The following is a 65232-nucleotide window of genomic DNA, read 5'->3' as shown; positions in this document are numbered from 1 at the left end:
CAATCACTGCTTACATCTGCAAGCCGGGTTGGTAGCCTCATATATTGTTGTTCTTTTTTAGGGTTTTTTTTTTTTTAAATAAATAAAACATACAGAATTTAATTGCATCCATGAATAAATGAATGAATGAATGAATGAATGTTTAACGACTGCCCAGCACAAAAACATGCATTGGTCACCATGTTATTATATATCATGTCTTAACATTTCTTCAACTGACCATGATGAAGTCAATTACTTTTGTTTTTATTTGTATGCAACACAAAATTCAACACAGAATTGTAAAATGATGTAATATAGATGTTTTGGGATTCCATCTCAAATTCACGCTCAGCAAATGCATAAAAGAGACGAAACGCCAAAAAACTGCTGTTACTATAAACACGCAGAAAATCCTTCAAATTTCCTGGTTTACTTATGTCCCGTCTCATATGGCTCTGGCCGTGTCTTAAGAAAATTAGTGTTACAACGCGGGTGACCTTTGGACTTGTAATCATTCATCACTGAAGAGCACCAGGATTTTTCGGGATACGAATTATATCTCTATCTCCCTTTATGAATGCATTATCGTTTGCATCCGCGATTATGGAATTGTTACAGGCCTAGTCCTGCAAAATGCTCAAGGAAGCAGCAGTGTACGTGTGCTGTGTACAGGAAAGAATCAGCGGTTCCAGGTGTCAAGATATCTGCTAGTACTGATACGTTTATCCATCCACTTACCACCTTAAGTTATTCACTGTCCTATACCATAGCTACGTGGAGCCATCCAAACATCTCCGTAAGCTTGAATAAACCTTTTAGTCCTCTTCCATCGAGTCCATTTGACAATAGCTCAAGTTTAACGGGTGACTGTGTTTAAATGGTCAACTGCATTATTGTCAACTTCCACAGCATACTTATTGTAGCAAAATAATGGGCAGGATGATGAACTACTGGAAGTATTAGATTATTTGTTATCCGATGGCTATCGTTTTGCGTGGAATGTCTCCCAAGATGACATTTATATCCTGAGGACGTTTTAAAAATGATATCCCATCAAGCACGTTACACATGCATCTGTACGAGGTTCTTCGTTCCTTCTGCATAACTGGAGACGCATTAGTATAATAGTGAGGTTGGTGCCCACCTGTCTTTGAGCTTGCAACACCAAGAACCAGACTACCATGATCAAGCTGTGGTTTCAACGAGTCGGTGCTGTTGAATTTGGAAATGCTCCGTATGATTGGTCAAAATAGAAAAGGCTGCGTACTTTTGTGAAGGTAATTTTGACGCATCATTTGGACTGGTTCATCGAAAATGAAAATGGAGCCGATTGGTTGATTTGACCGAAAAGGCATCTTTCCACAATGGGGGCCGTTGTGGTTGGACTCTCATAGGTGCCCTGTGTTTAGTCCTTCGGAGGACTATGGCTTTAACGTGTGTAAATGATACATACTATAGGTATATCACGTCGCATACGCACACGGGAATATCTTTAGGTGACCCAATATCTGATTTCAAATACCCAATTTCAAATATGCATGCATGTAAGTATGTATGTATGTACATGCATGTATGTATGTATGTATGCATGTATGTATGTATGTGCATGCATGTATGTATGTATGTATGTATGTATGTATGTATGTATGTATGTATGTATGTATGTATGTATGTATGTATGTATTTAAGTATGTATGTACAGGGCTTCTAGAATTTTTTATAAAATCCAGTAGCCATGGGATCAGTGATTTTTTTTAAATTACTAGCAATGAATAAAAATTCACTAGCCCTACTTTACTTTTAAGTTAATACAATTTTACTAAATAACAGTAATAATCAGATATGTCACCTAAAGAGGGAGACAAAACTTAAAAACACTAACATTTGGCACTTGGGGTGAGGGCAAGATATTCACATTTACAAAATACACGACTGCAACATTTGACCACAAAAAAAATCACTAGTCATCGGGCATGGCAATAGTAGTTATTTACTAGCCCAACATTGAATATCACTTGCCATGGGAGTGAGGCTACCATAATCTAGAAGCCATGGGCCCCGTTCACGAAGCGATCTTAGCCCTAAGATCAACTTAGTGCATAGGGTAGCTATGCGTCTAAGGTAATCTTAGGGCTATGATCGCTTCGTGGAACGGGGCCCAGGTACCTGTATGTATGTATGTATGTATGTATGTAGAACTGTTTTTAGGTACTTACATTGAATTAAGGTTGACAAAGCCGGAGTTTGTACTCAAAACAAGAAGTGGAGGGAAGGGGCGTTAATGGTGGACTTTGGATAATTTAGAATAACATTTAGCAAAAAAGAATGCCTGAATAAAATGTTAACAGACCAACAACAAAATTGACCCAACATATCTGTAATTTGAAGCATTTAAGAACAATCCAAAAAATAAAAAAAGAGAGAGAAAGAAGGGAGAATCAGACTATGTAACAATGTCGGGAAAGGTACGTCTAAACGTAAGAGAATCAGACAAGGTATAATCCAGTGGTCATGGTGGGTATAACGCTTACGGGCCTAAATCCAGAGGGTACAATATGGTACCAATATAAAACCCGTCTTTAAAAAAAAGAGTAGCAGCGTTCTGCAGAATAGCCATCATACGAAGTGCAGAACAAGTTGACTTAAGTCAGCCGCAAAATGACGTGGTGGCAAGGAATGATGCTAGAAAAGAATCCACACTGGTGCTGCTGGCTGTGGAAAGGAGAAACGCCTTCGCATCCAATCAGTCCCAATGCCCGTATTCATGCCAGTAAAAAACTCGAATTTCATTGACAAAAACAACAAAATGGAGGGCTTCCAAGTCGAGCATGAAAATGGTACCAGGCATGTGTGCATGAAATCGAGTAGTCTATTTTGTGGTGAGAGAAGTTTTTAAAAGAGTCGGGTTACTTTACTCTAGAAACTATATTGAAAGAAGTCGCTTGGAGCAGGAGAGTTTCGACCCCCGATACCTTCTCTCCCCCACCCCACCCCCACCCTTAAGCAAGTGCAGTGGCAGAGGTGAAACAAACGTGTTAACGACACCACTGGAGCACACTGATTAATTTATCATTGGCTATTGGATGTGAAACGTTTGGTAATTCTGACTCCCGTCATCAAGAGTTATGCAGCAAGGGATCTTTTATATGCACTTTCCCACAAACAGGAAAGCACATACCACAGCCCTCGACCAGTTGTGGTGCAGTGGTTGGAACAAGAAAAAAATCCAATCAGTTGAATGGATCCACTGAGGTTATTCGATTCTGCGACGCAAGCACCTCAGCCTAGCACTTAACATACTGAGGTAAATCCCATCCCCTAATGGAACAAATACTATTACATACATAGTCAAAACCTCTTATATGTATGGTAATTTATGTATTAGTATATGCATGCAAAGTGGCACAATTCTATCACAAAATGCCGTTATCCATCTCACTACATTGCTACATAGAGAATAATACATGAGTGGCCGTTAGATCCCATTTTTCTCACAAGTCTATTTAAAATGCACCTAATGAGCAAAAGTGAGTTTGATGTTTTTAAACGAGTTGCAAGATAAATGGTATATAATGAACACAAATGTATTATTATTATTTTTTTTTTTTACATATGCTCAAAAACCAGGCTTTAAGCAAATTTTAAAATCTTTTTCTGCTAGGAGTTATTTACAGCCCTTGCACTTATGCGACCCAGACAAATGATTGTCAGGTTAACTATACGTCAGTGTAATCGATTTCGATCGTGTTTTTTCATTGGATGTATGGCATTAGGGCCATGGTCATCACCTAGGAGCAGCCACTCATAGGTTTGTTAACACACATACGTATGTGCTATCAAAAATAACTAATGATGTTCTCATCAACGGGTGTGGAAGAAAAAGCTATTCATTTCCACTACTGTGCTAAACAAAAATTCCATATCTCCCAAGTTCAAAGGCCATAAACATGAAAAATGAATATTGCCAAAAAAAGTTAAAATTTGCTTTGACACCACTAGAGCACATTGATTATTAATCATCGGCTATCGGATGTCAAATATTTGGTAACTTTTACAGTAATAAGAGAAAACCCGCTAAATTTTTTCACATACAGCAAGGGATCGTTTATATGCACGATCCCACCAGGATAGCACATACCATGGCCGTTGATATACCAGTTGTGGTGCATGGCTGTAACAAGAAATATCCCAATGGGCCTACCGACAGGATAGTGCCATAAATCAAACTATCTGAAACAATGTAGCGCTATACACAAAATTTCAATATTGTGAAGAAAAAACCCATCTGGAGAACTATATTTGGGACAGACAAAGTTAGTTTATTTTGTTTAACGACACCATTAGAGAACACCAATTTATTCATGAACAGCTATTGGATGTGAAACATTTGGTAATTTTGATATATAGTCTATGCACCATCCCACAGATAGGATATCACATCGAGTCCAATGGGCCGGTCCCACCGACATAGATCGATCCTAGACCTACCACCCATCAAGCAAGAGCTTTACACTGGGCTGTCAAACCCTGACAGACAGACAGACAGACAGACAGAAGGATGGAGATGAGACATATAATCTCCTCTGGTTAGACAAGGATGGAGACGAGACACATAATCTCCTCTGGTTAGACAAGGATGGAGATGAGACACATATCTCCTCTGGTTAGACAAGGATGGAGATGAGACAGATAATCTCCTCTGGTTAGACAAGGATGGAGATGACACACATAATCTCCTCTGGTTAGACAAGGATGGAGATGAGACACATAATCTCCTCTGGTTAGACAAGGATGGAGATGAGACATATAATCTCCTCTGGTTAGACAAGGATGGAGATGAGACACATAATCTCCTCTGGTTAGACAAGGATGGAGATGAGACATATAATCTCCTCTGGTTAGACAAGGATGGAGATGAGACACATAATCTCCTCTGGTTAGACCGGTAGGGGACTAATAAAGATCTGACAAACCAAATCTTGTAATCATTTACAAAAACAATTTCCCTTTTGATAATTTTAGATGCTATATAAAGTCATGAAGCATTTATCATCATGTGCAACATTTCACATCCAAGTAAACAACAAACACAAGATCAATTTTATGTTTTAATGAATTCATACAGTCACAATGTAATCTGATTAAAATACATGATAAATGCACACATCCGTTCAACAGACAACTATAACATATATACCTATCAAAATCAAAAGTGTAGACAATCAAGCTCAAGAACACAAGTACATGCAAAAGGTCCACCTCTGAAAACAAAACAAAATCACTATGCACGTCTGTCTCGGCTTGCTCACGCATCGAGATTTAGATGACAAAATATGAATTTCACTCACAGTGAAAGAATATCTGCATGCTAACATGGTTCTTTCTGCGTTGTAGCACATGATGTTTTTATTTTAACAGTAATTCCTTTGTTGTAAATGCCTCAAGATTCAAATCTGCCTAAAAGATCGCCATCGCGAAACAAGAAGTATTCCTGAAAAATAAAACACCCACATTAAACACTTTGAACACACCGACTATGGACACAACTAGAGGAACAAAGCCATGATGACTTGCATGTCATATGCCAGTTGGTGAAAACTAATCAATGAAACGTTTCTTATATCTGTTAACAGTTTTACCTTTCTCTGGTGTCACACATATGAACTGTGAGGCACAATTAAACAAATAGCATCTGGTGAAAATATATACCATATATTCACCAAAGGATTTAAAAGTTATTTAAGCAACTGCAAATATAACTGATCAAAATGACCTGACCTGACCTGACCTTACATTGGGCTGAGTGAAAGTTTTTTGTTAAATGACACAGTCAGAACACATTGATTTATTAATCATCGGCTACTGAATGTTATTTGGTAATTTTGACATTTAGTCTTAGCAGGGCTAGAAATGAAGAAAAAAAATTCTACATGCACCAGGTGCATGCTGAAAAAAAAGTTACATGCACCATTAAATTCTGCATGCACCAAAAATAAGGCAACTTTTTTATACGTAGCTATTCGGAATTATTCGGCAATACCTATATTTATTTATTAACAGTACCGGAACGTTATACAACTGTTTATTACGGATTCTTGGTCAAATTTGAAAATTTCACCCATCGTAAACGCCTTACAGAAATCTATAACAGGCCTATTACAAAAACGTACGAATATTTGTGTTTTGTATTAAGCAAGTTATCAACTTTTTAACTCGATAAGATCTGTTGGTATAATATAAATTAGCCTACGGAATTCGACGAGAAGTTGCGATTGAAATAATCACTGGCTGACTTCGAGTCAACTACGCGAGTAACGCACCTGCACGTTCGCAATCATCTGATTAAGAATTTAAGTGCCCATATCTGAGGTCGAAAATGTTCAAGGCAGTTACGGTACGTTGTATTGATCACAGATCTGGCGGAGTTCAATTTGTCAGTGACAACAACTGTGTTATGCGCGTGGATACCCCAAAGTCGGTCTCGAGCACCTTCCCTAATACCGTTCATGGATATAACCGAGATATTGCCGGCAATTTTCGCAAACATATTTCACGGAAATGACCGAAAGGGCGCCATTGTTTAAGTAGGATTATGGGATTCAAAATGGATGCGCCCATAAGATAGAAGTTATCGTTTTCATGTGGCGAACAGATTACGAAATGCATACACAAAATTCAACAACTTGAGTCTGAATCTGGTAGGCAACAGGATACTAGTATACGCAATACACAGTACTTGAAAAATATTAGCATGCACCGCGTGCACCCAGTTTTAAAAGTTACATGCACATGCAAAAATCAGCATGCACCGGTGCATGTACTAACACTGCATTTCGAGCCCTGGTCTTAGGCGAGAAAACACTAAATTTTTCTGTCAGTAGCAAGGAGGAAACATTTTGTTTTCAAAATCTTGATTATTGTTTTGTTTTGAGATATTTTATTGATAAAAAAAGAATCAAAAAGATTGCACAACAGGCAGAGCCTATGTAAGTGCTCTCCTAAACAAGATGGACACCAGACAATATTCATAATCATATATATAAAACATAATAATGTCCAATGGCATAAAATATTTAACATAATTAATATTTTTTAATATATAGTAATAAAAGGTAGAGTAGATAGAATAGAAATGGGATAGTCGAGAAAAAATAGTATAGTAATGATCCTATTGTTGGAGCTAACCTTATATGGGGCAGTAAAATCAGAATAATAAGTTAGTTCAACTCGAATCTCATATTTTCAGCTATATATTTATGTACTGCGTTAAAAATTAAACTGTTTTCTTTAATTGGTAGGTTTATTGACCCGGATAGTAGTAGATCAATGTCTAAGATATCAAGGTAATTCCGTAGCGATGCAAATAAATCATATCTTTTGTCTGATGAACAGACATAAAAATAATGAAAATTATCTTCACAGTTATCTCCACATGCACAGCTTGGGCTATCTGAAAGATGCCTTAAGAATAAATGATAGTTTTAGTTGCTAGCATAGTTACGAAGTTGACAATGGATAATGTTACATTTACGATTTCCATAAATATAGAGACTAGATGAAGGATTGGGATTTCCCTTGATTATTGATATTTCTAGTCAATTGAAAATTGATTAGCAACTATTGTTTAATATTTTAAAATTGTGTAGCTATCTCGGAAACTTGTGTAGCGAAATGCAACACAATAATGAACAAAATGTTCTCTGGCAAGGGATCTTTTATATGCACCATCCCAGAAAGGATAGCACATACCACTACCTTTGATATACCAGTCATGGTGCACTGGCTGGAATAAAAAACAGCCCAATGGGCCTACAGACTGGGATCATTCCGTGCAGTTGAAAGACTCGCTGAACACTAAAGTATTGTTGGAAATAGAATAAAAATTATTTTCGTCAATTATTTCTTTCACCTACAGATTAGTTCAGGAAGATATATTCACCTGTTCCTCAAGAACGACCTTTGTTCCTCCAAACTCTGGAAGAAGGACTTTGTCTCCCACTTTTACACCAACAGGGATAATGTTTCCATCCTACAATAAAAAACACCTTTTAAATGTTAATACATGTAAATGGAAACAAGTCTAATGAGGTGTATACACAGGCCCTCAGATTTCACACACACAGTTGTTTCCGGTACCATGTTGGTAAAATCATGAACCGAAATTTCGTTTCCCATGATTATTATATTGAGCAAGATTATTCAACAAAAATAATATATATATATATATAATTATTTTTTAAAAACCCAGTTTCCGATGGGTTCCCATGATCAGAAGGCACAGAACCGAAAGAGTTTCCTGTGAAATTTGGAATCATATGGCCTGTATACATGTAACGAACATCAAATTAATATACCGATGGAAAGAAATAAGAGAACACGTGGTATTTGAGACCAAATTTAACTCAGTACTTCAGTAGTGATGCTTATATAAAATATAGAAAATGTAATGTATCAATGAATATAAGTAATGTGGGCTTGACTGACAGTAACACTGTTAAAGTTCCTAATACTGTGGATGAGGGTTTTGGTTACAGTTGATTGTCAATATAAAAATGTGTGATCCCAAACTTCCCGTATATCTTTCCATGAGTATAGCATTACTTCATGAAAGTAGTTTACATTTGGTGAACATTTAACAGAGCATTCATAATACAGAAAAAGGCAGTGCAAAAGCAACAATTACATGTAAATATGTATGCAGAGAAAATACTCTGCCATGAACAAAATTTTATTTTGACAATTCTAAAACAATCTAGTAACAATATCAGGTTCATTGATTAGTGAATTGTTCCTTTTTAACCACCAAGGGTCAGTTCACACACATACCAACTTTCCACCCAGTCTGTAGAGTGTCTAACACAAGTAACTGTCTGCTGTCATATGCAAGTACAAGACCTGGGCGGCATACTGTCATTTGATATATATAGATCTGTAATTTGTCAACTATTTATTCTATGAGAAAATCTCAACATATGAAATTCGGTATTGAAAAATATTCCCATACACAACCATGAAGTTAAAGTTTGTTTTGTTTAACGACACCACTGGAGCACATTGATTAATTAATCATCAGCTACTAGATGTCAAACATTTGGTAATTCTGACTCGTAGTCATCAGAGGAAACCACTACATTTTTCCTAACGAGGCAAGGGATCTTTTATATGTACTTTCCCACAGACAGGAAAACACATACCAGTCTTTGTCCAGTTGTGGTGCACTGGTTGGAATGAGAAAAACCCAATCAGCTGAATAGACCCACCATGGTGGTTCGATACTTAGACACAAGCACCTTAAGCAGGCACTCAAATGACTGAGCTAAATCCTGACCCCACCATGAAGTAAAACAATACAAATATATCCAACTATATTACACTAATACAAATTGTCTGACACAAAGTGTGTGTGGACAATTTTTCCATGGAATTAACAGGTAACGTGTACATGTATGTTGTACAAACAAAAGTATTAGCCGACCACGGCAACAAAGCTCAAAGCGATATAGCATGACAGAATGAACCGAATATCTCAGAGAATATCCCAAATGACAGTCGTGGAATAGTTGAGATTTTTTCCCTCTTTTTTACTCCAGTGGCTGGTGATTTCTTGAACATTTACTAAATTTGAAATTCTTGGCTTATGTTACTGAAAAATACAGTATACCTAGTAAAGTTCTATGTCATCACATCCTGCTCAAACATTCAAATATATACAGTGAGCTCCGTGATCTAATAGATAATCTGCTGGACAATCAAGCTGACGACAGTGGTTCAAATCCCGTCAAAGTTGGCTTACACATTCATTCATCTTTCTCATCTATCACCCTCTGCCTGTCATTCTCATTATTTTAATATACAAAAAACTTTCCAATTTCTCCCACGATTTCAATCTGTTTTGACCCTTTCTGACTGTTTTCTGAGCTGTCCACACCATCGCCTACCTGTCTCAACCTACTCCACGAGTACAGTCTCTGTGTATTTCCCTGCACCCACCTGGCATCCTCATCCTCTGCCACTAATAAAGCTGGTCAGACCCACAGCACTAACGACCACCGGTAGTAGGAGTGCATAGTAGGTGGTTACAAGTGCCTCTTAACAATGCCAGAAGTAACTACTGAACACTCCCCAAAGTGGCCAGACTAAGCCCACAGCTAAACGCTGATGGGGAAATGGCAGGTGTGTGGCACAAGAGACGAGCACCTATCGCGGTTGGAGAGACAAAGACTGAGATGTGGAGGTGGACAGTGAAAGAAGTTGAACAATAGGAGTTGTTGCCAGATCGGGAAGAAATGAGATGGAATTCAAAGGAGAGAAACGAAAGGGGGCAGTGGGATCAAAAACAAAAAAAACAAAAACATTCAAATATAAGGGAGAGAACTGAATCAATAATTTCCTAAGAGAATTGATGGAGTTATTCCCCACAAACAGAATTTGCTATTCTTTTTTTTACAATTTAGTTATTGAAATTGAACCAGAAACAAAATACAAAAAAAGTTTAAACTTAACGACAGCACCAACAGCAATTGCCATTGTTGAGATATAAATCGCCTGGGGTCAGTACCACCACCAATGACACCTTTTGTGCCACTTGATAAAAATTGGTGTCGCCAGTAGAACTTCTTGATGTATACACCTGGTGTACACTATCGGACAGTATATAACATTTGTTCATTTGAAATATGTCTACATGCAGCAAAATAATCTTTCAGCCATGTTTATTTGCTGCAAGTCACTTAAAGAAAATGTAGGCAGGCTCAAAATTGTCATCGGTAACTTGTTTCACACATGGCAAATGTTTTAAAATAAATGCTATGTGTCAAATTGTTTTCAGTCCAAGCCCTGCATAGTTATAATATAAATTAGCTGTTTTCAGTCCAAGCCCTGCATAGCTGTAATATAAATTGTCCTTTTTCGGTCCAAGCCCTGCATAGTTGTAATATAAATTGTCCTTTTTCAGTCCAAGCCCTGCATAGTTGTAATATAAATTGTCCTTTTTCGGTCCAAGCCCTGTATAGTTGTAATATAAATTGTCTGTTTTCAGTCCAAGCCCTGCATAGTTGTAATATAAATTGTCTGTTTTCAGTCCAAGCCCTGCATAGTTGTAATATAAATTGTCTGTTTTCAGTCCAAACCCTGCATAGTTGTAATATAAATTAGCTGTTTTCAGTCCAAGCCCTGCATAGTTGTACCGTATTTGACCGGAAATAAGCCCACGTCTTTGAATAAGCCCCCCTCCGTTTTGATAGCATTTAAGAAATTAGGCCCTCATTCGTAAATAAGCCCACCCCCAACTTCGTCACCTTATAAATAACACGAAATTGCAAGTTTGCTCAAAGTTCATTTAAAAGGTCATACCTACTGCAGATAATTAAACACAAATGTAACACAATATTTTACCACCAGTGAGATTTAGCAGTCTAACAATAACAGTGTGTAACATTGTTTTCAATTTCATGCCTGCAGTATTTCTTTGAAGTATCCAAGCCCAAGTATGAACTAAAAACCAATGTCTATTTTTACCACCACACTGGGTCGCAGTTAATGCTAATTAAGCAAATACCATATTCTGATTGGCTAAGAACAATGACCTTAGATTGAAAAAATTTTGTAGTGTAAGCTGGCTGCCTGTGTCAGAAACGTGTGTATAGCTATTGAATTTGTTGTTAATTGCTGTTGTTTCAAGTCTTCTCAGCATTAAATTTTGGATGTAAATAAACAGCACTGGCAAGTAATTGTAACATAGGTGTTTCTGATAATTAGATACTAGTAAAAAAAACACAATTTAATTAATAAACATTTATTAATAACAAATGGAACACTAATTAATAGATATGCTACTGAACGTTTTTTGTTTTCTTCCTAGTTCATTTAATTATTATTATTTATTTTAATTATTATCTTCTTTTTTTTTCTCAACAAAACTGGTCCCTTGTCTGGGAATACGCCCACCCCATGCTAAGCTCACAATGAGTTGTCTTGGCCCCCTGGGCTTATTTCCGGTCAAATACCATAATATAAATTGGCTGTTTTCAGTCCAAGCCCTGCATAGTTGTAATATAAATTGACTGTTTTCAGTCCAAGCCCTGCATAGTTGTAATATAAATTAGCTGTTTTCAGTCCAAGCCCTGCATAGTTGTAATATAAATTAGCTGTTTTCAGTATGGGCCCTGCATAGTTGTAATATAAATTGTCTTTTTTTGCCACTGGATACACATTATTGCCAACAGTAGACGGGATAATGTTTGTTTAAAACTGCTCACGATTACTGACCTCAGTTCTGTGTCCTGATCCAACTGCAACTACTGTTGCCTGCACCACTTTTCCTTGAGATTTCTCTGGAAGGACAAGTCCGCTTTTAGTTTTCAGCTCTGGCTTAAATCTTTCAACCAGCACTCTATCAAACATGGGCAGAAACCGTCTAAATGCTTGGGCCTGAATTTGAAGCAATAAGGAAGAAAATGTTTTATTTAACAATGCACTCAACACATTTTATTTACGGTTATATGGTGTCAGACATATGGTTACGGACCACACAGATTTTGAGAGGAAACCCACTGTCACCACTACATGAGCTACTCTTTCCGATTAGCAGCAAATGCCAAGGGATCTTTTATTTGTGCTTCCCACAGGCAGGATAGCACAAACCATGGCCTTTGTTGAACCAGTTATGGATCACTGGTCGGTGCAAGTGGTTTACACCTACCCATTGAGCATTGCGGAGCTCATCAGGAAAGACGACTGCATCAAACAAGTTCCATTGGTTTTTGTCCTAATGTCACGAAGAAGGAAACAGGACTATGTTGCGGTGAGTTGTTAATTTCATGTTGTCTTTTGAATATCTGGTAGACCAATGTATAATAATTGTTTTGGGGGGGGGGGGGGGGGAGAGAGAGAGAGAGAGAGAGAGAGAGAGAGAGAGAGAGAGAGAGAGAGAGAGAGAGAGAGAGAGAGAGAGAGAGAGAGAGAGAGAGAGAGAGAGAGGAGAGGGGAGGGGAGGGGAGGGGAGGGGAGGGGAGGGGAGGGGAGGGAGGGGAGGATTAGGTTATTATTTACTTTTAAAAACCCAACCATTTTAATGTTTATTAATTTGCAATGATTTACTTTCTAGGTCTTCAATAAGGCCAAAAAAAAGTAATGACTTGTTTCCTATTACATGCTGGAAAAATATAGGGTAGGTAGGTAGGAAAAACATTTTATTTTGGAAAATAATTTTATTTATGGATATTAAATAAAGGTGTTGACTACCGGTATCCAAAATAACCTCTGCATGTATAGAAATGCATTATGCAAACCAACAATACCATGGTTCATACAGACCTGGTGAACAGAAATTCCAGTACTTTTCAAGTATATTTTTCAGTTTTTTAAGTAGTCTTAGGCACAATGTTACAAGCAGTTTAACACACACACATCACTAGTTAACTACAGCTGACCGTTTTTCAGCACACGACTGGTTACCTGTCTCGCTCATAAACCGGTTCAACTATTAGTAATGCACTGTTTCCAGTAGACAGCAGCCCAGTCTACTTTAATCTTCACACTGTGGTGCATATAGCAAGCGCAACAAGGACTTGTATGCCAGTCTATCTATATCGGCAGCAACACATATCACTTCTGGGTTTTGATTACGACAAATACCCGAGAAATACTTATTATTTTTTCCAGATTTTAATCAATAAGAGACATTCTGCTTGTAAAAAAAACTCAGTACATTTCGGCAATTTTCAAGTAGTTTTTAATGAAATTCCAGTACTTTTCCGAATTTGCAAAATTCCAGTACTTTTCAAGTACTATGTCAAAATTCAAGGACTTTGCCAGGCCCGTGCGAACCCTGAATACCATTCATCACAGTGTTTCCCTAGAAATGAAGTAAGGCATGGTAAAGTGATGTTTTGGGGGCATATTTTATGTGCAGTTTTAAATATAAGTTTTTTTTTTTCCATTATACAATTTTCAAAAGGACAAAAACCGTATGGCCATTTTATTTTCTATATCTATTTCATAACTTAATTTAAAAAAAGGAAATATGTAGTACTATCCACATAGGTGTGTTTAAAGGCTTCTTTTTACATGGGCAACGTATAAATTTATAAAAGGCAAGGCATTTTGATTTTGAGGGCAACATGGTGCTAACCTATCTGTGGGAGAGTACATACAAAAGACCCCTTGCTGTTTAATAATAGGCAGAAGGTTTATTCTCATACTAACACTTAACTTCTGTACTGGTCCAGGACAGACTTGGTTGAACCGTAATTGGATAGAAACCAGTAAATGAGTTATAACAATTTCTTTTAATGAAAACTGAAAAGGCGGGTTCTATATTTATCTGTCCAACAATAACATTTAAAAAAAATGTTATGAATATTATCTTTCCTAGTGTATCTAAGAAATGGTAGACTTACCAATTTTATAATTTGCAATGTTAGTTTTATTCTGTATGCATCCAGTATTAAAGTACACACTTGGTTTGAAGCAATCAATTGGTCCAATGAATAGAAATGCAGTACAAATGCTCAGGATGCTCAAACGAATGTTGAAAAGTAGTTTGTTTTATTTAATGACGCCACTAGAGCACATTGATTTTTATCTTTAATATCATCGGCTATTGGACGTCAAACACATGGTCATTCTGACACTGTTTTTAGCGGAAACCCACAAAGTTCCCAGTGACCATTTACAAAAAATAACGAAACGCATCGAGATCTTACTGACATATTTAATCATTTGATTTGGCAGTAAACTCCATCAGTATTGGTAAACATTCCCTCCCCTAGTTTATCAGGTCACTAAATTTCTACAAGGCCAGTTTGTCGCTGGAGTAAATCATTAAATATAGTTATTATTCAGGCCTTCTAGAATACGGTGGCCCGATGCCCGAGGCCAGTGTTTTTTGAATTCGGGCCAGTGAAAGTTACTTTGTGCAATCCCGATGGCAAGTGATAAAAAAGAATTTTAAAAATCTACCAACGTTATGTCCTACGATCATACAAAAAACAAAAGAAACATCTACAAGTCACTTCTTTCGATTTGCTATCACATGCAATATTTCACTAACAAATAGTTGGCCACCAGTAATCTCTGACCCATCCATGACATCAATATACCTACTGATGTAACTTTATTAAAGTTAAAGTGTAAACATTGGAAAAACAAAAGTTCATTGTTTTGCCGCCATTTTGTTTTTGACACTGGAATCCAAAGATTTGTTACTCTAATACTAATAATATGCAAAACGGTAACCAGTCTTGTTAGTTTTAAAGGTTGCATGTCACTATTTACAAATACTTTAAATGTGTAAATTATTAATTTAATTTATAAAATATGACAAATTGCAAAGGTTTTTTTAAAAGCTTAGGAACAAATTGCAAAGGTTTTTTTAAAAGCTTAGGAACACAGTATCATGAAATAGATAAATTTAACAAAGTACCCAAATTGAAAAATTTGATTGGGGGGGGGGGGGGGGGGGAGCTTAAACTGCAATACATGTACACTTTATTCTAATAAAGGTTCTTAATTGTTTCTTTTCTCTTTTTGTTTTTTTGAGGGGGTGTGTGGGTGGGGGATGAGTTCCCATTCATAAGTACCGTATATCTTCGCCTGTAAGTCGATCTCGGCTATAAGTCGAGTCCCTAATTTCAAGCCCTGAAAACGTATTTTTTTATTGACCCGTTTATAAGTCGACCCATGAAAAACTACTTATAAATATTAAAATATTTCTTATTTTCAGCACATGAGAACAATAATATTTGAACAAAAGAAAATTATTTTACAAACTTCGGTTTTCACGTTTTGTACATCGCAATATGATCAGACTATTCCAATCAAACTATCATTATTACATAGCATCAAAACGAAATATTCCCTTAGTAGAGAGTGAAAGCTGTTTGACTGTTACTGTATAGTACTGTACAGATGGTTTGTGCACAGACAACAACTTTATTTATAAACACTGACAACAGATCACTACGATAAAACTGAAAGGATCACGTTTTGCCGCCATATTAATACATGTAAGGAGGATAACTCTGGAAAGTACACTGGTTTTTGTACCAAATGATGTGTGTCCCTATTGCTCTAGATAAGTGAACTGCAGAGATCAGTCTATTTTAAGGGAAAGCTTAGTAATATTCATGAAGTTAATCACCGCCAAAACATTGTTTGAACAACCATTAATGCCAGTGACCAGATTTCAAAATAAACTCAGGCAACAGGTAGTTAGTATTGTTTACATTTTTACTATTAGTTATGACTGTTAATTTAACTAAGTGGACTGTTGTCTTGGCATGTGGGTGAGATCGTACGCCTTTTCGCATAACCAAAACCGTTCTAATGCCAAAAAAAAAAGGTTATAAAAAATAAATGTGTCAAATTAACATATTTGAGTATAAATACATGGCATACTTCAACAATAAAACTTGTAAAATAATCCCCAAAACAGTAATATTTTTTGGTGAAATTTTTTTACCCTCTTATAAGTCGACCCCCCAAGTTATAAAATAATTTTTGGGTGAAAAAAATTCGACTTATAGGCGAAGATATACGGTAAATAAATAATGCTGTTAATTGTTGTAATATCTCAGTAACATGGATTATTTTGTATAACTTAGGTGGTTTTAGTGGAAACAATTGGTTTAAAATGTTAACAGGTACGGTAACTTTATTCTAAACTGATGAAAATCATTTGCATATTTTTCTAAACAAACCATAAAGCATGCCCATTGAGCCTATCTGTTGTATAAATTTACAAATTGACTAAACATGATCTTAGTATGAAAAATGGGCAAGTGAATTTTTCACCATGGCCAGTGAATTTTCAAATCCACTGGCCCTATGGCAAGTGAATTTTAAAAATATTCTAGAACCCCTGTATTATTATTATTATTCGGAACACCTCGCTACGCTAGATGTAGAGTAAATCGGAAAAGATCGCATATATTCGTGAAAACAATTTTCCGACTCTTCGATGATAACTAGTTTAACGTGCCCATATACCACTAGGGTTTCGAACATGCCCATCCCGAGTCTGACCTCCAATAAGATCGGTGGCCTGATTCGGGATGGAGGGGGGGGGGGGGGAGAGAGTGTGTGTTGAAAATGGGCAGAATTTTGAAAATAGAAATTAGTAAAAAAGTTAATAGAATAAATTTTAAAAAATAAAAAGGTTACAAGCCAAAAATAAAAAAGAATTGACTGCTCGGCCGAATATTTGTATAATTTGGAGCATTTTAGGACAGTCCAAAATTAAATAAGAGAAAGAAGAGAGGATCGGACCATTTAATATTTTTAAAAAAGAAGAGTAATTTCGACTCTTCGCCAGATATCTCACGAAAGTTACCGAACTTCAATTTGAAGGGAAGTAACTCCATCAATCAATTGTTAGAAGAAAACATTTCGTGGCCAACGGGTCGCCAATAAAACTAAATTTGCGACAGTAAAACCACCGATATGCGTCCCTGAAAATCAGAAAACACAGTAGGGTTATCCCCTAAATGACACCAAATTAGTGCTTAGATATACAAAAAAAGTTTTAGGGTCGGCAGGTTCAAATTAGGGTCGGTCAGGTAACCGGAAACAAACAATATTTTATGATATGCCTAAGCTGAATGAAGTTTTGGACAATCCTAATGTAGAATGATCTGTTCTCGACTGAGGCAGGCGTGTATGTTACATGCATTCCAAGTAATAGAGCTGTTTACTACTACAGTGGTAGAATGTTTTAAGCTGGGGTAGCCTTGTTATTTCTCATTTATGTGTGTGAATAATGCATTCCTGTTTATTCTGTTATATTATATATTTTAAATATATATATATATATATATATAACTTTATTTCAGCAGCTTGGTCTGCCATCCACTTTTCATACCCTGAAGCACAATTAAAAGGCTGTTCCTTTCATTGGGTACAGGCTATGATGAAACAGGTAGACAAATTAGGCCCCAGGACCACATACCTACAAAAGTAAAGTTTGTTTTATTTAACGACGCCGCTAGAGCACATTGATTTTTTATCTTATCATCGGCTATTGGACGTCAAACATATGGTCATTCTGACACTGTTTTTAGAGGAAACCCGCTGTCGCCACATAGGCTACTCTTTTTACGACAGCCAGCAAGGGATCTTTTATTTGCGCTTCCCACAGGCAGGATAGCACAAACCATGGCCTTTGTTGAACCAGTTATGGATCACTGGTCGGTGTAAGTGGTTTACACCTACCCATTGAGCCTTGCGGAGCACTCACTCAGGGTTTGGAGTCGGTATCTCGATTAAAAATCCCATGCCTCGACTGGGATCCGAACCCAGTACCTACCAGCCTGTAGACCGATGGCCTGCCACGACGCCACCGAGGCCGGTACATACCTACAAAGACGAGGGGGATCACATCTTAACAAGAAAAATACTGGCGATGCCATTCCTGCCTTTGAAACACATCATCCCAGCTTTTGATAACCTGAGAGCATTGGCGAAAACACCAGCAATGATAAAGCTGATGACCTACTTGAACAACACTTGGTTGCAGAGCCTTCACTAGACTGTTCCCCAGAACAAACAATGACGTCGAAGGTAAATATATCAATACATAATAACTAACATTGTACTCTTGCAGGACGTTAATTCTTTTTTAAAAGGATAATTCTATTTATATGCTTCAGCTAACATCTATATAAGAAATTATTACTTTAAAAAATGATGATGTATATTTTCAAGATGGCACTGCAGAATCAATGGAAAGGCGGGAAGAACAAAAATACAGTGTTGTCTCCTAGTGCCACTTCTTAGGAAAGAAGCAAAGACTGAGTATCAGCATGAGACAGGTGGAAGAGCAAACCGTAACATGCTATCAAAGAGATGCCTACCGGAAGATGCAAGGGTAAACAAACGAACTGTGGGACAACTACGAGGCAAAAGAAGTGAAAACTTTTTACGTGTGGGGAATATGTATGCACCATCCATGCCTGAAACTGCCGACAGTGAGGATAACATTTAAAAGATATATTTATTCAACTGAATTATAACTGAATCATCACCATCCAAAAAAAATTGTTTGTGTAAATACAATTTAATAAATTGCTTTGTGTTTGTTCTACTTATATTTCCATAGACTCTTCCCAGGCACTTTACATGTGGCTGAATTGGAATCACTGATGTTTGACTAGTATTTTCCCTAGCTTGTTTTAGCATGGTGCATCACCATGCCTCAATAGTCTAGCACCATCTTGCCTTAATCAGCACCATGCTGTCCTGAGATTAAACAAGCCTTTTTCAGTAATTAATTCTAAAATTGCCTTTATAAAACCCCCAGAAAGGTATTATTAATAAAATATGCCTTTTATATCTTTTGCCATTCATTTAAAGCAAGCACAAATTACAAATTAATGTTTGTAACCAGGGGTTGAATTTTTTTTTTTTTTTTTTTACGACTATCCCAAAGGAATAGTGAATTTCAAAAAACACTATTCCATCTAAAAATGTACTATACCTTAAATTATTAATGTACCACTAGTTTTCCTGACACTGCATGCTATGTCGCCCTGTACATCATTGCGTAACGAACAAGTGTTTATATACCAGTCTATGCATTACTGCGCACTAGCTGGAATTACAAATGAACTCACTGCAAACATTAGTCTCGATCAAAAAGATGTTTATTTTGTACCGGTAAGTGCATGAGAAAGGTCTTAGTAGTGCAAGGATTTGTTCTGCAGAAAAATGTAGCTGAAGAAAAAGCATAAGCGCAACAGTCGCAGGCAATTTTCGGTATTCCATGCTTTATTTTCACTTTCATGACGAAATATTGGAAGAATTGTGTTACTATTCCGTTTCGAAATTTACTATTTGCGGTATAGTATAAAATTTCACCCATAGTAACTGCAGCATCGCTAGACCGTATGATAAAATGGTTATTAGTTATTATTTTATTTTGCACTTTTTTTTAAATAAAGGAAATTTAACCTTAACCATTGTAGTAAAATTTACATTTAAAAACTGAAAAACAAAATTTGAATATATATATATATATATATATATATATATATATATACACACACACATATACATATACATCTATCTATATCTATATATATGAAGAAAAAAAGAAATATATATATACAATTATTTCTTTTCTTTTTTTGTTTGTTTTGTTTTAGGCTGTGATTAATCAACCAAAAAGCCAATTACAAACAGTACGCTTACGAATCACTGGAAAATGCATATGAATTGGTACGCAGTGAAGGAATGCCAATTAAAAAAGCAGCCGCAGTCTTTTCAGCACCATATTCAACACTTCATGATCGTGTGAGTGGGAAGATTCAGCTTGAATGCACCAGGTCTGGACCAGAAGAATTGTTATCACAGGAAGAGGAGCAGACTTTAATTAGTCCAGCATATTGAATTCATGTCTTCTGTTGGATACGGCTATACTCGTATGGAGGTCACAGTATTGCTACTGATTTTGCAATTTACATCGGAAAGAAAGCGAAAGAAGACAAAAAACTATCTTTACAGTGGTTTTACAGTTTTATGAAGAGATGGCCTGAACTGAAAGTACAAAAACCGAGATCTCTGGAAATAATGCGCGCAAAAGTGACATCTGAGGAAACCGTAAATACCTATTTCAATGAATTGGAAACCATTCTGAATAAATACAATCTGAAGAACAGTCCACAGTCAATATACAACATCGATGAAAAAGGCATTGTTGAAAATCACAAACCTCCATCTGTCGTTTCTTCATGTTTTGAAGTACCAGTTGCTGTGACATTAAGCAAATCAAACAACTGTTATTGGGTGCGGCAATGCTCTTGGAGTGGCTATACCTTTCATATTTCGTACTAAGGGACAACGAATGCACCAGGAGCTCCTTGCAGGTTGTACAGCAGGTACTGCAGTGACAGCCGGTGAAACAGGCTGGTCCAATTCTGAAATTTTTCAGATGTACCGGAGTGACCATTTTACAAAATAAGCTCCACCTGCATCATCTGATCAACCTATCTTGATTTTGTATGATGGCCACAAGTCTCTCATAAATATCTCCTTGATTCAGTGGGCACGGGAAAGGAACATTATAATATTTGTTTTGCCTGCTCACACTTCCCATGTTCTTCAGCCCATGGATGTTGGGATGCTTTGGCCCATTTGAAACAATTTATAATGGAATGAAGCATACCTATTAGTATTAGTGGGAACATGCAACTTCAGGAATTGACAGGTATTTTCTGTGTAAGATTGCTTTGTAAAGCATACTGTTCTGCCTGTCAATCTGCAAGCATCTTTCTGGAAGACCGGCATATACCCATGTAATAGAAGTGTCCTGAAGCCATCAAGTTTTCTCCCATCAACAGTCTTCTCTTCAATTAAAATAGCAAGACAACAAGAATTTGGAATGGTCACCACTGATGTCAGCCCCAGCCAATGCAATGAATTCTTCAGAAGTGCTGAAGAGGTTATTACAAGAAATGCAAAGCCAACAAAGAAAAGAAAAGTGCTTAGTGCCGTTGTTGAGGGAAGGCCATCACTGAAGATGACATTTTAGAAAACATTCAGAAACAGCAGCAGCAAAAGAAAACCAAGACCTACTAGCAACACCACAGATTCTCAAATGCTAAGCACATCAGGGGTTAGCAGTAGACCAAATGCAAACCGACATCATGGACATGTTGCTAATGACCCCGACACATCCGATGAAGAACCTGAGATTCCAATGACCTGTGCTGTAAATGCAAACGTATGCAGCCAGAGGAATTCAGACACCGTGTCTCACTCTGCTTTGTGTCCAAAAGAAAATGAAAATAAATAAAATACAAAATCTCTGCTGTGAACCTTTTTTTTTTTTTTAAGTTTCAAAGGGTTAAATGAAACCGTGATAACACTCGGTTACACTGAAGATAGCTTCGAAAATCGGCAGCCAGGTTAGTTAACATGTTTATTAATAAATATATTTTGTAAATTAATAAATATATTTTGTAAATAAGTAAATAACTGACAGAGCTAAAGCAAACTCCTGTCTGGATTTATAGTGGACAAATCATCCTCATATTAATTTACTGATTTAACTTTGTCACCAATGGAAAATTATTTATTGTTAAGCAACCTGAACAGCTTCATCAACTATTATCTATAACATTAATACATTATAGAGACAATAAAGTATATACAAAGCCAAACAATTTATTAGTTGCTTGCCAGTTAAGACAGCAGAAAAAACCTAAAGCAACAGCGTTACATACCATTTTGCAGAATACTTGCTGTCTACAACCTTTGCATCAGAATCGAAATTTCTAGACTAGCACGTGGTTTTTGACAAGCATGCGTCGTAGCCTTTGGCATGGGAGAAGTTATTACTGTTAAATTTAATTAATCGTTTGTAACCTGTCATTTCTTTTATATACGAGTTTTAACGCTTTTATGTAATAATACACTGTCTTTCCTACTTTATTAATACAGCTGAAAATCGCAAGTCAAGATTACTGTTGACACAGTAATTCAACTATTATAAATAATGTATCAACGATAATTTCTCCCCAAATCGTTCACAAAAGTGTTAGCGACAAGTGAGGGTCAGTGCAACTTCCACATTCAAACATCATATAATTAATATATAACAGGTATTGTATTGTGCTGAATATTTGATACTAATGTACTTGTGTATCCAACATTATTTCTCATGTTTTATTTCTTTGCCAATCGTGTTAAAACAGTTAAAGGTTTTGGTGGACAACATCAACACACGTGGGGGAGTACCGTAATACCTGTAATTGGCGTGGGTAAAGAGAAGTTGGTAAATGGTCAGGATGCCAAATGATTTTTATCCAGGAATAACTATATAGAATGTTTCTCCCGTATTGTTCAATATGTATTAAATGCAAAAAGAATGTGACCTGATAAAATTGTTCATAGATTCTTTGATCGAATGTCCTGAATAAAGTCTGTCCCATCATTCTCAGGTTCATGGCTTCTAGAATTTTTATAAATGTTTTCAGTGTGTGTGTTTTGGGGAAGGGGGTGTTGGGATAGAAATCATCAATTGCCAAGTTAACTGTACTTTTAAAAAGTGCTTCACCTGTCGTTTATTCATTTAAACGGTACAGTTGATTCTGTCAATGGGCATCTTCTTTTAGCAGCCTTAAAGCTTGATTGCTCAGCACGGGAATCCCGTTACGCATAAGCGCCTTCCTGACAGATTAGCGGTCTCAGTAGATGTAATAAAATTACCACACACCAATTGTGAGCAGACCACTGTTTCATTGTTAGGTATTTAGGAAGTATTTAACTGTCATAGTGATTAGGTGTGCTTGATATACTGGTACACAAGTTGTTTGCAAGAGGTAGTCGACTGCCACACTCGTACTTGTGATAATTGTTTTTCTAAAGCACTTCAAATCAAGGCATAGGGGCAATTTAAGGTGCTTCCACGCCGTCAAAGCGCTTACTTTACGGACCAAGGCGTGTCGGGCCACTACACCTAACGGCACTGGGGAAACCCCTGCAATTTTACTAAATAATAGTTAAAATTGGATATGTCACCTAGAGAGAGAGAGAGAGAGAGAGAGCTTAAAAAACACTTAACATTTGTTGGTGGGAGTGGAAGGCAACATATTCATATAAATTTACAAAATAGATTTAACTGCAACATTTGACCCCAAAAAAATTTACTAGCCATCGGGCATGTTGTTGTTGTTGTTTACTAGTCCAACATCAAATATCACTAGCCATGGAAGTGGGGCTACCATAATTAGGTTACTAGTCATTTCGTACCATAGTTTATGGTCATTTCGTACCTACGTTTTTACCATCTTTTACCATAATGTTTGGTCATTTCCTACCATAGTCATTTCGTACTTGGTATCTTATTTTTGTCATGGTATACCACTTGTTATATTTTTTGTTGACTTGTAAACAAACCTTGTAAAGTGAGCAAAGATTTAAATGAATAAGAGAAGTAAATTAACGATGAAATGTGTTTCAGTGGCCATTAACCTTATTGAATTCACTTTTCTGAGCATATGTATATTGCCACATAAAGGTGATAGTTTATTTTTAAGACAAACTGACAAGTAACCCATGGCACTGATGATCATTTCTTATGATATGGGACACACCTACCCCCCTTTTTATTTCACAATTTCATAATGCAACACAGCACTATACTCAAGCTACAATTAAGACACATTTGAAATCACCAGCGTTGCAGTTTTAGTCATCAGCGACATGCAACAATCTGGAACAGATTTTTAGTAGGCGGCCGACGCTGATTTTCCTGTCACTATTATTATAAAATGCCCAAGTTTCGAAGATCATCTTTTGTGTGACTCTGGCACCCTTCCTCTGCAGTTCCTTGAGTTTTCCCTCTGACACAAGACTGTTCTGCGGGGGTAGTGATTCGACATTTTACTATCTATTATTCAACTAAGCTGCACAATAAATGATTGAGGTACAAAATGACCAAGATAAGAAATGACCAAATAGACATGGTACGAAATGACCAAATAACTGGTACGAAATGGTAAAATTGGGTACGAATTGACTGGTTACCATCTAGAAGACCTGCATTCTATTAAATGTTTTTTGTAAATAATTTCAGTTGGTTTGACGTACGGTCACTAAGAAGAAAAGTATAAGACTAGTGTTTTGTAAATAACAATTTTTTAAAACTATTTTTGTGTGCAATTTACAAATTAATCAGCTCAGAAATAAATAAGTTATATAGTAAATTCCATAGTATAAAAAAGGGGATACCTGTGGGACGGACTAAAGCTGTGATCTACTTACATGGCTAGAGATTGATGTAACAAAAGTGGAAAATGGAGTAACCAAATAGTCGCCAGTTTTTTCTTCTTTTCTTTTCTTAAATCGGATACCACGGACCTTTAGTTTGATTATTCTCGTGTCGAATCATGACATTAAACTTACAAATTGTTAACCAGTACCACCGGTAACCCGACAACCCTATGCAAATTGAAGCCCAGCTGTTTTTCTTATGATGACTTGGAAGAAAGCGTGTGAACACGTCACTCTATTAACTGTTATCTGTAGAGGGTCTTAACATACGGTCACATGGCAGGTGAATTCGGCTGCCAGTCATTTGAGTGCTCACCTGAGGTGCTTGCATCACAGGATTGAACTACCTCAGTGGAACCATTCAACTGATTGGGTTTTTTTTTCTCGTTCGAACCTGTGCACCACAACAGGTCATAGGCTGTGGTATGTGCTTTTCTGTCTATGGGAAAGTGCATATAAAAGATCCCTTGCTGCTAATGGAAAAATGTAGCAGAGGTGAATCAACTCTTTATTAGCTGAGTGTGGGATGGGCTTATTCATGAGCAAGGGTTGTACAGTGAACAAGTAAATATTTATAATACTGTTTCATTTTGAGAAATCAAAAACATTGTCCTTGCATTTGAATGAAACAAACAACTTTTTTGGACAAGTGAAAATAATGGCGTACAAGTAGATTTCTAGATGTACTTGTCCGGTGGACTAGTGACAGTTCTGCTTGTTTCTATCACTGGTGAAACTGCACCATCATGTCTTATCAAAAGGATACATGTGTATTTCTACTTCTGGCAGACTAAGAGTAAATTTTAATTTACTTTGACACTTTAGTGCTAATTAAAAGCCTACGGGAAATGGGCAGTTGTAATAACAAAATTTTTAAACAGCAACATGAAAGATATTTTTTAGCTTAGTTTGCTTAATACACAACCATCATTATCAGTTGAATTAATTGTAGGCCTATGTTTATTCACTGCAAAAGTTACTTTGAAAAAAAAAAAAATTTGCTGTCCATGTATTTTAAATCACAAGACCTGTAATACATTGTTTCCATTATTTACTTCTACAGCCTCATTTTGCGAATTTACATTAGTTTGACACCCAATAGCCAATGTATTTTTAGTGCTGAGGCGTTGTTAAACATTTCATTCATTCATTCATTCATTCATTCATTCATTCATTCATTCATTCATTCACTTGCAGCCAACATGCATCGACTACCGTGTATTCTCCGTTCAAGTTTGGCCAACAGGATCGCTCCATCTCTAGTGCGAGGCTATGCAAAGGACATAAAGTTTGGAGCGGAGGCCAGGGCCATGATGCTTCAAGGTGTTGACATTCTCACAGATGCTGTTTCTGTAACAATGGGTCCAAAGGTAACATGAATAAAAACCTTTGTTTTATTGAACAAAGTAATCTTAATGGATCTGGGGGGAAACTTGGCATTCAGTTGCGATCTCTTTGTTCCTTTAAATGTAAATATAATACTATGAAATGTATTTAATTTTAAACATGAATAAAAACCTTTGTTTTATTGAACAAAGTAATCTTAATGGATCTGGGGGGGGAAACTTGGCATTCAGTTGCGATCTCTTTGTTCCTTTAAATGTAAATATAATACTATGAAATGTATTTAATTTTAAACATGAATAAAAACCTTTGTTTTATTGAACAAAGTAATCTTAATGGATCTGGGGGGAAACTTGGCATTCAGTTGCGATCTCTTTGTTCCTTTAAATGTAAATATAATACTATGAAATGTATTTAATTTTAAACATGAATGGTTGAATTTACAAAGTCTGTTTTTCCGTAAATTGAAGTATTTAAGCATTGTAAATGTATGTATACTCTGTCAAAAAAGAAATGCATAGGCGAAATTATCTCTTTAATACAAAGTTATTTATGATCATATCACAGTAAAATTTGACATGAGTATGTGACAATGTTCTTGCTATGGACTGAAAGCAGTGGAGGCGTTTTAGTCACCAAACAGCGTCGCACGAGGGCGCTGAAATTAGTACCTTGTGGCCACCAGCAGCACCAGTCACTGCACGACATCTTGACATAGATTGAATGAGTCTCTGAATCCTAGCCCATTCTTCCTGCAGTGCATGTGGCAGTTGCGGAAGCGTCTGAGGCTCCAGGGCACGCTGGCGTACACGTCTGTTCAGTTCGTCCCATAGATGTTCAAATGGGGTTAAGATCTAGCAATCTTGGTGGCCATGGCAGCAAATTAATGTTCTCATTCTGTAGGAAATCCATTGTTACACGTGCAGTATGTGGCCTGGCATTGTCTTGCTGAAAGAGTTCTCTCTGTCAATCCAAAATAGGAAGCATGTGTCGGCGAGGAATTTCATCCCGGTAGCGTACAGCTGACAGGTTGCCTTGTACAAACACAAGTTCACTTTGCCAGTGTATGCGATGGCTCCCCACATCATGACACACACACCACCAAATCTGTCAACTTGGACGACGCAGTTGTTGGCAAAACACGTTGTCATCCATCACGTCGCTGTAGAAGGAAACGTGACTCGTTGCTGAACCATACTCGCCACCAGTTTCCCCAAGTTCCACCCCTGTACATTCGTGCACCAGCGAACACGTAAATGTTGATGTTGACGGGGTCTGGTTTGTGCAGACACCCTTCTCAAACCAGGTAATGCGTCATGTAGTGTTTGTTGTTGTGGCAGTTCAATGGCACAAGTGTAGAACCAGTATGTAGCGATCTTGTGCTGCAGTTGTTATGCGAGGTCTTCCACTTTTGGGCCAGTCTTCAGCTGATTGGAACTGCTGGTACCTGTCCCAGAGACGTCAAATGGTGCTCTGATGGACGTTCATGTGGCGTGTGACTGCTGACTGCGATTCACCTAACTGGAGGTGGCCTATTGCAATGTTTCAATTCGGCAGGTTTAGTCTTGGCATCTAATGGAAATTTGGCCCTAAAGTTTTGCATGCATCAATTATTTATATGGATGTACAAATGGGTGAAATTTGATTAAATTTGGAGATGGTGACCCGGGGACCTCTGGTTGAGTTGGCATGGATTGACCCGCTAATGAAATGTGTTATGGAAAGTCACACTCACATGGCAATACAACAGACTACTTAACTAAAATATCCATGAACAATAGCAAAACTGTAGACAGTTTGATGTGTGCTGTACATGAATGTTTCTTCTGAAATCTGGTCATGTGCTGGCATTAATTATTCAAATTAATTTTTTTTTTAAATTTGTACACACGGCCACATCCTTGATCAGCTTCATGAATATTAATGACCGTTCACATTAAAATGTGGAAATATGACATTTTTAATGCGAAAACTACTAGACTCAAAGTTTAATGTCCACAACAGAGATCAGAGATATCCTCCTTTACATTAATGGTCGAGCATTCATGTTGAATTCATCTAGTTTGACACTGGATAAGCATTCATGTTGAATTCAACTATTTGACACTGGATATGGTAGTGGTGTTGATAAATAAAGTTGTTGTATAATACTGCTATGTGCACAATATCATGCTGTCCAGTGCTTTAAGGTAATGTGCAATGAAACATTCTTCACCATCTGCTAAGGACATGTATTTATTTTAGTGGATATTTTATGAAACGTGGACAATTTACCAAAAATAAGCAGAAATCATGCATTCAGAAGTATTAGAACTAATTCGGTCCAGCATCTTGACTACCGTATATTGCCGTGTATTAGCCAACTCCTTGGATAAGCCGACCTCTTAGTTTGACCCTAAATATCTAGTACAAAATCATCGGCCTTGTGTATAAGCCGAAGTCATCTTTTGTCCAGTTGTATGTTGTATATTGATTTCAGTAATACTGCTAACAAATAGATTTGTGCTTTTCTTGTTGATTATATTTGTTTTCCCTTTAATTATTACCAAAACGGTAATCGCGATCGCAGTCAATGCAGCAATGCTAACATCTATCATGCCATGGCACATCTGTAGCCTTGTGTATCATGAGAGTACATTATCTCCACTGTACATGAGTTGAGGCACATCTGTAGCCTTGTTTATCGTGAGAGTACATTATCTCCACTGTACATGAGTTGAGGCACATCTGTAGCCTGGTTTGTCGTGAGAGTACATTATCTCCACTGTACATGAGTTGAGGCACATCTGTAGCCTTGTTTGTCATGAGAGTACATTATCTCCATTGTACATGAGTTGAGGCACATCTGTAGCCTTGTTTATCATGAGAGTACATTATCTCCACTGTACATGAGTTGAGGCACATTTGTAGCCTTGTTTATCATGAGAGTACATTATCTCCACTGTACATTATTTGAGGCACATCTGTAGCCTTGTTTATCGTGAGCAGATCAAACAAAACTGGTGAAAGAATGATTTTTAAACTACCAAATTAATGCTTTTCATGTACCTTTGATTGTTTTTCAGAAGGTGACTTTCCGGAAATTGATATATGATAAACTATAGAGCACACATCCATAGCTGTATAGACAGTAAAAAATAAACACATTTTGAGACGATGAACAACCTGTGTCTGTCTTTAAGTGACCACTTTTAACTATTTCCATGAATGGTCACTTGAAATGCGTTTGGCTGTATACTGTAAAATACTTTATTTTCGTGATTAAATGAAAATGAGTCGGTTCACGGGCATTTATTTCCGTTAATCCCTCATCCCTCCCCCCAATAAAAACAAAACTGATGTTAATAATTTTGACGTTTTTTTTTAACTAAATATTGTAGGACCTTAGCTTACACAAGGTGCTCAGGTTACTCCATGCGCTTTTTCGTAGGACTCCTCAAACTTGTTATAAAAACCGACCCCGAAAACAAAACAGAATTTGAAGGTGCAATGTTAGCACAAGTTTGATTTAAACAATATTTATTACTGTCGAAATGCTTGTTCAGTACGGTTTATGATTGACCAACAGGCAAAATGGTGACCCTTTAGTGTGAAGGCACAATATGAACTACGATTATAGTGGCACTATACATGCCCAACCCGGATATTTTTCACTTCCACATTTTAACATACTGTGATATTTACAACTTTTTATGCTAAACACTGTCACTTATGAAAAAGACCCATACAAAACTTAGTATTCTTTATTATCATGTAATAATATATTGTCTGTACTTATATATTGTTTCTTGGTATAAAGTTTTAAATGTTACATTGTTACCAAAGAAAGAAAGAAAGAAATGTTTTATTTAACAACACACTCAACACATTTTATTTACGGTTATATGGCGTCAGACATGTGGTTATGGACCACACAGATTTTGAGAGGAAACCCGCTGTCGCCACTTCATGGGCTACTCTTTCTCACTCAGGTTTTGGAGTCGGTATCTGGATTAAAAATCCCATGCCTCGACTGGGATCCGAACCCAGTACCTACCAGCCTGTAGACCGATGGCTTAACCATGACGCCACTGAGGCCGGTTACATTGTTACTACTAGCCCTGTGCAGTGTGAAGTAACAAGATCTCGGGTCTGATTGAACGAGACTACATTTTTTTTTTAAATGTCCAATTTTCGTCAGCCTTTAATTTCGCATGGAATTTATTTTCACACATTTTATTAAAATGTGAAAAACGCAAAAAATAAATTCCTCTTGAAAATGAAGTATTTCACAGTATACAAATAAAATTTAAAATATCTTATTTTATTACTTTCAGGGTAGAAATGTTATTCTTGAACAGAGCTGGGGAAGTCCCAAAATTACAAAAGATGGTGTTACTGTAGCAAAAGCAATTGAACTCCAAGACCGATATCAGAACATTGGTGCTAAGTTGATGCAGGATGTTGCCAACAGCACAAACGAGGAGGCTGGCGATGGCACAACGGCAGCTACTGTGTTAGCGCGATCTATAGCAAAGGAAGGATTCGAGAAAATGAGCAAGGGTGCTAATCCAATTGAAATTAGAAAAGGTTTAATAATTACTACTTTTTTTCTTAATCTAGAGCAAGCCACAAACTTGACAAATTAGAGGAAGAGTTCACACTGGAACAAATTTTGGTTTAGTCAGTTTTTAGATATACATTCATGTATAGATTATTAGATAAATGTTTAAATAGTGGTATTTTTTATCAACCAAATACTAAACGCTATAGCCACTGTATAAAAATGAGCAGTTAGCTAATTTGGCAATGGACAGGATGAGGCCTGTAGTGGGAAAGGCCATTTGGCCTAGATCAATGGAGAGGGTTTTTTTTAAGGAGAGGTCATTACGGCCAGAAGGCAGGGTAACATGGCAAACGTCAACAGCTGTTATAAACTGCAGGCTAGTTACTGGATTAAGTTTTGACAAAAATCATTAGAGCATATATCGGCCTCGGTGGCGCAGTGGTTAACCCATCGGACTACATGCTGGTAGGTACAGGGTTCACAGCCCAGTACCGGCTCCAACCCGGAGCAAGTTCTTAAGGGCTCAGTGGGTAGGTGTAAGGCCACTACACCCTCTTACCATTAACCAACAGACCCACTGGCCTTGACAGATAGCTGGGGTGTGTGTCCAGGACAACATGCTTGAACCTTAATTGGATATAAGCATGAAAATAAGTTGAAATGAATGAATTAGAGCATATGACTAAGGCATTGCAGTAATTTACTGGTGTCTGTTACACTGAAAAAGATGCACTTTTGGGGACTGAATTCTGACAGATTGTAATATTTAAATTACATGTATGCTAAATGTCGTCTTTTTCAAGTACCAACTGTAGGGCCTGGTCAGTCTTATTTTAGCCAAAATTATGGGTACGTAATGGAACTGAAAGATGGTATGGTTTTGACACAAATAATTGCGTTAGAATTTGGAATATTGATAAAACGGTGAATACCACCATCCCTTTGTGTTATTTCTGGTTGTAAAATATTGATTTTTAATCCAACAAGATATAGCAAAATGTTAGTATTTTGAGAACGTCTACCCTTTATTTGTCCATTTTAATGTTTATGGCCCGAAGATAAATTAATACTTCAGTGGTCAATGTAAGAGGGCTGGATGTAGCCCAGTGGTAGAGTGCTTGCCTGATGGCCCATTGGGCTGTTACTTGTGCCAGCCGATGTACAAAGACTGGTACATCTGTGGGATGATGCATATAAAAGACCCCTTGCTACTAATGGAAAAATGTATCGGGTTCCCTCTCTGACTGTCAGAATTACCATTTGTTTGATAACTGATAGCAGATGATAAATCAATTAATGTGCTTCAGTGGTGTCATTAAACAAAACATACTTTAATTTTGTTTAGTCATTATCACTGATAATGCTGTTTGTTATTACTGACTAACTTAACAAGCTTTATTAGCTTCTCACCGACCGTGCATGTACTGTTAATAGCAAGGTCGGTGAGAAGCTAATAAAGCTTATTAAGTAGGACTGTCTTTAACACCTTCCTGTGTTAAATATAATGATGTGATGTAAATGCTCACTAGAAATGTACATGTAAAGAATACTAAACAAATTCCTGTAAGAGATCGTCTATATCAACCCCTGCTGTTACGGTTACCACAGTTTTTAATTCTCTGCTACACTTCTTTCTTCTTTTGTTTCCATGGCATGTTTTTTGCAGTGGACATTTTTTAAATTCCAGTCTAGGGTTTGCTATATTACAATATGCATGCTTTTTATTTAAGTACAAGAAAGTGGTATACACTGCAAAATGCAAGCAACATGGGTGACATGAGATAGCAATGCATTATTTGAATTTCTTTTTGCATAACACAATTTGTAAATGGATTTACACAATTAAAAGCCGTTTTTGTCATTTTTTAAAAATTTGTATTTTTAGATACATCTCAGGGTGCCATACCACCTTTTTGAAAAGTTTTATTTTATTTGTTGTAAACACCTATTTAAATAGACATATTTTTAATGCATTGTGTACAAAAATGAATCTGGGCGGCTTGTGGATCTACATTTGTTGATCTAAATTGATTAACTGGTTCTATATTGAGGACATGTACATTTGTAGCTGTTTACAAAAGTTTAAGCCTTGAACCATTGCAACCTCAGCGAGTTACTATTTATTATAATCAAATTCTATATTTTAAAAAATTAAACAAATGTCAAATGTCGTATCTCTGGTATTGTAAACTGATGGCAAGTGTATTCTGTATTGTGATTGGTTAATTACATTCATTTTCCAGGATCAAATGAAAATAACACCTGGAAAGTTAATGACATCATTAGCAATTGGAACAGTCAAAGTTGACAATTCAAGGGTCTACAATTAGATTGTAGCCAGGTATTTTTTTTCAAGAAATACCAAATATACACTTAAGTTAGTTCCATAGAAAAACTATTCAGTTTTCAGTGGATATAACCATATGGAGTTTTTAGATTTGCAGGTGTTATTGTCTATTTGATGACCTCAAATGTTTGATTTTTAACCTCAGACTAAGTCTTCAGTCAAAAATTACATTTACGGGATCAAATCGACAATAATACCCGCAAATCTAAAAACTCCATATGGTTATCTCCTAAATATTATTTAAAAGAGTGGAGTTTTGTGGTATACTGATGGGAAATGGATGTAAACCCCTTCCATTATTTTTATAGCAGGTAAAATTATAAATAAATTGTATTTTCAGGTATTATGTTGGCAGTTGATATTGTTGTTTCTCAGTTGAAAAAGATGTCTAAACAAGTCACAACACCAGAGGAAATTGCGCAAGTATGTTCTCGATACATAGCTCATTTATACTGCATAAGAAATTGGTTATGTTTACTTCTAGAGAATGTGGTATGGCAGGCATAGATAATTAATAAAGGCTGTTCATTGAAGAGACGTTTATGTGAACAGGTTGTCCCAAATTTGTTATGAACTTTGAATTACTTTATCCTGAAAAGTAACTGGAACAGAAGTCACGTAACATTTTGTACTGATCATTATTTTATTACATTTAGGTTGCAACTATATCTGCCAATGGAGACCATTCAATAGGTGAACTTATTTCAAGTGCTATGAAGAAAGTTGGAAGAGATGGAGTTATTACAGTAAAGGTAGCTTTCAACTTGTAACCTTACAGTTTAAGAGTGATTAATATATTAATCAGGGCTCACTCTGCAACTAATTTTTGTTTACCCAATTTCCAGATATATATATAGAGTATTTACTTACTGGTTAATTTAAGGAATAGTATATTGGCCAAAGACTAAATAATGTAGCCACTTTGCCAACTTAGCCGATTGCTCATTGGTGAAGAGTGGCCATGATGAGCCGTGATTACTTCCTGATGTTTAACATGAGCAGGGCTAGCTTTACCATTCACCATTTGGGATGCTTAACATAATAGCCATTTGATTGGTTAATATGATATTCGGACCAATCGGATTAATTTAAGTATGACTAAAAGGAGGTTATACCTTGAAGTAGTTTCTTATTTCTACATAATAAAGTCCATTTGAAATGTAAGTGAATTGTTTCAGAAATTGACATATCGTCTATCACATTTGAACTGTTCATTGACAAAGTATTCTTAATATGAATTGTATTAATAAAAATAAATCTTTTATTATTCTTGATAGTTGATTATTATGTTTTGTGCTGTGTCTTTGTCAGGATGGAAAGACATTAAAAGATGAGCTTGAAACAATTGAAGGTCTCAAGTTTGACCGGGGTTATATTTCTCCATATTTCATGAACACGGCCAAAGGTAAGGTGATACACCGGGTATATTCTTGTTCAAATGTTAATCTAGACTTGCTAGTAAATGTCAATCAATAACAAGAGTATTTGCCAAAAAAATTGTTAAAAAAAAAAGAGGGTCAAATATGAGACCATTTTGTTTTGTTTTCATAGTGTCCGGTACTTTAGCTTGGAAGGAAGTGACATCATTTTTTCGTGATGACTTTTATCCTAAATTTTTATTTTATTTACCTGTGATATTTGTATTTTTTGCATAGGTCTTTACACTGTTTTTTATATTGATGTTGATCATCACTTCATGTTTGTATTTACCATAGTCTGACACCCACTAGCCGATATATTTTTCATGCTGGGGTGTCGTTAAACATTCATTCACAGGTGGAGGCACCAAAAAGAAAGACCAATTAACAAAGCAAACAGTCAGTTTATAATACATCATTGGACAGTTATTTCTATTATATAGCCATATTATATATATATATATGAAATATAGCCAGTTTGACAATGGTGGTTTATTTTGTATTGGAAAATAATATATACTTATTGCTGGCTTACTGGGATGCATATTATTAAAGAACATTGCGACGCCTGCCTGTTTCACCATTCTGTAAAAATCAACAGACCGCTATGTTTGTTTCTTCAGTTCTAAGATTAATACTTGATGTGAAGTGTTAAATGTTGCATAACCTGCTCACCAGATGGCACATTCAGTGGGATGGAGCAAAATGGCTGCGCATGTTATGTCATAGCTGTCACATATTAATTAAATATACCAATATACTTGTTGATTTTAAGCAATAATGTGCATTGAATATTGTTGAATATGCATACCAGTTCAAAAGCCTTTGCTAATCATTCCTTTAATGATATTGTAGCATTTAATATATTGCACATATACCACAAAATTACAGGTACACGCACACACACGCACACCAAAAATGTTTTTTTAATAATAATAATGGAATTGAATGTAATAATGGAATTGAATCAATGAATATTTAAATTATGAATTTATCTTTTGTAATTGGAAACCAAAATTGCAACATCAAATTGTGTGCATTTATTAATACCGGTCCCTAACCATATGTCTGATGCCATATAACCGTAAATAAAATGTGTTGAGTGCGTTGTTATTTTTTTGTTATTTTTTATTAATAACAATTGGAGATTGCCATGGTGCTTTTTCACTTCTGTCATGTTATGGGCAGGTTCCCATGGTTTGGATAAATGTCTAAACCTGGAAATATAGGGATCAAGCCTAAAAATGTGTTAAATATGACAGTTTTAAAATGTGTTAAATATGACAGTTTTAAAATGTGTTAAATATGACAGTTTTAAAATGTTTTTACACAAAATCTTTGCTTACTGCAATTCCGAGCCTTCCTACAGTGGTTTAATCAGTAAGATTTGTAACAAATATAAAAACAAAATGATATATTCAACAGATGGCAATTTTTGGTCATTTAGTGGCAAACAATTGTCATTGGCAAAACCCCTAGCCTATGGTAATTCATAATGGAAATTATGGCAGTTTACCATCAGTGCAATCGTTCAGTTCAAGCTCTGAAATATATAGGATTTAATGTTCAAAACAAATACAATTATCTTATTTTGAACATTAGTAACATTAGTTGTTTCAAAGGTCTTGTATTTTAACATTATTCATCTGTTTATATTTATAATGCTTTTGATGAAAACTTGTACTTTCCACTCTTACTATATTTTATCTCCTCAGTAAGCATGTTAGTCCGAGATTTACTTCCAGGTGGGTTACGTTTGTTTTGTCTGTGTGTTTCAGGTGCTAAGTGTGAATTCCAAGATGCCCTGGTGCTGCTGAGTGAGAAGAAGATCTCAAGTGTTCAGCAGCTGATTCCAGCGTTAGAGCTAGCGAATCAGGCTCGTAAGCCACTTATCGTCATCGCTGAAGATGTTGATGGAGAAGCTCTCAGTACCCTCGTCATCAACAGGTTTGTTATCATGGTGATAACTTGTGTGTTTTTTGTTAAACAAAATGTTTAATAAATTTAACAACTAAAACCATGCACTGAATTTCTTTTTTGAAAAACAGTTTGCACAAACCTAGGAATCTTTTAATTTTGTAAGTATGGATTTTATTCTAATAAATTATTAAGTTTTATGTTAAATGCTTGATATTTACAGAAATTGATAAATTCATTATTTCTGTTTAAAAATTAACTTTTTGTACATAGTACAATTTGGAACTGATAGGACAAATTCTTCCTGGTATTACTAGAGATTGTGTTGTACATAGTACAATTTGGAACTGATAGGACAAATTCTTCCTGGTATTACTAGAGATTGTGTTGTACATAGTACAATTTGCAACTGGTGGGACAAATTCTTCCTGGTATTACTATAGCTTGTGTTGTACATAGTACAATTTGGAACTGGTAATTCTTCCTGGTATTACTAGCGATTGTGTTGTACATAGTACAATTTGGAACTGATGGGACAAATTCTTCCTGGTATTACTAGAGCTTGTGTCGTACATAGTACAATTTGGAACTGATGGGACAAATTCTTCCTGGTATTACTAGAGATTGTGTTGTACATAGTACAATTTGGAACTGGTAATTCTTCCAAAACAATTCTTGTCAGTACACAATTAGTGGGAATAATGGCCATACATGTTGGATATGTGGCCACAAATGTGCTTTAGTAAATGCATCTTTATAATTTTTTTGCCTGATTTTAATCAAAACAACTGAGCTAAAATACCATAAAAAATTTGAAATCCCCACAAAAATAATACTTAAGTTAAGATTCACATATGCCATATAAATATTATTTTATGTATTAATAAAATTTCAAGTAAAATTTGGAAATAAGTTATAAACTTGTGCCCCCTCAACATGGGTTTTGTCAAAACTTATTCCAGTTGTCAGAAGGTTAACATGGGTGGCAGCCTCTACCAGGTACTTTTGTGATGAGAAATTAATTTAAACCATCTTAACAAAAGTTGCTTTACACCTGTGAGAATCTTGTAATGGCCAGGGGCCTGGTTCACAAAGCTCTCTAAGGCTCTCTTAAACAACATCACATCATCTTCTCTTTTCATTACACTGTGGGATGGCAAAGTTGAAAGAGATTAGTGAATTTGGTCCCAGTTCATATTGAATAAATGCTAGATTCATGTTGATTATTGCAGTCTTATTGGCATTTAACTGTTGAAGTCAGTTATTTTTATATGATAGATTTTCTCTCTCTATACTTCAGAATCAAAGTAGGCCTGCAGGTATGTGCTGTGAAAGCGCCAGGCTTTGGGGACAACAGAAAAAACACAGTTCAAGATATTGCAGTAGTAACAGGTGGAGTGGTGAGTAGCTTACAGAGAACATTTTGTTTCAAAATCTTGATTAGCAATATTTCTAGTCAGTTGAAAATTGATTAGCAACTACTGTTTAATGTGTTTTAATTGTGTAGCGATCTCTGAAACTTGCTTAGCAAATTGCGACGCTATACTGAACAAAATGTTCCCTGGCTTGGATACAGCAAACATCCGTAAATTAAACATTCCTGACTTTGCTGCATTGTAAGATGTTTCCAACAAATAAAATATTTCTACATATTAAATATATTTTCTGGTTTAGAATATCAGTGTCTGTGTATTCAATGTGTTTCTGATCGTCTTAATATTGGTAAGAAGCCCAAACTGGATTTTGTCTTCAAATAATTTTGTACATAAGAAAAATCATATTTTAGTGAGTAAAATTAAATTTAACCTAGTACAAATATTAGAAGATAGAAACATGTTTAATATACAGTCATTAATATTTTATGCAGAAAAATATATTTGATATGTAATTACAATCGTTAAAAAGTCTGTTAGTCGATAACATCTTAAAAATTGCAGTAAACTCAGGAATGTCCCTTTAAAACATTTTCCCTGGCTTGGATACAGCAAACATCACTGTAAATTAAACCAAGTTAAAACATTTTCCCTGGCTTGGATACAGCAAACATCACTGTAAATTAAACCAAGTTAAAACATTTTCCCTGGCTTGGATCCAGCAAACATCACTGTAAATTAAACCAAGTTAAAACATTTTCCCTGGCTTGGATCCAGCAAACATCCGTAAATTAAACCAAGTTAAAAAAAAATTCCTGGCTTGAATACAGCAAACATCACTGTAAATTAAACCAAGTTAAAACATTTTCCATGGCTTGGATACAGCAAACATCACTGTAAATTAAACCAAGTTAAAACATTTTCCCTGGCTTGAATACAGCAAACATCACTGTAAATTAAACCAAGTTAAAACATTTTCATTGGTATTAATAATAAGACTGGAGCACCATTAAGTCAGTTTGTACTCTTCGTCATTTCTTTCTAAATAAAAAATATGCAAAATTATCTTATGAAAGAAATTTAGAAATGTGCACTCTACCATGCCTGGCTAGTGAGTCCATATCTTTCTGGGACATTCGAGTGCTATATTAAAGTCTTGCTTTCTTGCTGGTGTCCTCAAACAATGAGATCCTCAGCTCTCGGCTTGAAACATCTCATTAATTTCATCATTTATTTATCCTGTTCAAGAGGTAATTAAATAAGTATCATTAGGAAGTAATCATAACTACAGTGAAGTACTTTTAGAATGAACACGTTTACAACAAACTACTGATTAGAACGAACTGATTGTAAAGTCCCAATTTTCTCCACTTTATAGTATTAATACATTTTAATGTATAGAACGAACTATGTATAGCAAATTAACTGCTAAAACAAACAAAATTTTGACAAAATGTTAAATTTCAGTGTGTGTATACAGCGAACCGGTAATAATTTTCATCTTATTTTTATCTTATTTGCTTCTATTCGTGATAATAATTGAAATTTAAAAACAAAACAAAAAAACCCCCACTAATTTTGTGTTTATGGTGTTTAAATTTGAAAAATAAAAAATGATCAACTTTCAGAATGACAATGGCTAACTTCCGCAAATGTGTACAATGAACTACTGCTATAACGAACCAGTGTTCCTGGTCCCTGGTCCCATGCAGTTCGTTATAAGAGTATGAAAAACAATTATGAATCCAAAACTGGACACCTTTTGATTTATGATTTGAAATGTGCACTCTACCATGCCTGGCTAGTTAGTCCATATCTTTCTGGGACATTCGAGTGCTATATTAAAGTCTTGCTTTCTTGCTGGTGTCCTCAAACAATGAGATCCTCAGCTCTCGGCTTGAAACATCTCATTAATTTCATCATTTATTTATCCAGTTCAAGAGGTAAAACCTCAAAATAGAAAAAACCAAGTGTTTTTATGTCTGTCCATACATACATCTGTGCATAAACTTTGTTTTCGGAACATATCTTTCTTATCAATTCATATAGGATCATCAAATCTTACAAGCAAGTACAACTTGGGATAGCAGTGTGTCGCATGCCATAACTAGGTCACTGCAACCAATTTTTCACACTTTACAGCACATAAAAGGAACTTCTTATCCAGGTCATATCTTCCTTATCAATTCATATGGGATCATCAAACCGTGCCTGCAATTATAATGTGGGATGGTGCTTTGTTGTGTGCCATAACTAGGTCACTGCAACCTACTTTTGATGGTACCTCACCGGTACTCTTGTTTGCTTTTTATTAAAAGTATACAGAAAAATCTGATGAAAGAAATTTAGAAATGTGCACTCTACCATGCCTGGCTAGTGAGTCCATATCTTTCTGGGACATTCGAGTGCTATATTAAAAGTCTTGCTTTCTTGCTGGTGTCCTCAGACAATGAGATCCTCAGCTCTCAGCATGAAACATCTAATATATTTTGTCATTGTTATTTGAATATTCAGAAAAACATGTTTTCTATTCTGTATCTTTTTTTAATTTTTAGTTGTCACATCTTATTGTAATAGCTATTTTTGGAATTTACTTCATTAACAGTACATAATTGTGTATTAAGTAATACTTTTGACACAGTCCATTTAGCCCTCACCTTGGTGCAGGGATGGAAACATTCTTATGTTTTTGTTCTTTGGTTGTTTTTGGGGCAGGTTTTTTAAAGTTCTGTAAGCATCTGTGATAGCGTTTTCAGATCTATTCATGTTTTTTTTGTTGTAAAATGTTTTGTTCTGTGACAAAATTGTATTGACAGTTTGGTACAATGTTTTATTTTCACCACATCTCCATTGTTTTTGTCTAGTTAATTTATTTTTATTGTGTTGATATGTGCCTGTGTCTTTTATGAATATGACATTCATAGCCATTTACATTTTGTTTTATTGGTAATTTTTTCACTTGGTATAAATTTATGTTGATCGTCATTTACCTTTGTTTGACACCTAATAGCCGATGTACTTAACATGCTGAGGTCTTGTGAAACATTAATTCATGTTAGGCCATTCTGTATACTTACTTGTTTATATTAATTGTTAGCACATGACAAATACGAGACCGTCACATTAATCAGAATAAGCAAATTGAGCTCAGGAAACTATAAAATCCAGGAACAGAAGGATTTTTCTGATATATAGTAATCCTGGTTTATTTACCCTTTACAACCAGTGCTCTAGAAACTTAGATATTAAATACTCTGGTGTTGCCTTTATTCTATCTTTGGGAAACTGTTGATAAAATATTTTGTCTGTTAATGAAAGACTAGCCTAGATGTGTTCCGGAAATTAGGTTTTTTTTCTCCTCCTAGGCACTTAGTAGCACATGGTTAAAAGACATACTAGAATGTCATTAATTTTTTAGCTCGGAACCATTCACAAACGGGTTTTTTATGTCGTGACTGAATTGTTTTTCTTGTATTTTTTGTTGAGGTGTTTGGAGACGAGGGAAATATGTACAAGCTTGAGGACATCCAGATGCAGGACTTCGGTGGTATCGGAGAGGTGGTCGTCACCAAGGACGACACACTGATGATGAAGGTTCTTAGTTCTCCTAGATCTCTCGTGTATATGACACACACAGCTTCTCTGGTCTATATGATAAACACAGCATTTTGTCAAACATGTTTCATCATCAGATTTGATTAAAATTTTCTATTGGTAAAAAATGCACGTTACCTGCTGAGTGTTTTTCTATTTAGTTCAGTAACAATATTTGCAGTGTGGACATGTTAAACTTTTTTATTGTTTTATAATAAAAAGATAATAGGTAACAAGTTTTTTCTGGTTTTTAAATAGTTAATTTTCAGTTTAGTATTTTATTTGTTGTGTTTCCATGGACAAATAATATGTACTACTAATATGCCTGTTATTTGTTTTGTTTGTAGGGAAAGGGTGATAAAAGTGAGATTGAAAAGAGAATAACTCAAATAAAAGATGAAATTGAACTGTCAACATCAGAATATGAGAAGGAGAAGTTTGGTGAAAGGCTTGCCAAGTTATCTAATGGTGTTGCAGTCCTGAAGGTATTTTATGAATATGCTAACAGTATACAAGTGTCTTACAAGTTTCGCATTCAATGTATAACCTGCCTAATAGATTTACTGCTGCAGAACAGGTGCTCTTTCAAAGTTGCATAAACCGCTACAAATTAATTGATCCCACAAATAGTCTTTGCATAATTAACTAAAGAATATCATTATTGTTAGGCAAGACATTTCATTCTTGTTAAAGGTAGAAATAAATATTTCAATTTTGTAGATATGAAATATCATATGATGTTATTTTGTGTTGTTTGATTGGACAAACAAATACAAATATTTCTGAGCTGAACTAAAATGTTGACTGTTACCAGATCGATATTGGCTATTTTATAATGTGTTGTTGAATTTGGCTGTATGCTGATAAAGACTGCTGTAAACATGTTTCTTTTAATTTAAGCCCATATGAACTGCACAATAAACATTGAATTTGGCCCCAAGTTGATATGGGCTGTGCTGTAAACATATTTAAAATTTGGCCGTAAGTTGATATGTGTTTGTGCTGTAAACATGTTGAATATGCTCGTAAGTTAATGTTAGTGCTTTAAAAATGTTGAATTTGGTCCTACATTGATAATGGCTGTGCTGTAAGCGTGTAGAATTTGTCCCCAAGCCAGGCTTTATGCCAGAAAATAATTTGATAATTGATAACAAAAAGAAAACATATCGTAAAAGTGCTGGGTGGATATGGATTTGAAATTTTGTAAACTGGACACTGCATTTCATATACTTTGACCAGTTTTAAAAAGGAATTATTTTAGTATAATCTGTCTAATAATTATAAAAATGTATCCATTAATTTCTGGCAGAAACCCTGGAAGCTTGCATAGGCTATGCTTTAAAGATGTTTACTTTGTTTGTAGGTTGGAGGAACCAGTGAAGTTGAAGTGAATGAGAAGAAGGATCGGATTAATGATGCGCTGAATGCGACGCGGGCAGCAGTGGAGGAGGGCATTGTACCAGGTGGTGGTACTGCTCTACTGCGGTGTATTCCAGCACTGGAAGAAGTGAAACCAGAAAACACTGACCAGGCTACTGGTAAGGACAAATCTTCTCCCACACTTCTATGGACTGGTCCCAATGTTGTGGCTGTAATCTTTTTGTTTTAGCATGGCTACAGGTTTCTTGTCACTTAAATACTACTCTATTATTTCCCTGCATATTTGGTACTAGTATGAACTGAAGAAAGCTGTGCACAATCTTGTATGATTACTGCACCGAGTCGTACAGTGAGCACATTATTTTTTCAGTTCAATTCTTAAAGCATGTCTTTCTAATTTGAACTTTTAAAAAATCCACTTAGCTCTAATATAATAGGGCATAATGTTCTAACCATCACATAATGTTCACGTGTTATGTCTGGGCTGGTGTTAAATGTCTAATTTCTACAAGCAATCTAAGAATACTGCTAAAGCAATCAACATATACAGGGTTCGCACAGGTGCTTGAAGTGCTTGAAAGTACTTGAATTTTGTTAAATGTATTTTCAAGGCCTTGAAAACCTTGAAAAATCTTATTTTTGTGAAAAAGTCTTTGAAAAGTCCTTAAATTTTATTTCCCTTCCTGAGAAAATAGAAAACGTGCCTTTCCTAGCTTTAGTGAAAAATTTGAATCGCTTCCATAGGTTTATTTATGTGTGAATCCAAAACTTCTTTGTCATTCCGGGTGCGGGAGAACAAACAACAAAAGAACAGTGATAGAAACTCTGTGAAATGTAAGAACTTGGAAGAATTGACCAGGGAAAAGAAACGATTGTGCGCTGATGTTCAGGCTCTTGAAGCCTCATGTGATGATGTGGCTACTCAAGCTGAAAGATCGAACAACAGGGAATTTATTGTCAAGTTTAACTTGTTTAGAAACGCTATTAAGGAAAAGCAAGCCAAGTTGGAAGGGGTTAAGGACTCCATCCAGCAGATCATTGAAGGAGTGTCAGTGAACACTTGAAGCAGTGTATAATTATATGTGCAATGACAGTCTACTTTTTATTACTAGGTAAATTTATTTAAAACATGTTTTTGTGTCCTTGAATTTTATTTTCTCAAAACTGTATGAACCCTGCATATATCTCCTACCATGCCCAACAAAATCTGGCACACTATATCAGACAAAGACAAAACCTATAGTGGCCTCTAGTGGGATTGGTAGGTAATGAATAAATGAAGCTTAGCTATATTTAGATTTGTTCTACTGAAGATGCTGGCAGTGTTGTAAAATGACTAATTATCTTTTACAGGTATTGACATCATCAAGAAAGCTCTGCGTGTTCCTTGCTTGACCATTGCCCAGAATGCTGGTGTGGATGCTCATGTTGTTGTTGAAAAAGTTGTTAATGGCACGGACGATTTTGGTTACGATGCTTTGAACAGTGAATATACAAATCTGATCGCAAAAGGAATCATAGATCCTACAAAGGTAAGGCTAAAATGAAAGTCAATTTTAAATATTTATTTTTGCATGTATTACGCTTTTTCTGATCGAGGGACTTTAAATTAGTAAATTAAGAAAGAACAGTGAAACTCCTCTAAACCTTTGGGACCGAATAAAATGTTGGGTGGGTGGGAGTGGGGGGGGGGGGGGGGGGGGGTGTTCCTTTTAATGAGGTTGTAACCATCTTTATTTTTACTATTGATATGTTGATAATCAATATGGAAATGAATAGGTAATAACATCTAAGACTGGCCTCGGTGGCGTCGTGGTTAGGCCATCTGTCTACAGGCTGGTAGGTACTGGGTTCAGATCTCTGTCGAGGCATTGGATTTTTAATCCAGATACCGACTGAAACCCTGAGTGAGTGCTCCGCAAGGCTCAATGGGTAGGTGTAAACCACTTGCACCGACCAGTAATCCATAACTGGTTCAACAAAGGCCATGGTTTGTGCTATCCTGCCTTTGGGAAGCGCAACTAAAACATCCCTTGCTGCCTGTCTTAAACGAGTAGCCTATGTGGTGACAGCGGGTTTCCTCTAAAAACAGTGTCAGAATGACCATATGTTTGACGTCCAATAGCCAATGATAAGACAAAAAAAATCAATGTGCTCTAGTGGCGTCGTTAAATAAAACAAACTATACTTTAACATCTAAGAAACATACCACAGTGAACAGACACCGACTTGTTTGGAATATTTGGAATTGTGGAATATTCTGTACAAACAACAAGAAAGAAAGAAATGTTTTATTTAACGACGCACTCGAACACATTTTATTTACGGTTATATGGCATCAGACATGGTTAAGGACCACACAGATTTTGAATTCTGGATTAAAAATCCCATGCCTCGACTGGGATCCGAACCCAGTACCTACCAGCCTGTTGACCGATGGCCTAACCACGACGCCACTGAGGCCTATAAACAACAAGAGTGCAGTGAATTAAATTCATGGTAGTGTTGGTTACTTTAAATTGTAAAATCATCAGTAAACAGCAACACATTTGTTGGTAAGAGGTAATAATGTTATTCCCAATCAACACTACATACGTTTATTTCAAACATAAAGGTGTTAATTGAGTGACAAGCACCTTTCATAGGATAACCGAACTTCAGGTAACCAGAAATTAATTTGAGCATTGTTCGATGGACGTCCAAACACAATCCGGACATGCTACACAGAGCATGCACATATTATCTGGTATTGTCAGTAAGACTGCGACTTTGACAGCCAGTTGGTATGTTTGAGACAAACAGCACTGGTTGAAAGTTTTTGATTGTTCCTTCTTCAGAGATTAAATTTGTATTAAATAAACAAAATGGGACCAGGTAATTGGTTCGGTATTCAGAGTAGAGGTGTTTCCAGAGTAGTAGTTAATTTCAGTGATTAAAGCTGCATAATACATGGGACTGTGAAATAAGTTTGGTTTTGAGGGAATTCTGGTTTACAGAGGGTCCGGTTTAGAGACATTTTACTGTACTAATAAAATTCCTAGGTGTATTTTTTTTGTAGTTTGTAATCATCTTAGTGATTTGTCAGTGTGATGTATCTTTCCCTATTTTAAGTATTAATGGCTTCATGCATCACCATTCATACAGTTGATCTGTTGTTCTTTACTTCCATCAATGTCAAAACTTGCCACATTAAATTCTAATATCATACCAAAATTAATTTCTCGTAGGTCCCGCCCGACATTGGTGTTGTAATGGGGTTTCACTGTATGTATAATAAATATACATGTTTGTTTAAAATTGTGATGCATGATTTTTTAAAAATATTTTTAGATTTTGATGAATTGCTTTAAGTGCACTTGTTTGTTTATTTTAAGGTCGTGAGGACCGCACTGATTGATGCTGCTGGCGTGGCATCGTTGCTGACAACTGCAGAATCTGTCATCACTGAACTTCCTAAAGATGACAAGGCAGGACCTGATCTCGGAGCTATGGGTGGAATGGGTGGGATGGGAGGAATGGGGGGCATGGGTGGGATGATGTAGAAACAGCCACACCATGGACAAAAAACGTATTTGGAAAAAACCCGGAAAAGAACTGATTTACGATCCACTACGGATGGAGTAATGAGACAAACATTTGCTCTGGTGAAAACTGTTTTCCCATGCGGGGCGGACTTCTAGAAGTAACGTGCGGCAGACAGCAGTGCACCGAGTCGACGGTGGCTGGCTTAACTCAGTCATTGGTCTCCTGGGTTCGGAAGGAACCGGCTTCGTTATCAAAGTACTATCTATGGACAGTGTGATAATATCACAATCAGTTATGTGTCTGCTAGCTGTTGGCATACATGTATCAAAACAAAAGTATTCGGGAAACATTCAATTTCATCTTTCTAAATAGGAACGTGTGATGATTTTTTTTTTTTTTTTTAAATGTGTCTATACATGTTTCTTGATGGTGGTTCATGAGTATGTGCATTTATATAGAATGAGTTTTGTACAATTAAGCTAGTAATCATTAGAGCATTTTGTTTCGCCATGTAGTGATATGTGTAAAGTATCATAATAAATAAATGTATCTAGACTTATGGTGTTATGTTTCACTGCAAGTAATTTTCAAAAAAGGTTTGAATTCATTTGTATTGGATGCCTGTTCAGAGAATGGGATTGGGTGTCCTAAAAAGTTTGCTTGTCACCACCTAGACACTTTCTTCACAATTTCTGCACATGCCTCTGTGTATTGTTAACAGCTAGATCGTTTCAATGGATTTCATTTAGGATTTAGCTGGGTGGAAGAGAACTTGCCTAAGATTTTAGTTGCAGAGGTGTTTTTGTGCATTTTGAAGACCTAAATTTGTAAAGGAGCCTATAATTTGTGACAAAGTACTAGTAGTTCAACACTGATAGCCTGGTTTCAGACCGATTTTACTAAAGATTTGTAAACCCAGGACACCAGGAGATACAAACATTAGTTAACCAGACTTTTTTTTTGTTTCTTTCTTTCTTTTTCACCAATGCCTCAGTGTACCGAGTTTAAATTTTGTGCATAGCTTTATCATGTTCTGTGACCGAACAAGTTTGAGTTGTATGATGATTTATCCATTTTTGTCCTTGGATCTTAAGAGATACAAAAATGTTTTCCAGACTTTTTGCAATGCCTCATGATATTGATCTGAAATTTTATGTATAGCTTTATCATGTTGCATTATAGATCAAGCTATGGCTTTTGAATTTAGTAGGTCATGACACGAGCTTCATGGGGTCCTCATGCATCTACATACTCAGAATCAGGGCTCAACCTTAGCAGTAGTCTGGTGTTTTGGCTACCAATTTCTCACTCGGGCTACCAGATGTTTAAACCTGGTAGTCTGCTGAGTTACTAGAAAATAAAAATAAATAATTTAGCTTTTTTGTCTCCTTTTTAAAAAGTTTATTAAAATTATGGAAAACCAAGTTTACTGAGGGCTACCCGGTGGTCTACCATTGAAAAAAGTCATGGTCAAGGCCTGACAACTCTACATTGTTTTTTAGAAGCCCAAATGTGTTAAGAATACGAAAGTAACTAATGCAAAAAAGAAAAAGAAAGAAATGCTTTATTTAATGACACACTCAACACATTTTATTTATGGTTATATGGCATTGGACATGGTTAAGGACCACATAGATTTTTGAGAGGAAACCTGCTGTTGCCACTTCATGGGCTACTCTTTCCGATTAGCACCAAGGGATCTTTTATTTGTGTTTCCCACAGGCAGGATAGCACAAAACATGGCCTTTGTTGAACCAGTTATGGATCACTGGTCGGTGCAAGTGGTTTACACCTACCCATTGAGCCTTGTGGAGCACTCACTCGGGGTTTGGAGTCTGGTATCTGAATTAAAAATCCCATGCCTCGACTGGGATCCGAACCCAGTACCTACCAGCCTGTAGACCGATGGCCTAACCACGACGCCACCGAGGCTGGTGTAACTAACGGAGAAAATTGGGATTCCACTACTAATTTGTCACCTGTGTTTAAGGGTACCCTCAAATATTTCATTTTTATACGCCCGTCTATGATGGGTCATATTATGGTATGGCGTCCATCCGTACGTCTTAACTTTTTCTTGTCTTGATCATATCTTATATACAGATGCATACAGGATCATCAAACTTACATGCAGGAACAACATGGGATGGCGGCGTATCGCATACTATTATTAGGTCACTGTGACCTACTTTTCACGGTCTACTTCACATAACGGTAAATCCATGTCTGGACCATAGCTTGTATACAGGACCAACATGGGATGGCGGCGTATCACATACTATTATTAGGTCACTGTGACCTACTTTTCACGGTCTACTTCACATAATGGTAAATCCATGTCAGGACCATAGCTTGTATACAGGACCATCAAAGTTCACATGTAAGAACAACTTGAAATGCTAGTGTCACGTACTATTACTAGGCCACTGTGACCTACGTTTCACTGTCGACTGCACATAACAGTAAATCCTTGTCTGGGCCCAGTTCCACGAAGCGATCTTAGCCCTAAGATCACCTTAAGTGCATAACTTATTTACTTAAGGTGATCGTAGCACTAAGATCCCTTCGTGAAACGGGGCCCATGACCATTTCTTGCATACAGATGCACACAGGACCATCAAACCTCACATGTAGGAACTACTTGGGATGGTGGTGTGTAACATACAATTACTAGGTCTCTGTGATACAAATAAATCAAATAATTTATCAATATTAGCAACTGATTGGCATATTATGTACCTCGCCAGTACTCTTTTGTTTCGTTTACGTCGGGTCAGGTCATAATCGATACCCTCTACGCTTTGTGCACCAAAATGCCCACACATACATCAATGTCATGTATTATATATCAAATCAAACTATGATCTACTGGTCCACGTAACCTGCTGTAATGTCGGATATCTACTAACATGCCATGAATTTGTCATCATTAAATGACCATACCCCAATTTCCTGGTGGCTTCCTATAAAACAAACTTATATATGTGATTTCTGGGGTTTTCAACAACAAAAAATTGTCCATTTGAATGAATTCAAGAATAGCCAATTCAATCAAATTATTTTCAGAATCCAAGATGGCTACCATATTTCTCAACATTCAAAATGGTGGAATGTTCTGATGGGTGCACCAGATCCATTTCAAATTGATCACTTTAATATCTTTATCTATTACATTTACAATCTGATTAAAATTAGCTCTACTGGGTCTACCAGTAGATCTAACAGCATTGCGTGGACTGCCATGTCCAGGTGACATTCCATCTATAAATAAATTTAAATATCGACCAATTACACTTCGGCTTTTATAGCGTTATTCGGGAGCGTATAAATTCAAAAAATATCGGGCGAGACTATTTATGCAATAGACGAACTTGTTGGTTTATTTCAACATTGAAAAAACCAGAGGGAAAAGTGCAGTAATAAACTCTGGGTTGTATACTAGTATAAACAGATATTATGGCTATACCATCACGATTTTGTTTTCGTCTTGAAACGAATTTTATATTGCAATTAGTTTCCGGTATACTTCGTAATCCACCCGAATCATTTTGTATACCCTCGGCATAATAACCGAATGTTTTCAAATTCTTTTCAAATCACTGGCATGATTTTGCAAGTAAGGTTTTGATTGGTCGAATGAAAGGTCAACTGGACATGAGCTCCAACGGGCTGCTGTTAGATCCACATGTAATAGTGGAGCTAATTTTAATTACATTGTTACATTTATTGTAACAGGTAACATAAAAACCATACTGAAGCAGAATTGTTTAAAATCAAAATGGTCATTTACAACGATATAAACCACGTTATCATGATCCAAAAGGTATGTCGGCATAAGAGTTCGCAGTCGATAATCTGTCAGATGGTCAGTATATACATACGAGTTGCACTATATATATATGTGTGTGTGTGTGTGTGTGTGTGTGTGTGTGTTAATATGGAACAGTGTTCTAAACATAAATATGCAAGAAGTGACTGTAGTATGCTGCGTCACAAAGGCAATATAGTACACCATTGTTTTTTATAGTAAGTGTGCGATTTTCGTACGCGCCCGCATGCGATGTTTTTCGATCGGATCAAGCTGTTTCCATTTAAAGGAGAACTCGAAGTCAAATGTGAGCCTTCTTAGATAGGCGTGCAACTATTAAAAATGGCACCTACATTATTCCACAGAAATATCAAGCTGACCATTGGAAACGTGTTCCCCGCTAAAACCAATAAATACATTATATTCATTTGCTAAACACTTGATTTTTCAGGGAACTTGGAATTTTTCCAACACTCTCCTCTTGGATCCACGCATGCAGTCCTTCAGAATCAGTTCTTTGGTTAAATAAATTGATGAAATAATGAATGAATGAATGAATGAATGAATGAATGAATGTTTAACGACACCCCGGCACGAAAAATATACCGGCTATTGGGTGTCAAACTATGGTAAATGCAAACAAATAAAGTGATAATCAACATCAATATAAAGATTCCACAGTTAAATGAAAACACTGTACAGAACTGTGCAAAAAATACAATATCACAGAAAGGTAATATGGCCGTAGACTTGATGAAATATAACTGAATTGACAATAAATGACCTGAACTGAATTAACCTCGCGTACAATTAGTGTAGTCTTTAAGTCTTTATTAATATGCATAGGAGCCATGCCACCAACCCCTCCAATCACACCTCTTTTTTCTCTCTTTTTTTTAATCTCCCAACATGTTTTATGTGCACCTGTCACCCCATAACATGACTTCCACTCAATATATAACCCTGGCTACGCCAATGCCTACGCATCGGTCCTGATAACAAACAAACGAAACAACTGATCAATCACTTACCTCTATTGATATATAATCCACTCAACATTTGAAGAATATAGTAGGCTACAACAGAACAGCACGGTAGTTAGATGTCATTAGGTAGTATTAGGTCCATGCACAGATATTTTACATTTATATATAAATACATATTATATATGCTTATAAATGTCAAAGAGCGATTCTGTTCGCACATTTCTAAAGTAAAACTTTATTCAGAGGAATGTAAGTAGTATCGCTTTGACAACAGAACAGCACAGTAGTTAGATGTCATTAGGTAGTATTAGGTCCATGCACAGATATTTTACATTTATATATAAATACATATTATATATGCTTATAAATGTCAAAGAGCGATTCTGTTCGCACATTTCTAAAGTAAAACTTTATTCAGAGGAATGTAAGTAGTATCGCTTTGACATCAATACGCATATTAGGTCTCACTACACAGATGTCATCTGCCATTGAAACCCATGTTAAACTGCCCAACTTCAAGCAAATATTGCCCATAGAACGGGTTCTCGTTGGCACAAACAACATACACCATTGCGAACATACATTATATAAGCATTTATTTTCACTCCAAAATTGAGAACATTTCCGTCTCAGTTTTTTGCTATATGACCGCATCTGGCTGTAGTACCGGTCCGAACAGGTGGTTCATTAACCGATTCACTCCGGCTGTCATTTGCGCTATATACCCATGTCCCAAAAGGTCGATGCACAATATTACAAAATAACATGGGCAAAATACAGCCAGAAGGCTTACCATTAAACATACATATTGTTTTAATTCTTCACCATTTCCTAGAAGTGAATATGTGAACCATAGCATGTGTCACAATTAGGAACTATAGTGGACATGATGAATGAACTCTCACCCGGAGGTGATCTGTGTAGTGAGACCTTAATATAAAACGTCAAAGCATTATTGACGTCATGTCAAAGGATTGTTGACGTTTTCATGGTAATGTTCTCGGTAATTTTCGTAACTTGAGGGAAAATGTCGAAATATCAGCGGAATGTGCACCTCCAGATCCTTACCCAGGATCCGCGCCTGACAGGGAATTAAAGTAGCGTAGAACTATGTACAGTAATAATCCATTGTCCGTAAAAATCTAGTGTCATGTCTTAACATGACATCATTGGATGCTGTAGTAAAATTTAAAAAATGAAATTATTGGGATGTCTTTTTTATTTTTTGGTGGGGTAAGGGTATTTAATTCAAGGTAACATCGTTACATTTCACAAGAAGAAAAAAAATATTTGGTTATTATGCAGCTCTAAATGAATGTATTTTAAAGTTGCAATCTCGGGGTTTAAATATAGTACTAGTATTTTAAAATTTAGAACAGACGATACATTTTGTCTACATCGGCGAGAGTCAATGATATTGTGAAAATGTATAAATGTGGTACGAGACCAATTTAAAATGTTAATTATCGCCCTTATTTTTAGATCTTCTTTCCGGTGTCAAACGACAACAAACACGTGTGATGTCAACGCTAAATAAACCCGACCAAGAACACTATGTAGTAGCACGAATACAAGAACAAATGCCAGATAAGCAGTTATCAGTTGTGGACCGTTACTTTACACGTCGTTATCGTGTTGGTGAGTGTTGACACGGTGTAGACTGTTTGCTTTTGGGGGTATTTTTAATATCGGCTTACAGTAAATGTACTAAATCCGTAATCGGACACCCGTGGCCATAGCCCGAGTACTCTGACTGTAAGCGAGCTAGACGGACATTTGGACATAAATACGCTCTCATTACAGTCAGAGACCAAGCTATGTATTTTTTTGGCAATTCTCGACAACCAAAAAGTTGGCAAAGATTTCCGCTCTAATACCACAACAATCCTATGTTTGACGTCAAATACCTTTACATCGATCATTTTCAAGTTAACTGATTAAAAAAATCCACATATTAATCACTAATATACATAGTACAGAAAGAAATCCGCTATGCTATTCGTGACACTCCATCGCAAGAATTACAAAGCTCGGTGACCTATTTCATGACGTAGATCATGTGATCGCCCACTGGGTGATTCCGCCTAGTAGATGGAATGGGTGATCATGTGACGCAGCATCACGATAAAGATCCGCGAACTTAGAATTCTGCTGTCCGGAGTTTGCCGAAGCTTAATTGAATGTGGGTGCTGTCGGGTTTCTTTCTGTAGTGTGTGTATTGGTGATTAATATGTGGATTTTTTTTAATCAATTAACTCGAAAATGATCGATGTAAAAGTATTTAACGTCAAACGTAGGATTGTTGTGATATTAGAGCGGAAATATTTGCCAACTTTTTGGTTTTGGAGCGTATTTATGTCCAAATGTCCGTCTAGCTCTCTTACAGTCAGAGTACTCTGGCTACCGTGGCTACAGGTAGGCCTGTCCCCAAACAGAAACACCTAAAATATATATATTAAAAATTGGTAGGACTTTCCTTTGGCACTGTCATGTATAAAGAACATTATAAAAACTTAAAATAAATAGAGTTGGGGTTAGGGCTAGTGACAGTGCCAAAGGAAAGTCCTTCCAAAAAATTGTTTAAAATAACGAGAAATTACTCTCCTACTTTTAATTACCGTTCTATTCCGCCAAATGTTGTCCAGACACACAAATTGTGAAAAAACATTTTATAGTGACACAGATTCCACATATGAGACTACATAACAATGTCAACGATATCCACTTTGAACGCTGATATTACATACGGCAAAGTACATGAAGTTTTCTGCTGTCTGCCATTTATGATTTTGCATGTTTATGGACTATCCGCGAGTAACCGTGAACCAGCCTATTAACAGGAAGTGGTTTCTGCACACGTGCATTGTAATTTACGATCGATTTGATGAAATAATGTTTTACCTTGTTCACTTTATTGTCAAAATAAACCTACAAATGTTAATATTCATGCCATTTTCTGTTGTGATGAGATTAAATGCATGTCGTAGTTTAATGTTCACATTCTTCAGCTACACCTGTAAACCGGGCTATTGTTTTTCAATAGTGATGCATGTCACGTGACTTCACCAAAACCTTTTTGCAATGCATCTGTGAAGCATACGAGACAAAGACAGTGGTGTAAAATTGTTGTTTATTTAGGTTTGTTTAATATTACATGCCATTTAATATAGTGTGCACAGTGCAAAATGGTGGTCATGTATACATTGCGCTAATGTCTACTTTTCTTTTTCTCATTTGCGCACTTTGTTTTTGGGAAGGTTTTCTTAATTTAATAAAAGTATTTTGATGTCAGGGTTCAATCGCATGCAGATTCCTTAAAAACAAATCAAACGTAAATAGACCGGTTTTGGGGGTAGCCTGGTTCACATTTTTAAAGGTACTTTTCAAGAGTGGTGGGTCGATATGATGTATTAACCTAACAACGTCATAACATGCTCTACAGGGCACGAACTTAAGAATTTGTCTCCCACGGCAATTTTTAAAAGAATTGCAATGGGTGAAACAGTCCACCGACAGCAATTTTGAGCCTGCCTATGGCAATTTTTTTTAAAGTGACATTTGCAGCAAATAAACCTGACTGAAATGCTATCTTGTCATATGTAGACATCTTTTAAATGTGCAAATGTTCAATATTGGCAGATAATGTACACCAGGTGTATACATTTCGCCATTGTTGAGGAGCTTTACCGACGGCACAAAAGTGCCATAGGTGATGCTCTCTACCTATGGCAATTTATGTCTCAACGACGGCAATTGCCATCAGTGCCGCCGTTAAGTTCAAGCCCTGGCTCTAAGGTATAATGCACTCATCATCACGTCAGATTAATTACGTCCTCTCCACCACCCTTCTTTTAAGAGTATTCAACCATTTTATTTTTCAGTTGTAATTTTTTAAAACATATATTTAACCAAATTAATTTTTCAACTTCGCTTTGTGAAAAGATATCAACTATACTTCATTTTCAAATGAAATTGCAGCATGTCAGAAAGTCCGATGAAACGTCAACTTGTTTGATTATGAACAAAACTATATTTAATAGTGAATAGAATACAAAACAGACTTTTACCTTAATCCAAAAACCATAATTTTTACATTGGGCTCAATTTGGCTCATGGGTCTAATAGGTTTCACTACATTATGAAAACTAGTTCTACGGATAATAGTAGGTACATGATTAATAAAGGACAATAGTAACATTATTTCAACATTTGGTTGTCGGGCACAGTTTCATTTTTGACAGGCTAAAATTGATTAACATACTATTAGGTAATTTTGACAGGTACCACTAAAATAATTATTTCCAGGCCTGACGAAAAGTGGAAAAAAGCTAACTAATTAAAGGTAGGAGAGTAATTTATTGTAGTTGTTAACAATTTGGTTTAGACTTCAGTTATAACACTATAGTTACATATATAACATAACTATAGTACACTCAGCGTCATTGGTTGGGGGCTGTAGTCCAAGTACTCTGCTGTTCGAGAGCTTGATGAAATTAAGATGGAAATTTTGATGGTTTTGATCGCTCTCTGCCGCCAGAGATACACATGTAACTGTATACCAAAAACACAGAATAGCTGCACTTTAGGCAAAGTTTCCCACTCTAATACAATAAAAAATCCTATATTTGATGATATTCAAGTTCGCCAATAACAATTATTCTCTACAGCAATTTTAAACCAGTAACTTTTGAAATAAACATAAAAACCAAAATTATCCCTTCAGTCAACAGCAATATTCAGTGGCAGTAAACCTTCCATTGGTAAAGCCTCTGACAGTTTATATTGATACTACTGCAATTGCCATCGGTGCCATTGCTATATGCGAACCCCGACTCTGTTTACTATTAGTCTTGAGTCTAAACTCTAAAAGTTCTATAAGCAAGGGTCTGGTGTGTTGTTTTTCTGGTCACAACAAAGGCCTAAAACATATATAAGATATGCACTCCTTTCAAACTCGGGGCAAGACATACATTGTAGCCTAGTGGTAAAGTGCTCACTTGATGTGCATTCGGTCTGGGATCGATCACTGTCGGTAGGCCCATTGGGCTATTTCTTGTTCCAGACAATGCTCCTAGACTGGTATATCAATGGTTGTGGTATGTGCTATCCTGTCTGTGGGATGGTGCATATAAAAGATCCCTTGCTATTAATGGAAAAAATTTGCAGATTTTCTCTCTGAGATTATATGTAAAAATTACCAAATGTTTAACATCCAGTAGTCAATGATTAATAAATCAATGTTAAACAAAACAAACTTCTTCTTTTTATTAGTCTTGAGAGTCTAAAGTGTCTGGTCACAATAACCAAAAATATGTTGGGAGATGCAAGGGCTGAGATATAGGATGAATAGAACAGAAATTAAAAACTGCCACAGCAGGGAAACGGATGACTGTCAAAGTGTGAGACTGGTGCAGGAGTGATAATGGTAGAGGTGGATAATATAATACGTTGCATGTAGATATTTTGTTTGTTTGTTTTGCTTGACGACACCACTAGAGCACATTGATTAATTAATCATCGACTATTGGATGTGATACATTTGGTAATTCTGACACATACTGGTAGTCATCAGAGGAAACCCGCTACATTTTTTTCTAATGAAGCAAGGGATCTTTTATATGTACTTCCCACAGACAGTACATACCACAGACTTTGACCAGTTGTGGTGCACTGGTTGGAATTGGAAAAAAAAATCAATTGAATAGATCCACCCAGGTGGTTCAATCCTGTGACACAAGCACCTCAAGTGAGCACTCAACCAACTGAGCTATATTCCACCCCCTGCACATAAATAATGTTTAAAATTAAACATAATTTCATTATACATACATGTATGTATGATGTCATGTTACTTGTAATGTAGTATAATAGTACATTTTATTTTGAATTTTTTTTATTCAGCTTTTAAATCCTATTGGTCCATTCAGTGTGAATTTCAAACAAAAGTCCATATCACTTGCAAACTTTTACATAATTCATATAAATGTGCAAATATATTATGTATACCTGTACTGTTGCTGGCTATGAAGTGATGTATTTAATAAATTACTATTACGTGGGGAATATTTGTGAATGTTATTTGACGCTGCAGTAATTTTTAAATGTTTATTATCCATTGTTTGTATCGAGGAACATGTTTTTAATGTCATTTTACAGCCTGTATTATTTTATGTATTTCTCACCTAGATAATAATGGAGAGACTGCAGAAGACCAATGTATTTTATCTCATTCAAACAGGTTAGTGTTGCCACATGCAAGTATTGTATTTACTGATTTACACAGTTATGAGCATGCGTTATTACGTTTTAGGTCTCATTGAGAAATACACCTACATGTAGCAGAAATGGTCTGCCATAGTCCCCATGATATTCAAGCTGACTATCCTTGACCCTTGAGATAGTTAAAGAGATTCTCAGAACTTTGCTACCACTGTAACATGTTTACCACTGACAAAACCTTTTTGATGACTATAATGACACATTAAAAGATATTTTCCTGTTTTAGAATGTCAGTGTCTATATTTACTAGCTAGGTGTTTGTTGTCGTCTTAATGTCAGTGTCTATATTTACTACAACAGCAGAAAACTCAGGACTGTCCCTTAAATAGTTTAATCTCAGCAATAGCTTGTTTGCCCTCCTTACTTCTTGTCATGCACAGAAAATTGGATGTCATCAGTAAGAAAAAATAATGTGCCCAACCTGATTTTCCTCTACGCTCTTCCCATACACTCCACATAGGTGATCGGTATTACAGAAGTCTGGACTTAACAACCATTGTACTTTTAATACATGTATAGCAAACAAATGGTTTTGATTTATTTTAAAAATACATATATGTATTTGTGAGATCTTAATGATGCACAGGAACTTTTTTCCATGAGTATATAAGAAAGAGAAAGAGTAAAATTGGCATTGGTAATATGATGAAAGGCATCCATGTCCAACAAAATTGCATAGGCTAGAGCCCAAGGTACCAGAATGAAATCATTTTTGAATAGAAAGTAAATTGCTTTTGGGTGCTCTTTTGAAGGAAACATTTGCCTTCAAGGTTCTTTAATTTCTGTTCTTAAACTGAAGGGAATTTAATACGGAATATTTGCCCTACCCAATTAAAATTTAACTTCTGTAATAGTACTACTAGTACATGGGTGTTTACTATATGGTTATTGCCCATGCGAGACCATATTCCAGTATAGCTTGGGCACTTTTTTTCTTTTTTTTTGAACTTGAAATGTTTAATCAGTGTTAACATAAGCATACAGGACGGGGGACACCCTAATGCTGGAGCAAATTCGGGCAAAAACACTAAGAGATAATTGGACAAAATGTGCTAAACTGAGGCTTTTTTTAACATGTTCATGTATTTGGAAATGTATGTTCTGTTACAGATCAAGTTTGACGTTCATGGCAGTTTACCCATTTTTCACTTATAGCCGTTGAACTTAGGATATATGAAAATTTGTTTACCAGACTCTTTTGTTTTTTTTGTGGGGGGTGGGGGGGGGGGGGGGATGCCTAACATATTGAGATTAAAGTTTGTATATAGTTTTATCAAGTACTCTTACAGTTCTAGTTCAACTTTCATGGCGATTTACTCATTTTTCAGAGTTATGACCCTTGAATTTAGAAGATCCAAATTGGCTCATTTTTATTTTTATATTTTTTATATGGCTTTTATTTTAGAATATGTATCATAGCTGTCGCTCCCAGTCATCCTATGTTAAAGACGACTGTCACAGGTGTATCTTTTCAAGTTACTGATGATGTGAATAGGCTGGAAAACAAAGTGTCAGGAAAATCAAAGCGGGTAAGATTTCACACATGTATACATGTTATATATAATTATGCAATTCTTTAACTGGTATTTAATAGAATTTAGTTTTTTAATGTTTGATTGTAAATCTGTTCAATAATAGAAAGTTAGTATAACTAGTGTTTCAAATTTCATCTTTTCAATAATAGAAAGTTAGTATAACTACATGTAGTGTTACAAATTTCATCATTGACCATTGGTTATAATCGTTTGGCACCAAATGAAGTAAAGTAAAGTTTGTGTTTTATTTAACGACGCCACTAGAGCACATTGATTTTTTATCTTATCATCGGCTATTGGACGTCAAACATATGGTCATTCTGACACTGTTTTTAGAGGAAACCCGCTGTCGCCACATAGGCTACTCTTTTACGACAGGCAGCAAGGGATCTTTTATTTGCGCTTCCCACAGACAGGATAGCACAAACCATGGCCTTTGTTGAACCAGATATGGATCACTGGTCGGTGCAAGTGGTTTACACCTACCCATTGAGCCCAGCGGAGCACTCATTCAGGGTTTGGAGTCAGTATCTGGATTAAAAATCCCATGCCTCGACTGAGATCCGAACCCAGTACCTACCAGCCTGTAGACTGATGGCCTAACCACGATGCCACCGAGGCCGGTTGGCACCAAATGATGAACTTCCGATTACACAGTCAGTTAGAGTTACATGTATATGAACATAAGAAGGATTTGAATTATATGCATCATGCACCTATTGTCGAGTTGGGGGCGAGACGTAGCCCAGTGGTAAAACTCGCTTGATGAGAGGTCCATCTAGAATCGATCCCCATTAGTGGGCCCATTGGGCTATTTCCCATTCCAGCCAGTGCTCCATAACTGGTGTAACAAAGGCTGTGGTATGTACTATCCTGTCTGTGGGATACTGCATACAAAAGATCCATTGCTGCTAATCGGAAAGAGTAGCCCATTGCGTGGCGGTAGTGGGTTTCCTCTCTAATTATCTCATAACCATATGTCCGACACCATATAACCGTAGTCAAAATGTGTTGAGTGCATCATTAAATAAAAGTTTTGTTTGTTTGTTCTATTGTGGAGATCACCAGGAGAGATCCTACAAATTGATAATTGTACCTTTAATAACTACTTAATGTCCTCTTTCTTTACGGAAACATGAAAACTAACCACAACCCTAACAATTACAAGTAACATTTTCCCACACAGTTGATTATGGACTGTTATAATCAATCATCACATAGGTAGATCCAAACCACTCAGGTCGAGGCATAGCCCAGTGGTAAAGCAATTGCCTGATGCATGGGCATTCTAGGATCGATCCCCATCAGTGGGCCCAATAGGTTATTTCTCATTCCAACTGGTGCTCCACAACTGGTATAACACCAGTGTTCGAGATTAAAATTTTTGGCCAGTATCCCAGTTAGATACTAACATTTCAAAATCTGGTATCCCACCTGAGAATTTAGTATTATATGGCATCCCGGTGGGATACCGGGTTCTTGAAGTCTGGTATCCAAAATTAAATTCTGGTATCCCCGGGATATCGGGATACCGTTAATCTCGAATACTGAACACAGGTCATGGTATGTACTATCCTGTTTGGGATGTTGCATATAAAAGACCCCTTGCTGGTAATTGGAAAGAGTAGCCCATTGTGTGGCGGTAACGGGTTTCCTCTCTCATTGTTTGTATGGTCCTTAACCATATGTCTGATGCCATATTACCATATTATTTAAAATGTGTTCAGTGTGTTGTTAAATAAAACATTCCTTCCTTCCTTCCTTCCAAACCGATCAGTTTTTGATCATAGTTTTGATAATCAATGATTGGAACATGACTAAGTGAAACATTAACTGTGTTAAAGTGTTAAGCAGTGTGTGGTGTTGACAAATAACAGTTCCTTGCTTTATGTGTATTTCTAGGGTGCACAATGGCTGAAACCCAAATCAGCTCTTTGCATCGTGACTTGTGACAATGGACAGCAATACACACTGAATAGTTGCATGAGAGGTCAACTGATCGAGGTCAATGAAAACCTGCTTCAGAATCCCAGGTTACTCACAGAGAAGGTAATTCACTATTGCACAGATTCCATGTGAGCATATTAATGTTGGAAACTGGGATAGTACTCAACAGGGAGGGATTAACTTTGATGTTTGAAAATCAAAAACATAGTTTCACAAACATTGATCAATTTGCACAAGATATTGAACACACGTAATGGAGATTTTATAAAATGCCTATATTTTCAAAGCTCATTATTACAAGTTAGTCAGCATTTTATTATTTTAATTTCATTTCAACTTATTTTCTTGCTTATATCCAATTAAAGTTCAAGCACTGGGCACACACACCTCAGCTATCTGGGCTGTCTGTCCAGGACAGTGGGTTAGTTGTTAGTGGTTAGTGAGAGAGAAGAGGGTGTAGTGGTCTTACACCTACCCATTGAGTTGTCTGTCCAGGACAGTGGGTTAGTTGTTAGTGGTTAGTGAGAGAGAAGAGGGTGTAGTGGTCTTACACCTACCCATTGAGTTGTCTGTCCAGGACAGTGGGTTAGTTGTTAGTGGTTAGTGAGAGAGAAGAGGGTGTAGTGGTCTTACACCTACCCACTGAGTTGTCTGTCCAGGACAGTGGGTTAGTTGTTAGTTGTTAGTGAGAGAGGAGAGGGTGTAGTGGTCTTGCACCTAACCATTGAGTCGTTAAAATTCACTCTGAGTGGGAGCCGGTACTGGGCTGCGAACCCTGTACCCACCAGCCGTATGTCCGATGGCTTATCCACAACACCACCAAGGCCGGTAGCATTTTATTAATGTACTTACAAAATGTGAATCAAAATTACCTGAGTTGTGGCCCTTTGTATGTAAATGGAAGGAATGCTTGTCAACCCAGCATTTTGGAGAGTATTAGGTATTTTATATAATGTAATGATGTGTACAATGCGTTCCACGGGCCTTTGCTCTCTTACTCTGCTAACTAAATGCCTTAATGTCTGGTAAGCGCCTAACTCAAATACTGTGTCGGTTTAATTTGTGGCATGTGGTGGGGGGGGGGGGGGGGGGGAGGAAGAAACACAAAATGGGAGCTATGTTAGGGCTTCTAGAATTTTTACAAAATCCACTAGCCATGGGACCAGTGATTTAAAAAAACTTACCAGCCACAATTAGAAATTCACTAGCCCTACTTTACTTTAAGTTCATACAATTTTACTAAATAATAGCAATAATCAGATATGTCACCTAAAGAGAGAGATATATAGCTTAAAAACACTAACACTGGAGGCAGGGGACAAGATAGTTATATTTATAAAATAGACTTAACTCCAACATTTGACCAAAAAAATTTCACAAGCTGTCCAGCATGGCAATTGAATATCACTAGTCATGGGAGTGGGGCTACCATAATCTCGGAACCCTGTGTGTACCATAATGGTATCCAGCACATGTATCGCACTTCGACTGGCAGAATATCTCCACAGTATAAGTAGGATGTCCAGTTACTGGCCTGTCTCATTGCTTTAACTGGTGTCACAGTTATGTTGGTGATGGCTTACTGGTCAGTCACTGGAATAGCTTAATACACTGTCCAGTTGAGAAATTTAAGAGCTCAAGTTCTTTGCTAATTTACCTGTGTTATTTATGCAATACCTTTTTCGTTACATGTGCATTTAAACAAACCTAGGCCCCAGTAGATTTCATGCGTAATTAATTGTCTAAGATGTCAGACATATACAGTAGTTACACTTTGTTTGGCAGTAAAGAGATTGATATTTGCATAACAATAGATTACATGTAGGTAGTTGTCTAGTCTGAACTTGTTTCTTTAAGATTCCACACACCCATTAATTACTCCATGTAGTCCAGTACAATTTCTATGTCAGAATATATTCTGTGAAAAATATAACACGATCGAGAGGATGATGTGAGTACTAGTCTTAGGGAGTGCTTTCCCTTGACAAGTGCTGTGTAAAAACTCAACATAGGTCAAAATGTCAGTTAGCCACCCTCATACCAGAGCACCACCTTGTGTTGCTGTTAAACAAGTGGCAGTATATCATTTGCAAAGTTGTTATCAGTTAGTATTAAATATAACAAGTAACTTCAAGCCAATGGGTCATTTAATAGACCAACCTACTAGCAATCATCAAAGAAAGATTTCAAAAGGTATATCCAAATTTTGTAGTATTTTTTATGAGGAACTATTTCCTAAACTGGACTATATTAAGCTACTACAACTGCTTTAAGTCCCATAGCCTGGTGGAATATATTGATGAAACAGACATGTGCTTGTTATGTTTTTATGGAATATCCTGTTATCTCAAGTCATGTAGTAGCCTCCCAGTCATTGCAATAATAAATAAATCACAAGTAATTCAGAATTTCTATCATGACTGTGTAGCCAACAGTCACCGTCAGTAGACATGCATGTATTACGCAACATTAGGTCTTGAAAAAGTTAATGGACCCCAATTTATCTCAAATATCTGTGATCATTTTTAAAACAGTGAAACATTATTTTCGTGGGACTTATGAGCCTCAAAAAGGATAACTGGCGTTTATGGTACAATTGAAGTATAATAGTTTTTGTTATGAAATTTGGGTCAGTCAGTAATATGATGAGGCAGTTATAGACACTAATGTAGCCAGTGAAAGGATGAGCCAGTTATAGACACTGATGTAGCCAGTGAAAGGATGAGCCACTGATGTAGCCAGTGAAAGGATGAGCCAGTTATAGACACTGATGTAGCCAGTGAAAGGATGAGCCAGTTATAGACACTAATGTAGCCAGTGAAAGGATGAGCCAGTTATAGACACCGATCTAACCAGTGAAAGGATGAGCCAGTTATAGACACTGATGTAGCCAGTGAAAGGATGAGCCAGTTATAGACACCGATCTAACCAGTGAAAGGATGAGCCAGTTATAGACACTGATCTAACCAGTGAAAGGATGAGCCAGTTATAGACACTGATGTAGCCAGTGAAAGGATGAGCCAGTTATAGACACTGATGTAGCCAGTGAAAGGATGAGCCAGTTATAGACACCGATCTAACCAGTGAAAGGATGAGCCAGTTATAGACACTGATGTAGCCAGTGAAAGGATGAGCCAGTTATAGACACCGATCTAACCAGTGAAAGGATGAGCCAGTTATAGACACCGATCTAACCAGTGAAAGGATGAGCCAGTTATAGACACTGATGTAGCCAGTGAAAGGATGAGCCAGTTATAGACACTGATGTAGCCAGTGAAAGGATGAGCCAGTTATAGACACTGATCTAGCCAGTGAAAGGATGCTTTTGTTTTGGCTGAAAGTTATCTGAAGTTGCTCAGCTATTAGCAGTAGTGTGACATCGAAGTTACCATAATATTTTGGATCTCATCTGAAACCATCACTACACAGATGTCAAGACGCCAACTTGTTTATATAGTGTCATAGCTTATGGGCCTTTGTTTCACTTTTGCACAACACTGGGCATCTAATCAGCTCAACCCGTGCCATTTAATCAGTCAAGCATTCAGCTGCATTTCATTTCAGTAATGTTAGAAAATACTAATTGTTACTTTTATTTTAATATAACGGTTATTCCATGTCAATTCACCAAAACAAAGGTAAAAATTAAACCATACCTCCTTCGATTTTGCTAAAAATTGGTATACATGGTAATTGTTGCTGAAAAGATTGACAGAAATAATGTTCCACAGTGATTAATAGACCTCAGGCCTCTCCGTTTGAAAATAGCAGGGGAGCAATCCACTGCTCTCCTGAATATGATCCCAGGTGAGAAATACCAAATAAGGAGAGCAATTTCAAAAATTAAAAATAAACAACAAACAAATTGTGTATAGCTTTATTTAGAATGTAACAGGTTGATAGTTCTACAAATTTTTCCTTTTGCCATCTTGGCAATAGACCAGAAACCCCTTTCAGCTACGATTTAACGTCCACTGGTGTATGATGAAAATGTACCTATATTGAAAACAAATTTCTCACGTAAGCATGTGAAACATTTCTATAATTTGAAACATTTGACAGATTACCCAACTCACATATTGAAATATATTCAGTGGTTGAATAACTAATTATTTGTGTGCAAACCATTTTTGATTTTTAAAACTAGGGTTATTTTTCAAGAGGTATTTTGTTAATCGTTCACAGGTGGACGTGACATAGAGGCAGTAAATAACGCTAATAATAATAATAGCCCGTTATCAATGTTTACGCGTTCTGTTGCCATGATAGTTTAGTGTTAAAGAACGAAACGGCTTTTTTTACGATATTGCCTTAATGGGTTTACAGTTTGAAACAGTTCTGTAATATAGCCTATAGCAAAACGATTGAGGCGAGCAATAAACTACTCACCAGTTTTAAGTTTTAGGCGAGTATGAGGTGCGAGCAAGTCGCTCCTCACCTCTTACGGAGAGGCCTGGACCTTTCTGGAAATTGTAAAAAT

General features: G+C 36.4%; 3 protein-coding genes across 5 annotated transcripts in view; 2 read left to right on the top strand and 1 right to left on the bottom strand.

The window, feature by feature from the left end:
• Positions 1 to 5077: 5077 nt before the first annotated feature.
• LOC121380528 (10 kDa heat shock protein, mitochondrial-like) lies at positions 5078 to 22334 on the bottom strand. The gene is made up of 4 exons (XM_041509374.1): positions 22203 to 22334; positions 12250 to 12411; positions 7922 to 8011; positions 5078 to 5473 (listed from the first exon to the last, which is right to left on the bottom strand). The coding sequence occupies exons 1-4, from the start codon at positions 22203 to 22205 to the stop codon at positions 5423 to 5425; spliced, it is 306 nt and encodes a 101-aa protein (XP_041365308.1). The 5' UTR covers positions 22206 to 22334; the 3' UTR covers positions 5078 to 5422.
• A 110-nt stretch (positions 22335 to 22444) lies between these two features.
• LOC121380527 (heat shock protein 60A-like) lies at positions 22445 to 46752 on the top strand. Its single transcript, XM_041509373.1, has 13 exons — positions 22445 to 22580; positions 25951 to 26123; positions 30414 to 30666; positions 33331 to 33413; positions 33647 to 33742; positions 34302 to 34395; positions 36187 to 36355; positions 37626 to 37725; positions 41185 to 41292; positions 41640 to 41777; positions 42656 to 42830; positions 44026 to 44204; positions 46047 to 46752. Exons 2-13 carry the CDS (start codon positions 25956 to 25958, stop codon positions 46212 to 46214), a joined length of 1731 nt encoding a protein of 576 aa, XP_041365307.1. The 5' UTR covers positions 22445 to 22580; positions 25951 to 25955; the 3' UTR covers positions 46215 to 46752.
• A 5218-nt stretch (positions 46753 to 51970) lies between these two features.
• The window catches only part of LOC121380827 (protein Abitram-like), a 17137-nt gene continuing 3875 nt past the window's right edge, over positions 51971 to 65232 (top strand). For 2 of the 3 annotated variants that reach the window (XM_041509813.1, XM_041509811.1), the window contains exons 1-5: positions 51971 to 52103; positions 52474 to 52629; positions 57178 to 57229; positions 58676 to 58799; positions 60708 to 60854. In XM_041509813.1, the coding sequence (XP_041365747.1) occupies positions 52512 to 52629; positions 57178 to 57229; positions 58676 to 58799; positions 60708 to 60854 (441 nt within the window). In that variant the 5' untranslated portion in view covers positions 51971 to 52103; positions 52474 to 52511. The remainder of the gene's footprint in view (positions 52104 to 52473; positions 52630 to 57177; positions 57230 to 58675; positions 58800 to 60707; positions 60855 to 65232) is intronic. The other variant, XM_041509812.1, reaches the window with a different exon arrangement.

The sequence above is a fragment of the Gigantopelta aegis genome, chromosome 9 (assembly GCF_016097555.1).
Source record: "Gigantopelta aegis isolate Gae_Host chromosome 9, Gae_host_genome, whole genome shotgun sequence".
Taxonomy (NCBI): Eukaryota; Metazoa; Mollusca; class Gastropoda; order Neomphalida; family Peltospiridae; genus Gigantopelta; species Gigantopelta aegis.
The sequence above is the reverse complement of the archived record's forward strand: the minus strand, read 5'-3'. Positions and strand labels throughout refer to the sequence as shown.

Coding starts and splice junctions, on each gene's coding strand:
- LOC121380527 (XM_041509373.1), top strand. CDS start 25,956: ATGCATCGACTACCGTGTATTCTCCGTTCAAGTTTGGCCAACAGGATC. Junction 37,726..41,184: donor CAGTAGTAACAGGTGGAGTG/GTGAGTAGCTTA, acceptor TTTTTTGTTGAG/GTGTTTGGAGACGAGGGAAA. Junction 42,831..44,025: donor AAACACTGACCAGGCTACTG/GTAAGGACAAAT, acceptor TATCTTTTACAG/GTATTGACATCATCAAGAAA.
- LOC121380528 (XM_041509374.1), bottom strand. Junction 8,012..12,249: donor GATCAGGACACAGAACTGAG/GTCAGTAATCGT, acceptor TTTTTATTGTAG/GATGGAAACATTATCCCTGT. Junction 5,474..7,921: donor AGGTCGTTCTTGAGGAACAG/GTGAATATATCT, acceptor TTTATTTTTCAG/GAATACTTCTTGTTTCGCGA.